This window comes from Pseudopodoces humilis, chromosome 1 (genome assembly GCF_049639895.1).
Source record: "Pseudopodoces humilis isolate 2021_Gansu_Grassland_sample_001 chromosome 1, ASM4963989v1, whole genome shotgun sequence".
In the NCBI taxonomy this organism is placed as follows: domain Eukaryota; kingdom Metazoa; phylum Chordata; class Aves; order Passeriformes; family Paridae; genus Pseudopodoces; species Pseudopodoces humilis.
This window is the reverse complement of record NC_142200.1, coordinates 115,260,757-115,327,749: the sequence shown is the minus strand read 5'-3', so window position 1 is coordinate 115,327,749 and position 66,993 is coordinate 115,260,757. Positions and strand designations below refer to the sequence as shown.

General features: G+C 39.8%; 2 protein-coding genes across 2 annotated transcripts; one reads left to right on the top strand and one right to left on the bottom strand.

Annotated features, from left to right (window-relative positions):
* Nucleotides 1-6,312: 6,312 nt before the first annotated feature.
* On the top strand, nt 6,313-47,007 carry KAT2B (lysine acetyltransferase 2B). The gene is made up of 18 exons (XM_005519143.3): nt 6,313-6,519; nt 14,946-15,072; nt 19,725-19,870; nt 20,374-20,463; nt 22,161-22,342; nt 24,554-24,745; nt 27,215-27,321; nt 27,916-28,041; nt 30,219-30,355; nt 31,543-31,751; nt 33,922-34,048; nt 36,303-36,413; nt 37,431-37,574; nt 40,380-40,494; nt 41,263-41,299; nt 41,661-41,724; nt 41,822-41,906; nt 44,971-47,007. The coding sequence occupies exons 1-18, from the start codon at nt 6,313-6,315 to the stop codon at nt 45,162-45,164; spliced, it is 2,400 nt and encodes a 799-aa protein (XP_005519200.2). The 3' UTR covers nt 45,165-47,007.
* A 1,422-nt stretch (nt 47,008-48,429) lies between these two features.
* On the bottom strand, nt 48,430-53,596 carry SGO1 (shugoshin 1). Its single transcript, XM_005518940.3, has 9 exons — nt 53,123-53,596; nt 52,800-52,942; nt 52,520-52,716; nt 51,981-52,085; nt 51,457-51,521; nt 51,170-51,309; nt 49,834-50,673; nt 49,460-49,634; nt 48,430-49,223 (listed from the first exon to the last, which is right to left on the bottom strand). Exons 2-9 carry the CDS (start codon nt 52,933-52,935, stop codon nt 49,112-49,114), a joined length of 1,770 nt encoding a protein of 589 aa, XP_005518997.3. The 5' UTR covers nt 52,936-52,942; nt 53,123-53,596; the 3' UTR covers nt 48,430-49,111.
* Between the last annotated feature and the right edge of the window lie 13,397 nt (nt 53,597-66,993).

Sequence of the window (66,993 nt, the reverse complement as noted above, 5' to 3'; positions counted from 1 at the left end):
CTGATGTAAAATGGAGGTCATGGTCTTCCTGAGTTTCTCATCAAAATATTATCAACTAATACATATAAACAGGCCTCACTGCTGCAGATTCTTGCTGAGTGAGCACCGACTTCCTTTGTCTTTTCCTGCTTCCCTGATTTACTTATTGCTCATGCCTCAGTCAGCGCTTCCCTCTCAGTCCTCTCTTTCCCGTGTGCCTGTGACACCAGGACATGGCTTCATTGCCTCCACACATTCAGCACAGCTCCCTCTTCCCTGCCCATCACAGTTTGGCAGCAGCACCTCCCCTGGAAGACTGTGAATGCACCACACCCACATACAGAGACTCTCAGCATGGCCACCACTGTTTGTCCCTGAGCTGCAGGGTGCCTGGTGCCACCAGCATCTGCCAAGGAGCAGTGGCCAGTGAGGCACTGGCATTGTCTGGTGCAGTGTGGCTGTGCTGTGCAGCTCTTGTCCCGCAGCACAGCTGGAGCCAGCCTTTGCTTTGGGTGGCTGCCACCTTAGCAGGTCCCAGCTTCACGTGGTCATTTTTGGCCAAAGCAGCAAAGAGCAAATATCTTATGTGAAAACCCTTACAAAGCCTTCCTTAAACTCATATAATACTTCTGAAAAAGTCTTTGCCTGAAAAAAAAAACTTGTTTGCTAACCCAGGAGCCACGGCCTACACTGTCCATGAATTTTTACCAGAGCTGGCCCTGTCATTGTCTAAAACCATCCACAGAGGGAACGGTGCAGAAGGAGCAAGACATCTTCTCCCAAGTGAGTCAACTTAGGTATGCCTGTATAGCCTCCTTACTGCATCCCCAGAAGCAATGATGCAGCTTCAAGAAAGTCTAGTTATGAAAGGTGTGGGAAGAGATAAAGACCAACTTGGTGAGTCACGGGAGCATGCCAGGGGCAGAGCCTGCATTCAGGACTCTTGGGAACACTCCCACCTGTAAACCTGATAATAGGTAAGAAAGAAGGAAGTGATTAATAATTAAAATAATTATGGAATAAATTAAGATAATTAGTCTCCTCATTTATCTTCTAAAGTGTTGTCCGAAACTGGAATCCCGGGATTCCAGACCCTCTGTTTTTGTGACACCCTGTAAAATAAGTGTCCCTGTCATTAGGTCTTCTTGGGCAAGAGTTATAATTTGTAACACTGTCCACTTGTGCAGAGGTGCAGCTCCACAGCTGGGAGGAACCATCAAACTGGGAAATGGGAGTAGTGAAAAATGACAAAACCAGCTCTTTCTACACTCCAGATATTTTGCAGCTCTTCCTTATAGATAAGCCAGTCTCAGTGAGGCAGAAGTAGCAGTCTGGTACCCCTAAGGGCCTGTGTGGGGCAGAGAGGCCACAAAACATTGAGTGGGGATGATGAGCCTGCTGGCCTTGGCACGGGGGTGAGGAATGTGAGGGTTTGGGGATCCACAAAGAAAGCTGCGGCAGAAAGTAGAAGATGGGTGGTGATAATGTAACTGTGCCTTCTGCACTCCCAGTGACATTCTACTGCCCTCACCCCACAAATCCCCATCTGGGGTTGGTGCTGGGGTTCCTCTGCTTTGTTCAGCTGTACACAGCACTATTACAGTAGGTCCAAACGGAAGTTTTTAGCCAAGTGGTTAGCAGTGGTGCCCCTAGTTCCTGGAAAATCTAGGATTTCCAGGTGGTGCCCCAGACAAATATGTGGAAGGCTCACGACTGGATTTGTACCATCAGATGTGCTTAGGCCACTGTAATTTCATCTTACAGAAATAATCAGGATTTTCTCTGCAGAATTTCTTTATATAAGTCAATGTTGTATCAAAGATGCTGGCTGGCACCTGCACCTTGTGTGCAGGCAGGAGAAAGGAGGCCCTTTCTCTCCCATCCCTGCCAGAAGTGCCTGTGCCAGTCTCCCGGGGGTATTTCAAGCTTACAGCACCAAATGACCTGCCTTACATGGCACAAGCAGTCAAAATGCACCAAGTGGAGTCACAGAGGGTTGCAGGGATCTCTGCCACGAATTAAAGGATAGAAAGAACAGAAAAATACATTAGAGAAAGGAATAAACAAAAGAATTGTGAGGATTCAAAGAGAAGGTAAGGGAAAAATAGATAGTACATCCCATGTTTGGATGAAGAAATCCAGAGCTCTCACTACCACAAAATAACACAGTGTAAGCCCATGCAGTGACTGCTGATGGCTTCATAACTTCACCAAACATCTTCTGGACTTCACACACATGCCTTAAATTGTTCAAAGGCAAGAGTGACCCTAGTGTTTGTTTTTCTCACTTGGTTTGGGTTAAATCAAAAGTCTGACAGCAGTCAAGAACAGTCCTCTGGGTAAGAAGCATATAAAAACTGCTAAATGGTCAATCATTAACAAGAAATTTGTGTGACTAGAGCAGCCATGGGTGTTGCAATGACATTTTCTCCATTTATTTTTCTGCACTTTTTCCTTTTAGAAACTGTAATTGGGGTGTGAGGTTTCCTACCAGAGCAAAAACCTGATGGGAAGGTCTGCCATCCGTGTTGTTAGAATCACATGTAAGCACCATGGGAAGCTAACGAGATGCTAGAGGCAGCCTAATGAGCAAAACTTCTGTATTGTTAGTACTTCCAGTGATTCATAAAATATTGATAGCACTCCTGAATGCATGGTGGCCGAGAGGGAGGCCAATTCACCCACAAGGAATGCAGTAATGAAAGGATGCAATAGGATTTTATACTCTGAGAAGTTCCCTGGAAGAGCAAGGGCTACACTTTTCCTATTTTAATTGAATGGCGAGAATAAAAACAGGTGGGAGCACTGGAAGAAAAATCTCACTTGAACAAAAGGAGGGAGACAAGGCTGGGTTGGGCATGCTGGATATGACTGGGCTGTGAGACAGTGATGAGGGTTACGGGTAGATTCCCAGAGCTCAGTTGTGGGCTGGGTGGTCCCTGTCAGAGCAGTAGCATTCAGCATTAGGTTGCTATTAACTGAGTCATTCTTTAATTTATGGCAGCAAGATAGGCCCCAAAAGCCCTAAATGACATCTAAGTAATAACCAGGAGTCCGGCACACCCTAAACTGTATTTTGATTTCTTCTTTTGTGACTCAAGAATTCAGCTGCCTCCTTTGCTGCAATAATAGTAACACACACACACACACTCTTGCATTTAAGCCTGTCAGGTGTTCATGGTGAATTCATGCAGGAGAAACAAATGTGAAATGCATATCTGATCTGCTGGGAGCATGGGCTCTGAGCAGGCCTCTCCTCGGGGCTATCAGCAGCCTGAGACCTGAAACCCACATGAGCTGGAACTTGTGTCTCACCTAGCTCCTGGCTTCCCTAATTTGATGCAGATGAGTAGCCTTCCTGAAGTCACCTGGCTACTCACCGGAGCTTGTGAGCTGAGCAGCACAGGCAGGATCATCTGCTCCCACCCATGCTTCCTCAACTCAGCTTTCAGAGTCAGCTTGACTTTGTGCAAACCCACTGACATGCTCCAAAGGACAGAAACTAAAAAATGTGGTGAGGGTTTTTCAGACAATACTGTGAGTTTGAATCTAATTTAATATCTTCATGTTTAATGATTAAAAACAAGCAACAGAGGGGTTACATGGTGCTAAGATCCATGTATGCATTATAATTAGAAAATTAGTATGTACTGTACTTGTGAATTCAGCCAACAGAAGAAAACAGCTTGGATATATGCAACCGACAATGTCATGTATCCATTCGTGTGTCAGAGCATAGGGGGTTTGTTTCTTTTCACTCTGCAGTCTTGCTAAAATTTTGAATGTAATATTTTACTTTTCACTAGAGCAGTTTAAGACAAAGTAAAGCTTTTTGCTTTTTGTTTTTAACAACATATTTGCACAAAGTTAGAAAGTGAGTAATGATCAGGCTTAATATTTTAAAAAAATAGAGAGAGACTTACCTATTTGCAGTTAGAGGGGTTTCTTTCTAAGCTGCTTCTAGCAGGCAGCAGTTCTGTAAGTGTAGTGAAATTAGTGTTTATAAATGTTACTATAGTAACTGTATCAGTAGCCACAAGCTGGTAGACTTACATTTCTGGTTATCTGGTGAGAATCAAAATATAATGGAAAAAAAGAGACATGGTATTGTAAGGCAGCCATGCTCTTGAGGATTCAAGAAGGAACTACAGTAAAATTATCCTGACAACTTTCATCTTTGATTTTACTTTAATGGAAGCAATAAGTTTTCAGGCTTTTAAGGATCCTAAAGAATAATTTGCCTGGGCTGTGATCCTATGAACATTCACCTGTGCAGCTTCAGACACAAATGCCCACCACGTGGCCTCAATGCACATCGGTGGAGTTATTCACCTCTGTGACAGCAGTAAATGTATTTTCAGTATCAAAACTGTAATTTATTACATGCAAGTGTGCAAACTTAATGCATGTTAAATATCATTATCTACCTGGTTAAAGGAGAACCTGGTGATTTGGGGGAAAAAAAAATGAAAAAAAAAAAAAAAAGGAAAACATACTGGGGGATGTAAAGGTACATCGACTCTCGGGAGAACTAGGAGTCTGTGTTCAGGCAGGGATATTAAGTGGTCCATTGCAGCCAGGGTGTTGCTCCAGATGTGCTCTTTGCTTCTAACATTTGCTGCCGAAGAGGAGTCGTGGGAAAGCTGAAAGTGAAACTAAGCAAGAACAGTTTCATTTTCAAGTCCGAAAGCAGAAACCTAACCGGCATAAAGAAAATGCAAGCAAAGAAAGAGCTCCTTAGGGGCTGCTAACGCACAGCGGCTATTTGCTATTTTAAAACGTGATTCGGACACTTTAAACAAAAAAATATAAATAAAAGACGAAGATATTTCTCTCCTAAATTCCAGAGATACAGGATTTTTGTATTACGTTTAATTTCCTGTTAATCTTGAGGCTGCCACCGCCAAGGGCAGCGGCTCCTCCACCTTAACCAGTCCGTCTTAAAGCGCCGGGGATGGCAGCAGCCATCTTACGGGTCGCTGTCACAGCTGCTGCGGAGCCCGAACCAGCGCCGGCCTCCGCCGCCGACTGCCCCGGGTACCCCGGCTCCGGGGAGCGGGTCTGACCCCCACCCACACCCTGCCGATTTACAAACCTCAGCGAAATAAAAATATAAATAAGTAAATAGAGAAAAACAACAGATCCCCTCGTTTAATGAAATACCTCATTTTATTCAGTTCTGTTTTCCTGACATTTCACGAATATGCCAGCGCGCCGTATAACACCGTGCTTGAAAATATCCCCAGGAGCTCTGAAGAGAAGAAGAAGGTGGGTGACAAACGCAGGGTTTTGTCACCCACCCTTCCCCCCAAATCGTATTTCGCGCAAACCTAGAGTTATTTTTGTTTTCCCCATGCAAGGTGCCAAGGCCCTGTGCCTGCAAGAGCTCTCTCTGCGCTGGGTCTTCCCTCCGAACTCATACTGCTACTTTGATAGTTTAGCTTTACACATCAAAGCACCGTAAATCCCACGCAAACGCCCAGCCTCAATCCAAACCCTTTAAACCGCGGTGCCGTAGTACGGAATTGCCATTTGCGGTTTCTCACGGCTCAACCACGGTTTTTACATACGTGCAACGGGGCAGAACCGCCGCACACCCGGTGCACTTGCTGCTGTGCATGGACTGCGCTCTCTGGGGCATGACCATTTGCTTAATTTAACTTTCATTTAAAGGGTTATCCCTTGAAGGCATAAACTGACCTGCTCTCAGCGCTTGTTTCTGGACACAACAATAAAACAAGCCCCAGAACCATGGCACGACGAGCTGAGCAGAGTTTTTGAACTGGCCGGTATTTTAAACTGACCAGTGTTTTTACACTCAATTAGAAATCCTCTGGGGAAAAAGCCTGAACCCTTCAAAGTGGCCACAGAGTACACAGTGCGGGAAGGCAATGGTTAAGCCAAACAAAGTAGCGGCACTCCGAGGGGCCACAGCGGCTGCAGCAGCACCGCGGGCGCCCCGGGGTTCGGGACGGTTCGACACCGCCAGCGATGCCGCATCTTTCTAGGGCAACTTTCCGCGCAGCCTCCCGGCGGGCCGGGATGGCTCCATAGCGGCTCCGCACGCAGCGGTGCCGCCGCCCTTCCCGCGCAGCCCCCGCGCAGGGAGGCGGGCGCGCCCTTGCGGTGCGCAGCGGCGGGAGGCGGGTGCCGGCCCCCCACCCCCGCCGGCGGGGCAGGAGCCGCCCGCGGAGCGGCGGGTCCCTCCTCCCGCCCCCCCGGGGAGCAGCCGGCGGCGGCGGAGCGGCCAAGGGGAGGGTCTAAGGCCGGGCGCACCGCGCCGCGCCGCGCCGGCTGGCCGGACGGACGGGCGGCTGCCGCCGCGCCGCGGGCATGGCGGAGCCTGGCGGCGGCGGTGGCGGGGGCCGGGCGGCGGGCGGGCCGCAGCAGGGCTCCCCGGCCGCGGGGGGGCCGGCCCGCAGCGCCGCCGAGAGCCCCGGGGGGCCCGGCTCGGCGCGCACCGCGGGGAAGAAGGCGCAGCTGCGCGCCGCGCCGCGGGCCAAGAAGCTGGAGAAGCTGGGCGTCTACTCCGCTTGCAAGGTAGCCGGCCGGGCGGCCGCGGGAGCCCCTCCGCCCACGGAGGGTGGGGATTGACGGGAGGGGAGGGAGGAAGAGAGGGTAGGCGGTGGGGAAGGGCCGTGCCCTGCCACCCCACCCCTGCCGGGCGCGGGGGTGGCCCGGCTGCCGCCCGGCGCTGTCCGCGGAAGTGGCGGCTACGGCGGTGCCGGTGGATCCTGCTCCCCCCGGAGCTTTCCGGCCGGTGGCCGCAGAAATTAAACCCGCGCGTACCGAGTACGGGACCGCGTGGGCAGCGCCGTCTCCCTCCCGCCCGGGGAGCTGCCCGTCCCGCCGCCGCCGCTCCGTCAGTCCCTCCGCGGGAGGGAGGCGGCGGCGGGCGGGGCGGCTCCCGGTGCCGGCGGCGGGCGCTGGGTTAGCAGCGCTGCTGCAGCACTCCCCGCGTAAACATCCCGGGCGGGGAGCGGGGCAGCCCTCTGCTCTGCCCGGAGGTCGCGGCCCCGCGCGGGGGCTGCTCCAGCCCGGTCGCGGCGGCGGCCTCGCTGCGCGGAGCTGTTGACACCGCTGAAGCCGCTGCTCTGAGCTGGAGCTGCCGCCGTCGCCAGCAGCTCTGGCAAAGGGGCGAAGGGGCGCGGCCTCCGCGCTTGGGAAAGTTGTGTCCCCGGCGGTCACGTAGCGCCGGGCCGGTGTCCGCTGTCTGGTGCCCGAGCGGGGTCCCCTGTCCACCTGTACCCTGCCCCGGCGGGGCTCTCTGCTCCGTGTCTGCCCGGTGCTCGCATTCAGGAGCGCTACTCCTGGTTTCCCATCACAAGCACTTTCTGTCCGCCCGCGATTTTCTTCTTGGTGGGAGAAGCAGGACTCGCCTGTTTATTGTAGCGGGAGGCAGCTCGGTCAGAGCTGTCGCTCCCGCCTTCAGAGCTCTGACCGCGGGCATTGTCGCCTGTGCTCAGAGCACGGGCCGCTGGCTGCGCTGCTGCTGTCAGGGCAATTTCTGGATGCACAGCGGGGTTGACATGTTTAGATTGGCAGTGCTGATGTCAGATCCTCTAGTAACGCTTTCAGCTTTGAGAGTAGCTGTTTGTTCTTATTTTCTCTGTTCTCCTACTTCAGCAGATGGTAAGTGAAAGGACAAGCTAACAAACGGGACGAAGCATCATTGTATGGCTCTGTAGTCCAGTCTGGTGGTGTGAGCATATTTAGCTGTATGCTGAAGGCATGGCGCAGTGCTGCCGTGGGAGGGCAAATTACGGAAGCCACACATTGCAATGTCTTATTTGCCTGTTTCCACATGTGCAGGCACCTACACTTCAGCTCTGGTGCATCTATGGGACAGTGTGAGATTACACCGGTGCCGATAAGGTTAAAGAGCAGCTGGTGCGCTTGAACTTTGCAACGCTGTGGGCAGAGTGATATGGTGTGAAGCTTTCCCAGTGATGAGTCGCCTTTGCACCCCTTATTTTAATGTTAACATAATAATAATGCTAATAGATAAAGCTGGTTTCGAAGTGTGTAAATTTTTCATGGGCTGTTAGGGAGGTGTGTGTGTGTTTGAATTGCTTTTTTCTTCCCTGGTTGGTGCTTTTTTTTCCTCTGATGCACCTCTAGATGATGTTTTTGAAGGTGAAAGCCTTCTCCTGTAGTGCTCTGCCCCGTAGAGGTTGCTGTGCTATAGAAAAGCCTTATCTCCTCTGAAACCCTTTTCTTTTTGGGGGTCCTCACCACTCTTGCAGGTGCTTTGTGGTAAGGGGCATGAGCACCTTTTGTGAGTGGAGGAGGGCACGCTGTGGCCTGCTGTCAGCTCCTCTTTCCCTCCTGCAGGACGCTGGTGATGGGGTACAGAGCAGGAGCAGCTCTTATTGTCAGTGCTCTGCTGTGTGCCTTTGCTAGCCCTCTTGTCTGTGACAAGTCTTGGATGCATGTGCCATTGGAACTGCAGTGATGAATGGAGCAGGACCTGTGGCCAGAGGGTCTTCCTCTTGCCAGGATATAGGCACAGTTCCAGCACTAAACGCTGCACTGCGTTCAGATTAAAATTGCTGTATGACTTTTGTACAGTAGTTCAATGGCAGGCAGCTTGCTTTCAGATCTCATAACAGAAGCAAGTAAGCAGACTAGAAGCTCCTTGTAAGCTTCTCCTGTGGGATAAGGTGGGAAGGATGGTGCGGGGTGGAAGAATGTTTTATTTTTCTTCCCAAACACCTGGTAGGTGTTCCAGAACACTTCTTGGTTTGTAACATTAGTGGTTTGCCGGAAACTGTAGCCTGGAGAAGCTGGTTTGCCAACTGTAGCAGTGCAGTTTGTAACTTTGAACTTTTTCTTACTTTGGGTTGCAACTTCTCTTCCATTGATTTTGCATTTGTGTGTGTGAGTGCAAAAGAGTGAGAGAAGGCAAACACTCGCGCCATCTCTGAATGGACCATCTGTTTTCATTCAAGTAGTGACTATACATGGATCTTATGTAAATCTACATGGAGCTGTACAAGTTTTGTACATACAAAATATGTAACGGCATCCTTAGCGTCAATCACTTTCTCCCACATACGTTTAATTGCAAAATTCTGTACAGTATTTATTAGGAGCTTAACCTCAGATGTTTGGAGTAAGAGGCAGGGAGCATCTGTCTGCTAGGGGTGAAGAGTCACCACACAAGAAGGTGGAGCGGTCAGTGACTGTGCAGAGGGTGAGTCTCACTGGTGACAGCAGAAATGCTGAGCAGAGGACAGTAAAAGGCACTGCTCTGAGGCGGGGGCTTGGTCCCCAGGAAGGACCTCCTGGTCCTTCTTTACAACCCATCCCTTTCTGTCATGTGAAACATGGGCAAAGACTGCTGGTAAATACATACTTGGTGTGCATGTATCCTGAGCAGAATGAGCCTGAAGTTTAGGGAGCTGAGACTAGAAAAATGTGGGGTTTGGGTTTTTTCCTGATAAAAAGAACTGGACAGGAGAGTTGTAGCAGTGATAAACAGTGACAAATCTGTTGAGCTGCTCCACTTGACTTGTTCCTCTGTGGGAAAAATCTGGGTGGAAGGCATAGAACAGGCTCTTCCAAGTAAAAAACCTTAAAAGCCCAACTCTGAAGGAGGAGGGTGGCATTCTGAACAAGATATATATAATAGGAGTTGGTACAGTTTTCATGACTTTTGGAGGTACACAGTAGTGCTGTGTGGGGTTATGTATTTGGCACTTGCTGTATCTGTGCATGTATGAATGGCTGCATACATCATTTTGGTTTTGTCCACTGTGAAGCTGAGCATTAGGCATGCGAGCTTTCAGCACTTTATATAAAAGCAGCACTGTGTGACTTACACACATAAATATATTTAATGAAGGTGTAGGAGGAAGTCTCCTCTATACTTTTTTCCCCTATTGGTTTAGATTATATGAAAATACAACTCTTTCTCCAGTCTCACTGGGAGCTTTTTATGTAAATAAGGTGAAATATGTACTATTTTAGTACACCAAGTTTCCTGTAAACTTGTTTATTTTTCATTATATATATCTTAACAGTAATGCCAGGGTGTTTGCAGATATAATGAGAAGTCAGTAGCCTAAAGCACTTGTACAAGGAATGATACCTCCTTGAAGAAAAGCTTTTTGCTTTAGGTGAACAAAGTAGACAGAATGAGAAGGTTTGTGATGAGATGACTTGGCCAAGGCCCTGCAGCAGGTGAGCAAGGGCCGATGTTGAAGTAAAATCCCAGCCCCAGGCTCAAGACCAGCTGCTCATCCTGTCTCGAAGCACTTCTTCCCACTGCTCATTCTAGAGTAAGCTCTGGTTTTCCCACACATAAAAAAAGGAGTTCATAAGGTAAACTTGTACCACATTTTCCATTATAAAATATTTTCTTTCCTGATTCTTATAAGGCAGATTAAGATGAGGTCAATTTGGCCATGTTACTGCTGTGTTCTGTATAGTGGAAGTACAGCTCCTTGAAGCTCAACTCTAAATGTATTGTTTTCTACAAAATATAGGAGACGAAGAAGACATCCAAAGCTTTCTTATCACTTTCATTGTGAGGTGAATCTGTTTTATAATGTCTTACAGGCCCTATTAAAGCATCTTCCTTTAAATAGGAAATCTACCATTAACTTTACAAGATAGGAACTGGGTGCTTATTAATACAAGCTTTATATGGTAGCCTACTTCTCTTCTGTAAGTGCAACTGGAAAGCAGAAGGAATTAAATAATTGATCTATCAATAAATGAAGAATATGCCCTTTAAGCTGCCCATTAAACTGCTTATTTTGTATTGTTAAAGATAAATGAGTCAGCTAATCTCCTGATACATATGAGTGGCTCTTTGAGTAGTGTCCAGCTGTTTGGTTCTTGGGTACTGGACATATGAGTAGGAAGAATATATTATTTAAATTCGTCAATGTATTTATTATCATTTATGTGATACTCTTTGATGAAGTCACCATTTTGAGCTTGCTGCCAGCAGCAGGAAAAATCTTATAAGGTATTTTACACAGCTTTTGTGTTGGGAGGAAGAAGATGTTTTCTAGTGTAATTATACTTGTTGGAAATAGAGAAGATCTGTAACATTCTGTGTATAATCTGTTGAGCCTGCTTTGCATCTCAATTACCAAATAGGGTAACCTGTATAATTTTAAGCTGGAAAGAAAAACCCTGCACAACAGCTAATTGAAACTCAGATTTAGAACTGTTGAGGTCTTTTACCTTGTAATTAAGTTAGCTTGAAGTTTGCACATTCTCAGGCTTATTTCACTATCCAGAAGGGGGAGGGATATTTTAGTCCATAGGTTATTATTTTAGCATTCTTGGTTTGTTTATTATTTAGACAGCTGAAACTCACCTAAAAGGGGCTGAGATATGTGCAATATTGTAACTTTCAGGTGTTCCTTTTTTAAATAAAATACTGACAATTTGTGTTAAAATGTTCTGTATTTTTTCACTGTCCATATTTTACTTATCTGTGTATTCAGTATTCTAAAGGAAACGATAACTTTAGTTTGCCTAGAGTTGCAGTTTTCACTGCTCAGAGCTACTGGACAGTTTGATTTCTCCCACTGTAACACTCCACCAAACCTGAAAGGTGTTAAAAAGAAAAGTGAAATTGCGTCGTGCAGTACAAAATATACATAATTTCTGTAATTTTTTTTTGTTTGTTTTGTTTTTTGTGGGGAGGGGGGCAGGCAACAGCATGTAGTTGTTGTGTTTTATTTTATTATACTCATTCAATTTTATTTAAAAACACAAATGAAGGTGTGGTGTTCATGATCCCTGGGCCTGCAAAGATGACAGTCATTATTTTTTAGGTTTCATTAGGGCAGAAGTCCCCGTTGTTCTACAGTGGATTTATCAAAGCTGTGCAGATGTCCCAGAAAATGAGGCTTCAAGGACTGGATGTGCTATTTCAAATACTTTTCCTTCCTTTCCTCAAAAGTGTTTTGGTCTTAAATTAAGTTTTTGCAGAGGTGAAGTCATACTTTATTTTCTAATGAAAAACAGATGAGTGACATTAAAAAACAAAAACAAAAAAAAAAAAAAACAAAAAAAAAAAGGAAGAAAGGAAAAAGCCAAAGATAGTCAAAGAAAGGATTGAATGAGCAAAATGCTGTGGAAGATTTAAAACAACTCAGCAATTTAAGCCACTGAGGAATGCACATTGCATATTCACTGCAAAATACTTGCACTGTCAACATCTACAGTGAAAGCTAAGTTTTAAAGAGGACCTTTTCAGGTTCTGTTTTGCCTTGGTTAACAGAACATATATGATGATTCTGGTGTTTTATAGAGATTAACAAAAAAAACCACCCTAGTGGTTGGTTGGTTGGTTAAGGTCTCTAGAATAATTTGAACAATATCATTTAACAGCTGTTGCAAAAAGATCTGGCGAGGAAACACCAACAAGAGCAGAAAAAAAATTGCCATTGAACATGCTGGTTTTATTCTTCTGTGGGTGGGTTGATGTTTATTTTTGTCAGTTTAACTGAGCTGTTACCACGATTCGTACATCTGTTTGCATCTTTGCTGTTAATTATGGTGTGACACTAAAGTTTACATAGTTACTCACTGTTTAGAGTCTTTTGGCTTGATAGTAAACATTGCTTGGTGAGCTTCTGTGACATACTGCTTCCACTCAGAGGAAAAAAAATCACAAAAGCCTTGTGCCTATTTTTAGGAGGGAGTTCTGGATATGCTTCATTGTGGCATGATTTAAGGCAATAAATAATGGTGATATGTCAGTAATTTACAGTGTTAAACATTTGTCCAGACAGCTGCATGGGAAGGGTCAAATCTTACTTCCCTAAAATAATATTCAATCCTTTTTTGTTTGACAACTCTTTCACATTTGTCTCTTGCATTTTCTTTGTCAATAATCTCATTTCCAGACTTCTTCCCTTTTTTTGTTGACAGTTTCTCTATTCTCATATTAAATGCAAAACTTTCATGGCAACACTGCCTTTCTCACATTTTTAAAGCAAATATGTATAGTTTATTTGGCATTGGTTTTGCCTTGGGAAGCTAATTGAAAACAAGGGGTTTTATGTCATCTCCCAGATGTCCAGAGTCCTTGCAGTGGGGCAGTCTGTGGTTTGCAGGTATCAGTCACTGAGCTCTCAACTCCATTTAGCTCCGAGAGCCTCTGGGGCTGGATGACAAACACAACTGGCGCAATGCCTGTGAAACTGCAAGAGATGGCTTCTGCCAGAAAATTACACTTCAGTTCTCTGCCAGTCATATTACTCACAGAAAACACGATAGGAAAAGAACATAAACTTCACTATAAATCTTTTCCGATTGCATTTTATGAGACTTAGAAAAAAAAAATTGTTTTAATCTTCCCTTCGTTTCATCCTGAAGCCTCGCTAATTTCACTTTATAAATGCGTGGGTTGGCAGGCGGTCTGCACCCTCTCAGTGAGTTTGGAGAGCCAGGAGGATCAGGCCATGCAAGTTGTCCCCTTTTCAAGGGAAATGTGCGGAAATGGCTTTGCTGGGCACTTGCAGGTGGATTTCTGAGTCATGCCGGTGCCTACAGAAAATGCTGCTCACAGCCCTTGGTGCCTGCCAGGCAGAGGCCAGGGCACCCAGGGCCAGGAGCCCAGCTGGATAAATACTTAAGCCTCAGGGATGGTAAAAACATCATGTGGTGCTGAGCAAACTGCGGGTAGCAGTTCTCTTGGTTCTCGGGTTACTGAATATTGAAATGAGTTTAAAAGAACACTTTACCAGCCATTTACAAAGCTGTCACTGTTAAGAGCTGTCAAACTGTGATCCTTTCTGCTTCTCCTGTGTTCTTCTTCCTTAGGTAGGATGGGATTTGGAAACTTAAAAGGAAAATGAAATAGGTTCCCGAAATAGATCACACTAAATGTATGCAGAATCAGTTTTGAAAAATGATACATTAGTGCTGCATATATTACCATCACAATTTTTCCTACTAAGATTGTTTCAGCCATAAATATTATGCAGCAATTGGCATACTTTCCTCACTGAGGTCTCGGCAGTGCAATTTCATGAGTATCTTTTTACAACCCAGTGCACTGATATCTCTGAAGAGTAGAAAAGCAGGCTTTCTTTCCAATCAGATCTTCAAATAGGAGCACGAATGAAGTTAGAATGACCAAATATCCAACTTTTGGATATGCAGGAGAAAATCCCCTCCTGTAAAGCTGCTCTTTGGATAACTGGAATCGGTACTTTGTACTTCTGAATGATTTGAGACACAATTACCAAAGTCACAACCTTTTCCTTCATGGTCTTCCCTTTTAGCTGCATTCTCTTGGTGGTTGTTTGACATTCGGTGAGCCTAAGTAAACTTCCTAGGGAAAGCAGCAGGTTGCGGTGGAAGTGTCACTGTCTTTGGCATCTGTTGCTTTTGTGGCCAAGTGTTCCTTGCCTTAAACAGCCTTCTCCAATAGTGCATTTATTGTTTGGTTATTTCAGCATTAGTTAACCCTGCCTGGTTTGTCATGGGCTTGGTTTCAGCTGTGTGTGATTCCTTGGTGCCCGTGGAGCTGATGAGGCAGTGACAAACGTGTTGCCTGTTAGATAACCTGTTTATGTTTAAATAATTAAATCTGTCTCGGTGGCCGGATCTGTAAAAGCTGATTTACTACTAAATATTTGAATATTTTTTTCAGTAGAGTGAGGGATTTCTGTAAAGGAACTAGCCAGGGTTCGTTATGAATTCTGCTTACCAAACTATGTTAATCTCTCTGTGATAGTATTCTAGTTCTGATAATTTCCAGAAAATAAAGGTTAATAATGTGGTGGATAAAAATACAAACAAAACAACAACAAAACTTCCCCCTCTTCTCAGCTCGCCCCCCCAAAAAAAGAAAAAAAAAAAAAAGAGAAGCTTTTTATTGCTTTTGAAATATTTTTGCTAGTTCTTTTTATTGCTTTTGAAATCATGCAGTTTCAGCAAGTTCCCGTGTTTTCTGGCGCTGATCGATATCCCTTTGCTTTGCTTTTCAGGCCGAGGAGTCCTGTAAATGCAATGGCTGGAAGAACCCGAACCCGCCTGCCACGCCGCCGCGGGCCGAGCTGCAGCAGGCAGCGGTCAGCCTGGCCGAGCCCTGCCGCAGCTGCAGCCACGCCCTGGGTGAGCCCCAAAACCACCAGTCAGGGTGCCACGCCAAGGCCTAGAAATGGGAGTTACTGTTAGGTGTAAATAGCTTAGATTGAAATATGGTTAATATTTTAAAAATATGGTTAATATGGAAGTATCCTAAAATTAGTTTTATTGGAAAGGAACTCGGGTAAGGTGCAACTTCTAACAACGCCGACATTCCAAGGTGCTAAAATGCAAAAGCACCATTAAGCTACCTGTAATAATTTTAATACTTTGTCTTACGTATGCCTTAACCTTACATAGCTTTACCTACCAGCTGCCTTCGTTACAAAGCGAATGACTCTCTCCTTTAGGCTGTATTATGTTTCCTTACTTTAGAACAATGTATAAAATATTCTTGAACATCACTACCGAGATGCTAAAAGAGCTATCCTTCCTGAGTCACAGAAAATAAAACTAGGGTTGTACATCTTAGCATGGTCTAAGTTATTGTGCAGACAGCTTGCATGTCTTGGAAGAAACTGCTCAAAATCCACTGTTAATACTGTTGTGGTTTCTGGTTTTGGTTTTCAGACTTAAAATAAGTAACAATTTGTTACCCACATAGCCTGAAAAACAGTGCTGAATCACTGTATTATTATTTTAAGGATTTATATTTTTATCCAGAATAACAGCTGATGGCTGTTTCTGTGTTTATCAGAATCAGAGAATAGTTTGAGTTGGAAGGGACCTTTTAAAGATCATCTAGTCCAACCCTCCCGCAGGCAGGGATACTTGATGTTAGATCAGGTTGCTCTGAGCCCCAGCCAACTATAACGTAAATGTTTCCAGGGATGGGGCATCCATCACCTCTCTGTGCAATTTGTTCCGGTATTCTACCACCCTCATTGTAAAAAATCCTTTTTCTGATATCTAATCTAAACCAATCTAAAGCCACCACCCCTTGTCTTGTCACTACATGTCCTTGAAAAAGTCCCCCTTTGGCTTTCTTGCCAGCCACCTTAGGGTCCTGGAAGGCTGCTCTAAGGTCTCCCTGGACCTTCTTTTCTCTAGTCTGAACAACCCTACACTCTCAGCCTGACTTCATAGGAGAAGTGCTCCAGCCCTCAGATCAACTTCATTGCCCTGCTCTCAACTTGCTCCATCATAGATCCACATCCTTTCTAGCAAATACTGAATAAAAATTCAGCTAAAATAAAATTCAGAACTAGTTGAAAAAAAACAGTTGCTGTTTAATTTTTGTTGCCACACAAAGCTTAGGACAAAGAAATAAAAAATAAAAAGGGAAATTCAAAACCTTCACAATATATCACTTATTATTTTACTTTTGAAAAAAAATATTGTACTTCGAATAGAATATTTTTTTCCCTTTTTTTTTTTTTTTCAGTACTCTTTCTTATTACATGTGTTTTCATGTAATAAAACTCATTACATGTAATTTAATTCTAGGCTTTTCAGCAGAATTTTTTCCTGATATTCAAAATCTCTGAGTTTGCTTGCAGGAGAAGATTAACAAATGCATAATATTACAGAAAATTCAGTCACTTTAGCCAAGTTAGTTTTGACTTTTCATCACACAGCTTCTCTGTGCTGCTTCTGTTTGTGCAATTAGAGTGGCTTGTGTTACCCATCCCTTTCAATCCTGGCCTTTGAAGAAAGCTTTTTTTTTTCTTTTTTTTTTTTTTTTTAAACTTGCAAGATGTGCCTGTCAGTTCTCTGTTCTTCAGCAGAATTTGTGGATGCTTTGTATGAGAAAAACTTGGCTCTTCTAAAAGATGGGCCTGGTTTTGTCTATTAAGAAATATTAAATCATTCTTTAGCTAGGAAACCAGGGAAAACCAGTACTGTAAAACCAGAAAAAGTATTCTATCAAAAAAAAAGTATTCTATTTACTGCTCTTTTTAGAAAATACTTCTGACTGCAGCTAATGAGGAAGATGTTTCATTTAAAATAACTGAAATGAGTTGCTGTGGTCTTCCTCATACTGCTGGAAAAGTATGCATTTTTGCCGTGTTTTTCAAGATAATTTTCCTATTCATCTCCTCTAAGTTATTGTATTTCTGCTGAATACCTTTAAAAGCAGATTTACCACAAGGTATGTGGGCTTCGCATTAGCTGTGCTGCATTTTCTTCTCCTCAGAAAGCCGCTGAAGTAGCAAGCTAGAAATTTCTGTGCTGGTTAAACGTGTACCTGATGTAATTTTTTTTTTTTTCCTGTAGAATTTAATTTTTCATCCCAAGGTACTCCTACATACTACCTTGTTTGAGATTTCTGTTTTTGGGGGTGTGGCTTTGATCTTCAAGCCAGTGCAGCTTTTGGTGCATAAATCTATTTGATTTTGTGTATTATTGTCTACTTATCTACAACTTATATTCATCCTTTTGGTGCTCAGTGCCACAGTTTGGCTCAATGTCATTGTTTTAATGATTTTTTTTTTTTATTTGGGTGATATATCTTCTAACACTGTGACAGGATTAGATGCTGGGACAATTCACTGTCCATGTGCTTTATGGTGTTGCATAGTCAGAGACTATTCTCTTTTCTATTTGATTGTTTCTCCTGTGTTGCAAGGTGCATTTTTTATCTGGTAAACATTGTCAGTCTTTGATCACTTTTAAAACTAGTTGGTTAATGTGCTAATACATCATATACACATTCAGTCTCTTTTTTCTCCCTATCACTGTCTTCAGTTCCTGCTATGCACCTTCACATTTGGGTATTTCTTGATTCTAGTGTTTTGAGATAGGCTGTGGACACGTTCCTCATTAATCCATTTTTTTCACCATTCCTAATTTGTACACTCCAGTGCTTGTTTGCTATCACTGAGCCTTGTTCTTTCTGCTTGCTTTTCAGTGCATGCTCTAGCAACCTATACATGTGATACTTAAATTTCTTTTCCAGGCATAACAGCAACGGAAGAAGAGTGTACCAGTTGGGCAGTGCATGTGATTGTGATTGTAACTCTAGTCAAGAGTGATGCAGTATCTGATGCCAGTGTACTAAAGCTTTAATTTTAATGAAACACTTACTAATGGCCACAGAGTTTGGGAATGGGCTGTGAACATCTGAAGAAAGATAGTTTGTTGACCTGGTGTATAAGCATTGGTGTCTGGTAAATGCACGCTGGTAAAACACTTAACTTTTAGATTCAGTATGAATAATAATAATTCTCTAGTTTAATAAAATGTTTAAACACAGCTAAGTAGTCATGGTTCAGTATTGTTATGGAAACTGCATAGAAATGGTTTCTTATGCTGATGTTTTATTCATTTGTTGAAGGCAAGGTTTCTTTGGTATGTTATCAGCTTCTAATGCAAAGCTCCTCTAGGAGGATGTTTATTCCTTGCAAATGATCAGGACAAACTGCTGGGAATATTAACCCTTCATACCTGTCTTAAGGACAGAAGTTAAATAATTTTATTCTGCCCAGAATACTGATTATTTATCCTCAAAGGAAGCTCATGATGGTCACGTGCCTAAGACACTATATTATAAATTTTCATTTAAGTGGAAACAATTGCTGACATATTTTTAAAGTTCTGCATAACAGTGCACTTTTTACTAGAAGCCAAATAAAGGTATTAAATTTAAATGTTTTGGTATCATACTACTTCTCAAAACAAACCATCTTTGCTTGGTGGCCAATAAATGTGATCGTTTTCAAGTCAAGTGTTATTTTTCCTCACTAACTCCCCAGCTAAGGAGTCAGATTTCTGTTGAAAATATATGTTAATCTTAAGAAGCAAATATAGATAAAATGTATTAAAATATAAAAAGTTAATATGCCCAAACTTAAAAGTATTTTTTTTCTTTCTTTGAAAGGATATTTTCTTGTCCTTTCTGAGGAAAGGATATGCATACCATCTACATTAGCCTGGAGTCAGTAAGATCATTGCGTTTTGTAATGCAAATATCTTCTTTTTGGGAGTTGACTTTTTGTTTTACGCTGCCTTCCTTCTTCCCGGGCCAGTTTCTCAAACCAGCTTGAAATGAATTTCCCGCTTTACAGGGAAAAACCACAAGCTTTTGAAAATTACAGATGTGAGACTGTATTTACCTTTGGAGACAATAAAAGGGAGTTTGTCACTTGGAGACTGCTGAACAAATGAGCATGTACAGTCTGCAAAATCTCTGTTAATACAGTGTGCACAAAGCACAGTTTGAGCTTACATGATACAAAAGCAAGGGACTTAGCTAATAACGCCCAGTTTAAAAGAAAAAGTCATTTTTTGGGACTGGGTTTTTTTCACTCTTCACAAAATAAGGTGATGCTTACATCTGGATTGCATAATTTATGGAAATTATGGATTTATTTTCTTAAGTCAAGAAAACTTGTCTCAAAGACGTAGCTCCAGGACAAAAATGTATGTAGTTATTTACATAGTGCAACGTATTAATACAAGCCTGACTTCTGTATTCTGCTTAAGTGTTAACAGATGATGTGATTCCAACCAGCTGCCATTCCTCTGCTGTGGAAGTTACCACTGCTGGTCAACCTTTACAAACTGCTCTGATGTGACACAGGTTTCAGTTACCTCAGATAAGATGTGTTCTGTTTAAGTAGGTTATTACAGGATCAGTGCTTTTACAGTTAAGGCTTAGCTGGAGATCTCCTGAGCTATAGTTGTGCAATGGGTTCTCTCAGTAGCCTTTTACAAGTTTGGGTTTTTATTTTGTTTAGCTGCTCATGTTTCTCACCTGGAGAATGTGTCTGAAGAAGAAATGAACAGGCTCCTGGGGATTGTGTTGGATGTGGAATATCTGTTCACCTGTGTCCACAAAGAAGAAGATGCAGACACCAAGCAAGTTTATTTCTACCTGTTCAAAGTAAGCTGAACTTGTGGAGTATCTTCTCAGATTTTTCACTTTCTCACACATAAGCCAATTTCATTGGTGCTCGGGCGTGGATTGACTTTGTCTGCTGAGACAGTTTTTCTCTGGGACAATGCTCTGCTGAGTAACTGTGGGCTGGACGTTCTGGTACTTGCAATATACTGATTCTTATTCCAAAAGTCATCCAGGTGATTGAGGAACTGACCCTGGGTCCCACGTATAAACTGCAACCTTCTTCACTGCCATACCAGGAAGAGTCAGTTGACACATGAATGGTAACTTAGCTGCCTGCATTTCCTCAGAGAGCCTCCTGCATGCATTTCAGAGAAGGTGATTTCACAGTAAAGTTTAGTTATTACAAATTCAGATGACTGAACAAGCAGGTATATAGCCAGGAGAATTCCAACACTGCTCACAGTGCGTTGTGCCCTTGTGACTTTCATCCACTCTGTGTATGAAAATACACTAACTTTTCAACGTCTGCGTATTTTTAACAGCTTTTGAGGAAGTGCATTTTGCAGATGGGAAAACCTGTAGTAGAAGGATCTTTGGAAAGTCCCCCATTTGAGAAACCTAGCATTGAACAGGTAAAGAGTCAAAATGTGGTTTTGTGTTGGTGTTGGTGTGTGATGTTTTTTTTTCTTGTTTATTTATGTATTTTTAAATTTTATTTTAGTGGGGGTTTGGAGGCTTTGTTTGGGGATTTTTTGTGGTTTGTTTTTGTAAATGTAAACACTGGTTTTGAAACAGGACATTTTTTTAGGCACTTTGCAGATGTTTCTGTGTTCTGCTTAGGATAAAATAGCGGGGTATAAATTGTTGTTGGTTCTCCTTTTAGTATTTGTACAATAGTTACATTATTTGGCTTCTCATCATTGGTCTTATGCTTTAATGAAACTGATTTTTTTGTGGGTTTAGAGAGTTAACTTGAAATGCTACTTTTATGTGGGCAGTTCTAATCATTCTTTGTTCCAAGTGATGAAAAATGCCTGTTGAAGTTTTGAAATCCAATATTAAAATGGCACTTGCCTTCTGTATATCAAGAAAAATGTTACGGTCCAATTCAGTGAGATCATAGCCTTCTCTTTCAAAGGGTGCACAAGAAAAAAACCAAAGCAGAAACCAAAGAATAATTGAGGCTTTTGTGACTCTCAGTAGATAAAGAACATATGACAAATTCAGTTTTTGGTTAAGCAAGCTCCTAAGAATGCACTTCTGGCAGACAAGTGGGCCCATGAACTCCAGTGAGACTATGCAGAGGCTCACATACCTCCCTGACACAGGAGCTCAGTGTTTTCCCATCCAATTGATGTTCTATTGTTAAACAGGATAATTTAACTGTGAAGACTGCTATGTTTATTAATTATTTCTTTGCAACTCTCACTTCTTATCATTTAGGAAGATCAAGCCACTTTATTGCTGAATTTCTGAGAAGTCTTCACTTTAAGTTCTCCTTTAGTTAGAGTATAAAAAAACGTGTTTGTAATCCCCCTAGGCTCCTAATCCTTAAAATATACTATTAAAAAGGTTTTATTCAATGCAATTTTTTGTCAAATTCTTCATAATGTGCAAGTTGCTTAAGAAAATAAAGCATAGGGATAAAAGAGTAATTCTTCTTACAGCTTATTTTGAAATAATTTTCCCTTTAAAAAAGACCAGTATTTACAATTCTGTTTTTAGCAGCTCAGCCACTCAAACAAAATTATTTGCTAAACACTGAGTGTTATAATGGATTTATAAAATATGTGTTGCAGCAATTTTAGTCACCCATTTTAATTATGTTCAGTAGATTTTTCTTTAAACTGGACAGTTTCCAAAGTGCAATGAGGAGACATGATTGTGAAGTATTAAGACTTCTTGAAAAAATAACATGATTTGTAGACATAAAGTTAAGTAGAAGTCCATAAGCTCTAATTTATTATTGACAAGTAGCTGAAGAGGTGATAGTTGGTTTATGTATAGATGAAAGCCTACCAGAACTTTCTCTGTTTTCTGACTTTGAGAAGGAGGGAAAAAAGAATTTTTTCTTCTTTCCCTCTACATCAGCTGCTGAGAGTAGGTTAAAAATACCTGGATGTACCTCCTGCTGTGTACACAGGTACCTGTGGCATCTGCATGATGCTGAGCAAGGAGTTCATGGTCTCCGATGTTTCTTTTCTTTCTCATGCAATGCAATTTCATTATAAACATAAAGTGAGGAATGTTTGAGGATGCTCCTATAAAAATTATGGCTAAAGTATTAAAAAGCATTTAAGTATTAAACAGAATTTTCTTACTTTTTAAGGGTGTGAATAATTTTGTGCAGTACAAATTTAGCCACTTACCCTCGAAGGAAAGGCAAACAATAGTGGAGCTGGCTAAAATGTTTCTGAACCGCATCAACTACTGGCACCTGGAGACACCTTCTCAGCGAAGACTAAGATCACCCAATGATGATATTGCGGGGTATAAAGTGAATTATACCAGGTAATGCTGCTTTTGCTTGTTAGGAGTCTTCCTTACAAATAGGGCATGTGCAAACATCAGGAGTACACCAGTGTCTTTATGCCATAGACGGACCTTGTGAATTCTTGCATCCGTGGATTTAACATGAAGATCTAAGGGTTTTAGTGAGACTGTATCAGTTTCACATGCATCCTTGGGTCTTGAGAGATGTGCTTTATCAGCCAAGAGCAGGGAGTAGAGGCTGGAACACTTGTATCTAACAATGTTTTTGCAAGATCTGTGTTTGTGAAGCGTTCTCAGTCTTCTTAAATATGAGCCTCAATTAAGATCCCTATTTATCATTCAACTTAAAAAAAAAAAGAAAGAACATGACATTTAGCATTGTAAAGCATCACTGTTTGAAACCAAATCACGGAGGAGTTGAAAAATTAAACTAATTTTGCAAGTGCTTGAATGCTAAATGGGGGACAGATATTACTACGTTCCTTAAAATTATGGTTCTTGTTATGACCATTTAATGAGCTGTTAGAATTCAAAGTAATAACTTAGTCGCAGGAGGATTAAGAGCTAGGATAAAAAGACGTCTCTATTTTCTTTTTCTCACAAGAGTAGTGCAGTGCCTTTTTCAGTAAGCAGAGTGAGAGCAGTTTCAGGGTCCTGCCGGTCTGGCAGCAGGTAGTTAACCTCTGCCAGCACACCGTTCTCAGGAACGCCCCGGACATCTCTGCTGGCCAAAGGGGAGCACCACCTTCTGGCAGCTTTCCCGGTGGCCTTTCCTCTCACACACCTCCTCTCCATGAAGGAGAACAGCAGCAAACCTGGTGTGAGTTGCGACTCTGGGTAGTGGCAGAGAAGACTGCGCTGTGTCTGACCCAGATGTCCTGTCACCTTGAATAAGTGCCATAAAGCACACTTGCAATCCATAGTGGTCCTAAGACCATGTTTGGTGGGTGTTTGACCTCCATTTGTTTGTGATAACCAGTGTCAGCCAGGGGTGGTAGGAGTTAAATCTTGTTAGGAATTGATAATTGGTTCTGGTTGGTGGCTTTTTGTTGTTAATTTTTTTGTCACTTGTGTTTTCTCAGCTATCCTGCCCACAGTCCCTAAGGTCCCTCCCCAACCCAAAGTGCTCTCCCCATCAAATCTCACTTGTCATTGTGAGCTTCTCTCCTCTGTGTTGTCTGAGGCATTGCTCAGGGTGTTTCTGTGCACCATGGGCACACCTGAATTTTTGCAGTCACCAATCTCATTTGAGAACCCGAGGATTTGAATGAAACCACATCAGAGTTTCACATGCATTCTTGTGTTTTGAGAGCTGTGCTTTATCGGCCAAGAACAGGGAGTAGAAGTCTGTGAGCAGCTCTATCTCACAACTCTTTTGCAACTCATGTTTGCAAAGATTAAAGCGCCAGAGTTTGGGAGAACATTTTGAGACAGGCTGTACTTTGGATCTGGATGAGGAAATGTGTGCAGGATCCAGCACAGTGTGTTTGCATCCAAATCCTAATATTTTCTTTTCATTGCTGGAGCTTTCCAGCTTTTCACTTACACATAGATATCAAAATCTTGTTTATAAGATTAACAGATATTGTGATCTACATAGTCAGTGTATTCCTGGGTTATCTCTTTGGTACCATAATCTCTTTTCCTAGAAAAGAAACATGACATCCTGTAATTTTCCTTAGTGCAAAGTTTATTATGGATGGAGGTACTGGTAACAAAAGAGTAATAAGACAGTATAATGGGATGAAGCCAATTGGTGGAAATACAGGGCAGGAACTCAGTTGGATTGGGATGGTGATGGAACTAGTCAAAATTGTCACCCATTTGGCCTCTGTGTGAGGTAAGGTAGACTTTTAGAGGGTAAAACAGGCTATGCTAAGGGTCTTTGGAGCAAGAGATGTGTGAGGGTGGATGAATGAGCTGTGGAGAGAATCCCTGACATACCTATGAATTTTCTGTTATTGTGATTACTGTCTGGAAAAAGAGTACTTTGTGTAAACTAGACTGCAGAGAAAAAGAATATATGAAAACTTAAAAGTACTTGGTTGTCATTTCTGTAAAAAAATGGGCAATATAAATGCTGCTTAACTCTGTCCAGCCTGGTAGTGGAACTGATTTATACGGTCATATAGCTCTCAGCTGCATTATAAATGATGTGGGTAGTGGTTTTATTGCATTAAGTCGTATGTTAGATTGTGATAATTACCTGGCTTTTTTTTCTCTTTACAGGTGGCTTTGTTACTGCAATGTCCCTCAGTTTTGTGACAGTCTACCTCGGTATGAAACCACACAGGTTTTTGGTAGGACATTGCTTCGCTCTGTTTTTACTGTAATGAGACGACAACTGCTGGAGCAGGCCAGGCAAGAAAAAGACAAGCTTCCTCAAGAAAAACGAACACTAATCCTCACTCATTTTCCAAAGTAAGGGTTCCCAGTGTGTCTGCCTCCAAAGTTAACCATCAACTTCGTTGTGGAAAGGGAGAAATTACCTGCAGCTTAAAATAATTTCTTTTTATTCAGTAGCAACTAGACACTGCAGCTTTCTTTACTGCCATATCTTAGATTAGTGTAGTTTATGTACACAAATGCTTGCTTTGTTTTATCCTAGGCCTTACTTTATGAAAAGGATTATTCATATTGCTGGGAGATTGTGCTTTTTGCCTATTAGCAGGTACTGTAGGTCAATTACTTTCTTTTTCTGTAGTCCTTGGAAACAATGTGGGTCCAGACCTCCAAAAACATGCTTGCATCTGCTTTGGTGATGGAGCATTAAAAAAAGGGGGGGGGGATGTTGTACAGAGTTTATAAGAATTTCAGTTTAATTCAATATTGTAATAGTTACCCACCCCTAGAAGAGATGGGTTTATTAGAGAGGAGTCAGTATAAAACTGCATCATTGAATCCTAAACTCATAAATTTAATACTGAGTATATTTTCCAGTACTGGAATGTTGATGACAATCTCTCACAATAAAACAGCAATTATTACAAATAATTATGGCAATAATAGGGGTATTGAAACATGCTCAACTTTGACAGTCCTTAATTTCAAGCATTTTACTGATGGTGAAGAGGGGTAGTGATGTTGACAGGATCATTCACTGTAATGAATTCCTGTAAAATAGTGTATCACTTGAAAAATATCCTTATTTTACAAGGGTAGCTTGTTTCTCTAAGTCATACTTTAAAAGCCTCCTAACAACAAATGAAGTGAACCTACAGAAGACCTGGTGGCACTGATGCTATCTATGCAAGCTACTGTGTTGGGCCAGAAGATGGGTTAGAGCTGAGCGGAATGAAAAACAACATGAACTTTCCTAAGCTGAGTAGAGTAAGGATTTCTTGCTCCTACTATTATTCATAGTTTATTTTGCCACTTTGAAAAATGTGCACTGTCTTTGGGGTAGACTGTTATGGTTACAGGAATGTCTGTGCGTGTCTGGGAACAGGATCATGATCTGGCCCTGAGACAGATATAAAAAAGGACTTAACACCCCATTGATGCAAGGAGCAGATTTGTGGTGGAAGTAGGTGTGCATATGCCCCTGTTTTCACTGCCTTTTAAAGCCTTTTGCAGTAATTTGAAAAGCATTACTATTCACTGCAATTCCTTTTGATATTCTGCTGGGGGGAAAAAAAGACAAATACTGTTTCCAGATGATCTGTGGGAAGTATGAATAATGTTTTAAATCTTTCATGTACTTATCTGAAGCATTTGTCTTTCCTCTGGCATTGTGCTGAGTGAACCCCACAGAGGAGCTGTGTCTCAGAGCATGGAGCCTGGCACTGGCACAGGGCTCCCTTCTGCCCTGGGCTCTCCTTTTTGGGCAAAGGAGCACCCACAACTTGTGTCTGTGCATACCTAGGCAATAGTTGCTATCAGGGCTGAAGGCAGAGCCTCTGTACTGCCTGGAAATAGAGCTTTGGCTAAAGTTGAATTTGTCCTTCTGCTTTGTCACAGATGGTCAGGTCACTGTTACAAACTTTTTAGCCATTATCACCTGTGTAGACAGCAGCAAACACAGGAAATTGTTTAGGTATGGGTGTCCTACATATACAGTACAAGAGTCTGACTTGATCCTGAAAATCCCTATCCTGTTCAAGGAAGTTTTACTCATCAGTCCTGTTGGTTTCAGCTGAGCAGTTTCTATACATATAGATAACTCCTGAGAGTAGAAATGTGCCATGTCAACTTCTGGTCTGAAAACCTCTTTTGTGCAACATAGGATAAGTAGCTGTCTTGCTGTTGGGAAGGAATTGGTGTATTAGCCCTGAGAAGGTGAGTGTGCTGGAGAGTCTGATCTGTGGAATAAAATAATGCTAAGAAAGGTTTAAAATTGTGCTGTTTCTGTAACTGTACCAAAGTAAGGTTAAAAATACTGTTATGCAAGCACACACATGGCAATTAGATGTTACAGTAGGACACTTAAAGGAATGAAAATATCTTTCTAAGAGCATTTTTAGTAACACTGGGATTTTATCAAAGGCAGATAGCAAATGCATCTGCAAAATACTGGTTTATCAAAACAGACATATTTTGCCATCATTGTATAACATCAGTCAACTCATAGCTTTCTCATTAGTGGAGTTTTGCTCTGTAAAAGTAGTTTGTAACTGTCTTTTTCTGCACTTGCAAATTAGATAACTATTGCTTGTAATCAGAGGCAAGGTTTTGTAAATGAAAGCACTCTACTGAATTGTGGTACTTCATGTCTACTCTGGCGTGTGATTTTTGCATATGTGGGGGTTTTTTTAATAGCATTGGCCAACAGCATTTTCTTACTGACTTAGTAAATGTTTTTAATTTAAAAACATTGCAAGTATTTATTTTGAAAAAGAACCTGTTTGGAATGATCCCATTAGTTGATATTTTGCCTCGTTTTGTGCCTAGGTTTCTGTCTATGCTGGAAGAAGAAGTGTACAGCCAGAATTCTCCCATTTGGGATCAGGATTTCATGGTGTCTAGTTCCCAAACTGGCCAGCTGGGAATCCAGACAGGTAATTTGCATTTAGTGATTGGTAGCACAAATGAAAACTGCATGAAACTGCATGATTTAGGACTAATGTGGGGCTTTTTTATATATATATATATTAGAGAGAGATAGAGAGGTGTTAGTCTGTGACCTTTTAAAAGTTTCATTATTTTAATTGGTGAAACAACTTCTCCCTTGATTGAGTTTGACTTGTCCAACCAGTCTTAGAGCACTGTAAATTGGACAGGTGAAGCTGAATGACGAGATTTTGCTTTTCAATAGAGCCCTACAAAAAACCTTTTCATGAAGCTGAATGCCAGCAGGCTTGGCAGGTATGTGAGGGAAGTTTGTTTTCTTAGCTTCTGCTTAGCACTGAGAACTAATAAAGCCTGATGTTTGCAATCCCTGTTATCCAGCAGTCCCTTCTTAGGTAGAATTTAGTTTAGAAAAATACACTGAGATAAAGCTTTAATGTCTGTACTTGTGAAGTGGTGGCAGTGCTCTGTTGCACAGTGTTCACTGTTACTTTTTGGGTGGTGGGGGTCCATCTTTGTGACAGTCTTTCCAGAATGGGTTCCGTGACCTGATTTTTTTGTGCTTGTTTTTTATGTCGTTGCAGTTATCAGTCCACCTCCTGTTGCAAGATCTGTTGCATACAGTGCAAGTCCTTCATCTCTGGAGCAATCCAACAGTGGGAATATGAGTCCAGCTTGTAAAGTTTCTTCTGCCCTTGACCCAAACTTAGGTAATGGAGAAGGAGTGTCGCCTTTTGACTTATGTTGATCTTATCAATAGTTGCAGTATATGGTAACCTTTGTCTTCACTCTACATGAGCAAACTTGAGGAGTTTCTGATGAAAGATTTGCACACGCATACCTTTTTCTCCACTACAGTAAAGTTTAACTTACAGAAATGGCAGCTGTATTTGCAAAAAAAAAACAATTGGTTTGTTTAAATTAATTTAAAATGGGGAAAGGTATGTTGGTGTCAGAGGTTTTTGAAAAATACGCTTTCTTGGAGTATATCTATTATAAGCCATTAGAAGAGGTTTCATTTAAATAATGGCAGAGTAGAAGGGGCCATCACATTTGGGTATTTTAATCTTTCAAGGTAGTGAAAATGCATACATTTAAACAGTGAAGAAAAACACAGACACACCAACCAGGTTAAATTTAAAACCTGAATGAGGTTAGGTGAAAAAAAAAACCAACCAAACAAAAACCTTGCAAGAAAAAAAGTTGGTGATGCATAAATTCTCCTAATAAATCATTTTTCAAGCACCTCAGGATTAATGAGCCTGTCAAGAGAGGTTGCTAGGTCAGAGAGATGATCCCAAGCTTATGTAAAGTGAGTCCTCAAGGAAGGAGAAAAACCAAAACCAAAGTGAATTTTTAGTCTCAGTATTTAGTACAGAAAAACTTGGGGTGGCTCCTAAACTGCAGTTTTCTGTAAGGTAATTTCTCAAGTTGTCCCTCAGAAGTGGCAATGAGTAGGGAGTAGGATGATGAGTGGGATAATTCTGAGCATGCAGCTGGATCTTTATTATTTACCTCAGCTAGTCCTTGGTGGACTGTTCTTTTATGAATTTAACTAGTTTCTTGTGCTATATAATGCATGTGTCTCTGCAGTCAGTTGGGCAGCTAATAATTAACTTGGTATATTTTGATTTGGAAATCTTACATAGATTTTCAAATATGTATGACATACATATGTATGTATATTTATCTGTATGTGCTGCTGGGTTTTCAGAAGAGGTGAAAGAAATATATGATGGGTACTGTCTTGGTTTGAAAAGACAGGTGTCTCCTAAGGAAGGCAGGAGCCTCCCTTGAAATGGAAAATGTAAACTCTCTCTTTCTGAATTATTATAATTTTGAAATTAAGGGACTCTTAGGCAAAGATATAGGATTAGGAATAAAAGTTCTTTACCAGTACATGTAAATTTAAAAAAAAAAACAAAAACCTACAACTTAATAGGAAAATTAAAATAAAATGCAGCAGTACAAAAAACCACTGACAGAGTCAGAATACAACCTGACACCCATTTGGTCAGGATGTTGGTAGCAGTATCATTAAATGGTGGCTGCAGCTCTCCTGGAGTGACAGATGTGGTTCTGTTGAAGCAGTGATCCTGTAGAAGGGTGTGGTTTTCTTCTGAAGCTCCAGTGGTGGTGTAGATGGGTCCGGTCTTCCTCTGGGATTCCAGTGGAAGAAGGCTGACTGTGGTATTCCAAGGCTCAGATTATATCCAGGTAGGAATGCTTGGCTCCTCCCCCTGGGTGGAGCATCTCACAAAGGGATGATGTAATTTTATCAGTCATGCAGTGAGACTCAATGGCCCATTAACAGCAGATAACCCTCTGGAGGGAGGATGGGTCATGGAAGACATAAAGAACACTGCCACACCTGGTTTTAACAGCTGGTAATAGAATACATACTTTTGGTTACATCTTGTATTGCAACCTAAGACAGATACTTAGTTCCAGTGAATCCTAAAAGGGGGATTTCATGCTATCCATAAATAAGTGCTGCAATTTGTATATTGAGTACTGACCTTCCAAACCAGCTGCACAGAGGTTCCATGCAGAGGATTTTGAAACAAAAAGAAAAAGCAAATAGTTTAAAACTGAGTTTACAGAGGTGTAGAGGAAGGAGAGGTACATTTTTCCTGCTTCATGCTAATACCCCAGTGCAAAGTGAAAATTGAGAAGTGGTATTTTTCAGATTTCATTTATTTCTCTTTCTCTTTGTCTATGGAGATTAAAAAAAAAACCAAAAAACAAAAAACAAAAAAAAACCAGACCAGATAACCCAACCTCAAACTTGTCATATAAGCTACAGAATATGACAGAAGTGCTAGACTTCATAGTGCTAGTCTGTGACAGTTTGGTTATTTCTAATTTTCAAAGTTTTGTTTTATAGGGGAAAAGAGAAAAAATAATGAGCCCTATTCTCTGGAGGATTCTAAAAGACCAAGGGTTGTAGGAGATATCCCTATTGAGTTAATCAACGAAGTAATGTCAACAATTACAGATCCTGCAGCAATGCTTGGGCCAGAGGTGAGATATAGAGTCGGTGTTGCAAATGGTCTGTTTCTAAGTGGCCTGTTTGTAGTGAATGTTCCACATGGATAGAATGTGATAAGCTAAGACAAGACAAATAGACTTTGAAAGAGTATGATTAGGTGAACAAAAAATACTGCTGAATGGGGTTCAAGAATTGCAGCAGAATGGAAGATCCGAAGTTAAAACTTCTCTCTGGTGCAGAAACTGATCTAAACAGTTATTTGCTGTCTTCCCCAGTTGCTCTTTTTTTCGGCTGGAAGAGAAAAACAAACAGAAATGCAGAATTGTGCCATGTACAGAATTGCACTTTTTTTTCCTTGGCTGGCTTTTCCTCCTTCTGTTCTCTCTGCCAGGCTATGTTTTGCCAGCAGCTCATTTGCCAAGATTTAGTTAGACACTGCTGAAGATTTGGAACCACCTACATTTCTTATTCAAACTATGTACTGTGACTGATGGCTCTGCATATTACAAATGCTGTGCCAGCCTGGCTGTTGGGGCTGGCAGTGACTTGAAACCCAGCAGCCAAACTTTGCTCAAAAAAGTAAACAGTATGTGCATACAGAGATGGTTTGGCATTGTAAAATCTTGAAAAGAATAAGTTAAATAAATTTTCTGTATTAATTTAATCTGCATTTAGTTATATAGATGCAATTGCTAGATATGTAACAGCAAATTCTGTGGGAATTAATTATTTTTTTTTTTAGGGTCTTTCAGTAGTGGCAGAGATACTGGAAAGCACTAATAAAATAAAAAGGAATATGACTTTTCCTGCACCACCATTAAAATGTGTGATTTGCAGTATGTGTAGGCGATTCCACAATTCATGCCCAAGCTGGCTAAGACTAAAGAGAATATGAAGACTTAGTGGCGTAGACCTCAACTGGATGAGGGCTATCCCTCAGGAGGTTTTGGAACTTTTTGAGTCATAACCATTTTTATCTAAATCTGTATCAATATAAATCTGTTGTTATCTAAATCTGTATCAATACAAAATCAGATAGGCCTTTGTAGACTGTAGTGTAGACTTACATCAGGTTTATTTGATGGTGTCCCTTCTGCAAAGGTACATTACAAAGGAAGTCATGGGCAGTTCTGTTGGAAAAAGAGAGAGGGTTTAATTTGTTTGTCAGAGGATGTGAAATCTCAAAACTGTGATTTTGTTACTCTTTTGTGTGATACAGACCAACTTCCTCTCGGCACACTCAGCCCGGGACGAGGCAGCGAGGCTGGAGGAGCGCAGGGGCGTGATTGAATTCCATGTGGTTGGCAACTCCCTGAACCAGAAGCCCAACAAGAAGATCATGATGTGGCTGGTTGGTTTGCAGAATGTGTTCTCCCATCAGCTGCCTCGAATGCCGAAGGAATACATCACCCGCTTGGTCTTTGATCCGTGGGTATCCTTGGAGAGGGGGCTGGCGTGTGAGGCAGAGGGAGTCTGGTGCTGTTTGCAGCAAAGGTGGGGTGGAGAGCAGCTCTGCCTGTGCTACACTTTTGCCATCTTTTCAAGCTCTCATGACTCCTGGTCAATCTAATTGGATTGTACCCAAATGCCATCTTGGTGGCTGTATTAATAATAAGTTTCTTGTGGGACTGTGGTGGGTTGACATCGGCTGGATGTCAGATTCCCACAAAACCTGTTTTATTTCTCCCCTCCTTGGCTGGACAGGGGAGAGAAAGTACAAAGTTCTCAGATAGAAGGGCAGGGAGTGATCGCTCATTGATAACTATCGCAGGCAAAAGAGACTCAACTTGGGGAAATAAGTTTAATTTTTTACAAATCAGATCAGAATAGGATAATGAGAAAATAAAAACTACATTTTAAAATACCTTTGCCCCATGTCTCCCTTCTTCCCAAGCTTAGCTTCGTTCATGATTCTCTTCCTTCTCCCCCAAGCAGTGCTGGGGGATGGAGGCCGCAGTCAGTTCCCATGTGCTGTATGCTGCTTCTTCCTCCACAGGGAAGGACTTCACACACTCTCTCCCTGCCCCAGTCTGGGGTCCCTCCCACAACAGACAGTTCTCCATGAACTTCTCCAACATGGGTCCTTCCCACAGGCTGCAGTTCTTCATGAACTGCTCCAGCAGTTTAACCTTCCATGGTACACCATGGGGAGCCTCGTGTCCCTCTGCAGCCTGTGAAGGAGCCCCATGCCGGAGCAGGTGGTGAAGGCAGGCTGTGGCCCTGTGGGAAGCCCACCCTGGAGCAGGTTCCTGGCAGATCCTGTAGCCCTATGAAGAGAGTTTCCCACACTACCTGCTAGAGCAGCTTTGCTGGCAGGACTTGTGTCCCTATGGAAAGGGACCTGTGCTAATGCAGTTCCTGAAGGAACCCATGGGAGGGACCCCATGGTAGAGCAGGGGAAGAGCTCCTCTGCCTGAGGAGGAAACTGTGACACAGATAACATGTAGTGAGCTGACCATTCCCCATCCCCCTGTGCTGCTTGAGAGAGAAGGTAGAGAATAGGGAAGGAGAAGGGGAAAGGTAGTTTTAGGATTTGTTTTACTTTCCATCATCCTGCTCAGATTTTGTTCAGTAATAAATTCAACTAATTTCCCCAAGTCAAGTCTGTTTGGCCTGTGGTGGTAATTGTTATCTCTCCCTGCTCTTATCTCAACTCATGAGCCTTTCATTACATTTTGTCTCCCCTGTCCAGCTGAGAAGAGGAATGACAGAGCAGCTTTGGAGGGCACCTGGCATCCAGCCACTACAAAAACCACTACAAAAGCTCAACCTACTGCATTGCTGCTGTCATTCCACAAGTAAAATGCACTGAAATAAGTACAAGACAAAAAGAATATATAATGTGTATAAAATCTTCTTAAATGGTGGCACATACAATATAACTTCAATATACATCATCTGTATATTAACTATATAATTTATATGATTTATATGCTACTGTGTATTGAATAATCTAAAGAAAAGTGCACTGTTTTCACACCTTGAGGATTATACTAAAATTCCTTAAAAAGAACATAAGAGTTGAGATTGCACCTTGTTACATCTTTCCTGGCAGCCACTATAAGTGCAAGAGAAATGGATATTTATTCTGGTCTTGATTCTCAGAGGAGTGGGTGATCAGAAATAAGAAATGTCCTCTCTTACTTCATCAGCTGCATTTGATACTGATAACTTAACTATGGAGAGTGCATGCAAGCAAACAGGAATCCATTAGAAAGGACTTGCTCTCCTGTAACTCCATTAATTTCCAATTTACTCAGGGTAAAACCATCCTGAGAACTGTGCAATGGTGTAACTATCAGCAATGGATTCAATGAAGGCAATACAACTTTTATTTTTCGGACATTACCCGAGTATCTCAGAGTACTTGGCAAGGCCAAAAGCTTGCTTTATGTATGATGATGACCTTTATGGTATACTGAAAGCATGATATTAAAGTAACAACGCTTCTGTAGATACCAGTGGCTAACTTAGGAGGCATATACAATTGCATTATCATCATGGAAAGAATTGAATCAAGTTTCTGAAAAAAGGAAGGTTAATAGCACTTTATGTACTATGTACATGAATTAAGTGATTGTTATTTTTGTCTGCTCAGGAAACATAAAACCCTTGCATTAATAAAAGATGGTCGTGTTATCGGTGGTATCTGCTTCCGGATGTTCCCCTCCCAAGGATTTACAGAGATTGTTTTCTGTGCTGTGACTTCCAATGAGCAAGTCAAGGTAAAAAGAATTCTATATTATAAGTGTTTTTAAAGTGGATTTGAGTCCCATTCACCTTCTGCCATGTGCCCCTAATATTTTTAGTCATGTTGAATGTACTGCTGAGTTTCCAGACAGAAACAGATTTTGAAACATACAGCAGTTATGAATTTAATACACAAAAACCAAATTAAAAAGTGCAGATTTATAAGTATCATCATAATTCTAGGATTACCTGTATTTATTTTTCTCAGCAGAGCAGTAGCCTGCCATTCTTGGACTTTTCATGCCTCTTTTGCCAGTAGCTGTGTCTTTGTGTAGTGTAACATCTCATGGTTGACTGAAATACATATTGCTTGTGTGGGGCAGTAATTTGTGTTCAGTCACTTTGTGACATTACATGACTTTAATCTAAATGAGATATAATAAAAAATTGGACTTTTTTACTAGTTTTTTTTTACTAGGTTTTACATCTCAAAATAAGCACAGGGTCTATTCTGTACACTCTTATTTGACTTAATGCCACAAAATTTTATCAGAATGTTGACAATTGGCATCTGTGCTGAAAGAATGCAGAGCACTATGAATACATGAGATTCCTCCAGGGTTTCCAGCTACTACAGGTTGATCTAACTCCCACCATTTGGTTCACTGTTTTGCCTTTAGATGGTGCTGTAGCTTCATGATTTTTAGTTCAAGTAGCAAGAGCTGAGATGTAGGTTAATTCAGAGTATGTAACAGTTATAACATACAAAAACTGTACACCCTGGTGCAAAAGAGTAACACAGTGGGATTGAAAGTCTGTAACAACCACTAATATCAGGTTATATTTGATTTTATTCAACTCTGGTGTTAGAAAGGAGCATTTCACTACATTAAGCGGTGACCTGTCAGCATTAAGAGTAATTTAGCAAATACAAACCCTAACAGAATATGCGTAAGTTGTGCTTAACTGCACTACACAGGTGAGGCTGCCAAAGGTGTGTCGTGATTTTCTAGGAATAATCTTTCACAGTAATAAAGCAGATAATTCTGACCCATCAGATTGACTCCAGGGTTGTGTAACACACTATTTATTCTTTTATCCTCTGTGTGCTTCGCTATATCAGTTGAGTGTTTCTGAAAATTTGCCTTCCCACCTTTCTTTCTGAGTAAGCTGACCATGTCAACAGATAACCGAGAAAAAAAAAGTTCACACATGGGTGACCTGCCTAGTCTTAGGAAAAATAAATTCCTATTTTAATTCAGTTTGAGGCTTGAGTAAAAAAATATAGGAATAGTTTTCCCATACAAATTGAATTGTTTTTTAGGTAGTTTGGTCCCCTGTTGCAAAATAATTTTAAGTTTTACTGGATGTGGCTTAGTTTCCTAAATGGCAATTGCCATATTTGGGGCTATTAAAATGTAAATAAAATCAGAAGTTTGTATTTTCTAATTTATTTTTCTGACTTTATTACATCATTAAAAATTTTCCCAGTTTTCAAGAACAGAGTACTAAAAAGAAATCCATGTATGTTTCTCTAAGTGTCCTGTTAGTCTGCATGATGAGAAAGTTGGAACATATGCAGGAACAAAACATTATTATGGGCTTTCCTATCTACTTGATATTTCTTCATATCACAGCAGGAGGGGATGACTATGGCTTACTTGTCAGTGTGAATAAATGCAACCTTTTGTTTACTTTGGGGCTAAATTTAAATGGAAATCATGCCTGTGTGCAGTCAGAAGGTGCAGATATTTATTTGATTGTGAACTCAATAATTTTCTGCTCCTTATTATGCCAATTGTTCACTGTTCCTTTTTATGCTTTATGATAAGTTTAGATAATAAATCTTTTGAGGCAGAGACGGTTTTGCTACAGGTGCACAGAACACTGGAATAATTTCAATATTGCTACTGCTTTGTAGTTTTGATGTGATATGGCTCAGAAAGGATGCTCTATTGTTGCAGCATGTGCAGTTTTGTTATTGGTGTAGTATGTGATTTTAATGGTTGATATCTAATTTAAAAGAGGAACAAAAAAAAATAAACGGTGGGCACCTTGAATTACAACTTCCATGCTGGGTCACAAAGATACCCCTACAAGGCTCAAAAGAGTTTGCTCTTGAGTGTGCAACACCAAGTTAATTAAGAGAATATCTTTGAAACAGGATCTAGAGGAAAGACTGCATTTTGAAAAATTGTGTGTAATAACCCTGGTCTAAACATAACAGGTTCTGGTATGTGCAGGCCCTAAAGGCTCTGTCATGACTTTTTCCTCATATGTTTCACACAGGGTTATGGGACTCACCTAATGAACCATCTGAAGGAGTACCACATCAAACACAACATTCTCAACTTTCTCACGTATGCAGATGAATATGCTATTGGCTACTTCAAGAAACAAGTAAGTTCATTGCAAGAAATTACTTCTTGCAGGAAGTTTTATATCTAGCAGTGATGAACTAAGTAACTAGGCATGACAAAGTAATTGGATAAAATGCATAGTGCAATTTTACATGTATATTTTTAATCTGTAAAATGTGCTCTGTGTTCATCTTGTGCAATGCTTTTAGCTTCTAATACATTTTACTTTGATAGAATCACCTGAATATAAGTATATGGTATAGTTTATAATTATCTAGTCTAAGAACTAGTAAAATGTCAGTTCCTTCACTGATTCTATAAGAAGTATAAAGAAGGACTAAGCATACCTGTGACAGACTAAAACTTACCTGACCTGCACTTAGCAGCTCCTCCTGATTTGAAGCATGAAGGTTCAAATTCAGGAAAGATGGCAATGTCTATTCTGTCAATTAGATTTGATAAACACATGCCAACTGTTTGGTCAGCAAAATGGAGTCAGATTTTTCTCAGAGGTGTACAGCATTAGGCAGTGAAGATGACCTGGATAGTGGGAAATTGCAACTAGGTAGAAGGGAAATTTTTTTTCCTTTCCTGTCCTGAGGGTGGTGAAATACTGGAAAATGTTGCCTAGGGAGATGCCAGTGGAATCTCTGTCCTTTTTCAGTCTTCAAGACTGGTGACAGCCTAGATCAGCCAGATATGATGAGACCTGTTCTGAGCTGAGATGGGGCTAGGATGACCTCCCCAAGTTCCTTCCAACCTGTTCTATGGTTCTATATATAAAACTGATACAATTAACTCTTCACACATTCAAAATGAATACAATCTCCTGTATAGTCCTTCTTAGCAGTTGACTGTTCTTTTATCAAGTGCCTCCCTTGAGAAGGTTTCTGCAACATTGAATTGTGGTCTGTAACTATTGTTGTATTTTTTGTTTTTTAGCATTATGATGAATTTGGCTCTAAATCCTCATTCATTTCAGTTAAAACAAAACTAAAAGGAAAATGGCATGATGACAATATAATTTTTTTTCTTTCTTTCTTTCTTTCTTTGTCAGGGTTTCTCCAAAGATATTAAAGTACCAAAAGCAAAATATGTTGGCTACATCAAGGATTATGAGGGTGCCACATTAATGGGATGTGAATTAAATCCAAGGATCCCCTACACCGAATTTTCTGTCATCATCAAAAAGCAAAAAGAGGTGAGAGTTGAAATGAAATGTTTAATGTTACCCTCTATTGAGATGTTTAGAAGCAGTTCAGTGGGTGCCAGGTTAGCTCTCTGCTTTGGTGCTTAAATTTGAATGCATACTTTTATTAGTTAGAATAATCCCTTCATTCAAGCCCCAGTGCCAAAATTTTGTAGTTGAAACATCAAATTCTAATTGACTTAACAAGAACAAGACTCTTAAAGTACTGGTATTTTGAGGAGTAATTCGCAGTTCAATTTTGTGGTAGTTAACTAAGCAAAATCTTGTGAGATTGTTTTTTTTTAAGGCTTTGTCAGTTCCTTCCCTCCCATATCAGTAGTGTTCATTAGAGCTACATTTAAATGGAGTGTTTGTGTTGCATGTCCTGTTTTATTTGAAAAATAGAAGATTCTTTTTTTGTGCTATTTTTTAAATATAAAAATCAAGGGTGAACTGTCTTAATTTCCAGTCTATCCCTCTTTGGATTTTATGTGGGATGTTCTTTATTTAGTTCTTAATAATATTCTGTATAATAAGGCAGTTTATTGGCAAAATAATTATGATGTTTCCACTTGTGTTTAAATATCTTCCTTGGTTTTTAAAGAAATATAAATTATAATTTGTTCTTTCAAGTTTGTTCAAACCTGACCCTTTATTTTGTTAAAATGCTTCTTTATGGAACAATCATTTTTATTCCAAAAGAATGATTTGGCCTGTGATTGGAGAGGGAAAGACACTATCTGATGGTTTTACATTTAATTTACGAGGTTTTTTAACTTTACTTATTGGGAAAGTTTTCTTAAATCCATACAACAGGGACCATAAGTTTTTCCCCTTTCATTTCTGAAATGGGGAAAATTTCTTTCATTTCTTGGCTGCATTACCCTTCAGATTCCAGGCTACTGCTGGACATGCCAGCTGTCCCTTAGGGATGGGATGTTGTCAGTGTGGATAGTGGATGTGTCTCTTGTAGCCTGTTACATCTCAGGCATGCCTAATTGCAGTAGTACAGTTTCAGGCCCAAACCATCAACATGACCTGCCACTCCTGAAAACTTGTTAGTTTTCAAAATTTTGCCTCTGGGATTGCTTTATTAGCTTTTTTCACTGTTTTATTTGTTAGGGTGTTGACATTATTCTAAAGAACTTGGAGACACTCCTCTTGTAGATAAAGTGACTTGGTCCTCCAGACATCTCATATGTAAAATTATTAGGAAGAAAGCTGCTGTTTTGCACTGATCTGTATTATCGATCTTCTCTGAGAATAATTACATACAGCTTTGGAACTGCATTTTAGGATTGCCTGCCTAACATTGAAAATACCCATCAGGCCTTTTTATTCTTCCTGTTGCAAGGAAGTTTAGAAATAGCCCTCACAGTCTGCAGCTTCATGAAGAGTGTTTGCTTGTCTGTGCATATCAAAGGCAGTGAAAACGCTACCTGGACATAAAAATAATTTTGGGTGTTGACAGTTTGTATTATGTACCAATTTTCTTGAATCCTGCTATTTCCCAGTACTAGATATCAGGCATTTCAGGATCTGTACTTTTTAAAGTGAAATTTTTCATGGGGTCTAAACTTTTATTTAAAGAACTGGAGTACATGCCTATGGCTGCTAAGACCATATCACCTGATACTCTACCAGTAGCTTGTTTACAGTCATTCTAAAAAATACAAGTCCCTCTATGCAAAGTTTTGTGACCTCCTGACTTGTGAGTAATCACTGATTGAACAGCTTGCTTTAATCAGGAAGAGACACTAGTTCCTAAATTATAAGAAGGGCTTAAGTTGGATTTAATAATTAGTTTGAAATTATTTTTGTATTATGCTGGAATCTGGCCATAGTGCTGTTGTATACTGTATTCCTCTTAACATTTCTAAGCTCTTTTGAAAGTCTGCTTTTATATTTTTCTCTTCTTTGAGAGGAAATACTATGTATGAGGGAGTGAAGGTCCTTAAAAATGAAAATATGTCAATTTTTATTATTTCAAATGAAATAATTTTCAAATAGAAAATATTCTATCAAACTGTTGGTCTGCATGGCTGCACATTTGTTTACTTCAAGTTATAAAGTTTTGAAAGTCACATATCCAGGACACACAAAGCTTAGATAAGTATCTAAGTGGGTATCAAGAACACCAAAGCAAATTGCTTAGAGTTTGAGGTAATAAGATTGCAAAGTAAAAGAGGGTATATCTAGGAGTGGGAAAAAGCCTTTCCCTAGCATTTACAAAGAGAGTAGAATTTTTGTTCTGAAGAGTGGCATCATTCTGGCATCCTCCAGAGAAAATCTTTCATGAGAGTATCTTTGATTAATACATAAGCAACTCCTACAGATAGATATATGGAGTCTTTGAAGTGAATGGGTTGTTTCTAAAATTTTGGAATATGAACATATATGTACATCTAAATGCATGCATTCAATATGTGCCTTGAAATTTTTGACCAGCTGTGCTGAAGAATTTCAGAAGCTGCAGCTGTTAAAATTTTATAGCCAGTTCTCAAACCTTCTTTCAGAAAATTTCCTTCTCTGCCTCTGCTCCTGTCTTTCCAAGAGCTGTGCAGCTTGTGATCAGTAGAACCAGCAATGATTCTTTTTTTTTTTTTGCTAGATTTGTGCCAAAATAGCTGAGAGACTTAACTTCATTTGCAGAATCGGTATTTGGTCAGGTAGCTCAGCCCCATTACCAGCTTCATGGAAAAGGACTGCAAGGTTAGGAAGTGAGAATGTTTCTGTTCATCACAGTTTTGCATTAATCTTCTGGGTTACTTTACACCAAATAAATTATTCTTTGTTTTCTCTGCTGCTTTATTACAGATCATTAAAAAGCTCATAGAAAGGAAGCAAGCTCAAATAAGAAAAGTTTATCCTGGCCTTTCTTGCTTCAAAGATGGAGTACGGCAGATTCCTATAGAAAGCATTCCTGGAATTAGTATGTATCAATCTCTTTTAATGTAGAACAGAAGCAGAATAGTCCAAGAAAGATCCAAGACTAGAAATACCAACGTAGTCACATAGTTCTTTTTGATTAGAATGTAATTGTTTTGGTCTGCTGATTTGATTTCTGTGAAGATTGTTGTGTTTCCATTACAACTGCTGTCTTTGAAATTTCCCCAAGGCATCCCAGGCTGATCCTCTTTTATGTACGTGTGTATAATTTTACTTATATGTGATCCCTCTTTGATTTGTATCACAGTGTAGGCGGCAGTTTCCCCCTGGCACCATTTTAATGCACTGCACTCCTGAACAACAATGATTTCTATGCTAGGCATGAACTTACAGGACAAAACAGGGAAAAAAAAAAAAAAAAGAGTATCATATTTTGGGTGACTTTTTTTCAGCTATGCTTTTCTGCAATTTATTCTTTGTCCTTGAGGAATCAGATAGGATAACTTTGTCATGATTATTCTTTACAGGGGTGGGTTGCAGTAAAATATGTATTGAATTATTGAAAAGAAGTGTGTTTCATATAGAAATATTTTAGAATCTTTTCAGCAGTCTGGAGGAAGATGCATGTACAAAATTGAATGGAGCTGTGGGCTAGATGGTTATATTATTTATTAGGAGTAGCTTTTATTAAAACAAATGCATTTTACTGCAGTAGTGCTGAAATGGCTTTTCTTCTTTGAGTTGCAATAACTCAGTTAATGTTTTGACTTACTGTAGTTCCTATATAATATCTCATGTTGTTGGTGTACAGGAGAGACTGGCTGGAAACCAAGTGGAAAAGAAAGAGGGTAAGTGCTACAGAAAGTAAAATGTTGAAGCAGTTGGGATATTCCTTTGAGAAAAGTCTTTAGACAATATCACTTGATATTTCCTTCCATCCGCTGGAAATCAAATAATCTGCAAGAGATAAGTTCTTAAGTGTCTTTTTTGGTGGTATTTTTTGTTTTATTTTTTTATTGTGGGCAAGTGTGGTTTTGGTAGTGGGGTTCTTTTTTGAGGATTTTTGTGTGGGTTTGTTTGCTTGTTTTAAAATTTACTTCTTCCATAAAATTCTTGAAACTTTGGAGTTGCTTTTAGGTAAGATGCAAATTGTAGGAACGAAGATAAGGGATTCAAACTAATGTTTTTGTATTCATGTTTTCCTTCAAGTAAGGAGGCCAAGGATCCAGATCAACTTTACAGCACATTAAAAACCATCCTGCAGCAAGTGAAGGTGAGTTCCAGTTCTAGTTTACTTTCTGTAAAGATTTTTAAATTATTTCCAATATCTAGTTTCCATATTAGATACCTTACTTTTTTCTTTACCAAAGAGCCATCAAAGCGCTTGGCCCTTCATGGAACCCGTGAAGAGAACAGAAGCTCCTGGATATTATGAAGTTATAAGGTTTCCCATGGGTAATGCCATTAACATTTTTTAAGTAGAGTTTAAAAATCATTATAGCTGCAGACATAGCAGATAAATTTTAATCTGATTGTTTTATGGTAAAAGATACGTGTTACTTGCAGCTGAATACCTTGCAGCTCTGAAGTGTCAAGGGTGTGATGCTGTCATTTGAAATTGATGAGTGCTCTGTGACCTTTGTGAAACATGCATGGTGTACTTACCTGAAACCTTAGTGTGCCCTAGAGAACCCTAACAGGCTCCTAAATGGTGCAGTCAGCTAGAAGCTTTTAGGACTGAGCTGGTGTAGGTGAGTTGCAGGGCTATGTTCTTGTGTGTGGTTAACTGGTCATTGCAGATCCTACTCATATGTTAAAAACCTGAAGGCAAACTTTCAGCAACATCTGAGCATTTGAGTTGCTTTAAAATATGGATTTAAGATTTCTAAATCACATAGAGAAAACATTTTCAAAGGTCACAGGGTTTTCTAAGTCTTAACACTTTGCTCCAATTTAAGTTTAGGAAAATGCTTCATGCAACTGATTCTAAGCTAACTTTTATCTTTGTCTTTTAGATCTGCCACAGTTGTCTGAGGTGTTATATTTATTTGTTTATTTATTTTCACTTATAAGTAACACAGCTATTGTTTATGTAGGATTGCTTGCAAAGAGAAGTACACAACTGCTAATAATGTTTTTCTTTTGACTGTGTCTTTTATGACCCAGCTTTTGACTTCTGGGACATATAATTTCAATGATAATTCAGTGATACTCTGAATGGATGCTTGGTTTGTACTGCACCAGATTTAAAACTGAACTCTGGCTCACCTCTATCATTCTGATTCCAGTTTCTGAACCCTTTAATATTGTTACAGAAGGAAATACAGGTTCATGGCAGGCTACTAGCCATCAGTTTCTCAGAGAATAAAAGTAATTGTTCATGTTGCTTTGCATAGAATCCAGGCCCATGTATATCGATTTAGTTTAATTATTTTTTTTATATTCAATTTATCATTCCCAAAGAGCAGATGTACATATACTTTATAAACCAATTGCTGGCTTCATGTATCCCCAACACAAATTTATTTTCTACCAATGAAGAAAAAGAATGTGAATCCTGTTCTGTGGCAGAGTTTTCTCTATCTGCTATTCTGAGCAGATCTAGCTCAGAAATCTGTTTAATCTGAGCAGTGGTTACAAATAACTTACCTGAGGAGAAACTCCAAGTAGGAATGTTGTCTGTCCTTTCATTGTTCAGGTGTGTTACACTAGAGGCAGGGGCAGGAGTTTACTTTGAGGATTAAGCTGAGGTCATTGGTTTAGTTTTGCTTTGGTTTTTTTTCAGCTAAGGTACCCAGCATGAATAAACTGTGCCTTGATTCGTGATTAACTTCAGATTTCTTTGTGCTCTCCCTGCCAGCATATTGATACTGTAAAAAGTTTCTCAGACAAGATATAACAGTTGCCTTTATGTTTGTGTACAGACTAAATTGTAGTTTTTGAGAGGTATGGCTGTAAATTTTTTTTACTACCTCCTGAAGTCAGTTCTCATGTATAAATGCTTTTTTACCCCTGTTTTAAGTGCTCTTCAGGTAATCTATCAAGCAATACCCTTTAGATTTCTTTTTTCCCCTTTTCAACTGCCATTCAAAAGCTGTATGGCTGAGTGACAGATGGAACCAAACTTACACTGTACTTAAGAGGAGAACAGCTTAACTCTTTAGCCAGGCAACATTTGCTTTAGGGTGAGCTGAGCAGCCTTCTCAGATGGGTGCTATAATTAGTCTATGGATATCTAGTTTAGGCATTGGCACCTGAATTTCAGACTTAATAGAAACTGAATGAGCCTTTACTTTCACAAAATACTGTGCAAAACTAGGGACTGGCAATTTCTGTACCATTGGAAAAAGTATTTGAGAGCATCCCTCAAACTTTCCTTAAATAATCCCATCTTGTCAATTTGACAGGGTTTCCTCTCTTTTAATAAATTCAAATCTCCCTTAAAAAAAACAAACCCACCCCCTAAAACCTCCCAAACCATTACCAAAATGAAAATAAAACCATATTTTCAAATCTGAAGTTAAAAAGTTTAATTCCTTTGCATTGGAGGTCTTTGGTCTGTTGTCCTTGCAATAGTCATTGACATTAAGTCTTCTTCATTTCAGCTGCTTCTGTTACAGTTTCACAAAGGTGCTGCTGATGCCTGGCTCAAACATTGCTAAAAAAATAGTTGTTAGTGCATCTGAGGTGAGAAAAGCCAAGGCATCCAGCACACTTCCCACTACTTCTATTCCTGTACTCACTCCTAGAACACTTGTAATGTAGACAGAATTTTTAAATGCCTGATGAGAATTACTGGGAAAGCAACTATGTGGAGAACACTGAGATGATTTACATATTTTATGGATGACTGATTTTAGTATAAAGGAGAACACTCCTTAAAGAATGTTCTGTAAGTAAATGTTTTGCATGATGCTCTGAAAGCAGGGGAGATCAGTTCTCACATGATTCTTAAAAAGGATATACAACTATAAACTCTGAAGAGGTAATAAAAATATATGTAGAGCATAGAACAAATTTAATCTTTTTTTTCAGAGCTGCAATTCCTGCTTGTAGTGTAGACCAATGTATCTTCTCTGCTCTGTTTGCACAGCAGTAAGGATTTTAGATTAGCATACATGTTTTGTGATGTTTGAATTCTTTGCCCATATACTCTTAAGGCCTCCTCCAGCAGAGCTGAGAACAGGTTGTCTCAGGACAATCAGAAGAGTATTAGGGACATCTACTACCCACAGAAACTCAGAGCTCTAAGTATGAGAACAGAACAAAAAAAGCTTTAATGTTTTAAGGAATTAAAAATAAACTCTACATAAATTCATTCTCACAGTGAAATATTGCTTAGTTCCAGCAGCTTAGTTGCTTTTGAAACTGAAATACGGACCATGCCTTAGATGAAGGCAATTTCCATTCCAAATCCTAGCATTGCCTGTTCATGTTAAATGGCAAATCGGTCTGAAGGGATATTGCACACAAAACATATTTGAATCCAACGCTGTTCATATATTTTTCTTCTGTGCAGATCTCAAAACAATGAGTGAGCGACTCAAGAACAGGTACTACGTGTCTAAGAAATTATTCATGGCAGACTTGCAGCGAGTCTTTACAAACTGCAGAGAGTACAACCCCCCCGAGAGTGAATACTACAAATGTGCCAATATACTGGAGAAATTCTTCTACACAAAAATTAAAGAAGCTGGATTAATTGACAAGTGACACTGTCTTTTTTACAACCAAATAGTGTGCCTATGTTATGGACAGGGAAAGCCGTTCTATATCTGAGTTGTGGGACTTTCAAGAAACTTCTGTTTAATACTTAGCACTTTTAAAAACCCTTTTAGTTTTGCAAACATGTATTATAATGAAGTTACAAAAATTATTTTATTAAAATGCTTTATAATGTATTTAATTACGGAATATTTCTTTTGTGTGCCGATTACCTTATGTTCCTAATAAGTTTATCAGCTACAGCCTCAGAAACCCCACAAACCTGGGGGAAGTTGCACATGTTTGGGAAGATGAAGAAAATTCCCAGACAACAGATGTTATAGCTTACCTAATGTTATAGCTTACCTAATGCAGTACCTATTTGATAAAGTTTTATTATTTTTTCCAGTAAAAAAGAAAATCGTAAGGGAAAACAACAGGTGTGGGGGGGTTCTGAAACATTTGTTTCTTTGTAGAATCTTTTTATAAGATATTATTTTTTAAAAGAAACACTCAGCTGGTTGAGAAGCTGTGAGAGAAGAGTAGTCAGTTCTGGAAAAGGACTGCCTCTGATCTTTGATAGATGCAAGTTTTTCTATTCATTTTCAGTTTTGATAAATATTTTACCTGCAAATTGTAATCTCATAACCACTCTTTAAAAAAAAAAAAGAAAAAGGAAAAAAAAAGAAAAGGAAAAGAAAAAAATCTGGCTATATGCATAACGTCATAGTGACTTGGCTTATGCAGGACATAAGTACCCAAAATAACTTTGGAAAATAACTTTGGAGACTACTTTGCATCTACTAGACAATTTTAATTGGCTTAGTAGAGTTAAGATTTTATGCACTTCATGATCCACCCTACTTACTACTCCTCACTGCTAAATTCTTTAGATTGTTCAGCAGAAATAAGATTATTGTACACAAAGGAAGACAACATAGGACAGCTTCGAGCTTAGATACTTGTCTCTGTGGTAAACTGGATTTTCTACCAAGCTTTATTGTAAATGCATATTAACTGTGATTATTTAGACCCAGGAACATATTAACATTTTACAGCTTTTAGTATATCTTCAAAAAGAACACACACTCATATATACATATAATATATATACATTTTGCTGCTTACACTACATTTAAGAGGTACACCTAAATCCTTAATGGATATCAGTGCAGGCCAAAAAGCTGTCCCTTGACGTTTTCTAGAGTTTGTAAGTTATAACTGCTTTTGTGAAAAACAGATTAAACTTTCATTCTTGGTGTTTTATATTTACAGATGTTACACTGGTAAAATTCAAGTTATGAGACTGAGAAAACCAATCCTGTGATGTGTCAAAGAATCTATTCCTGCAAAATGCCTGTGCAGTGTTAGATCACAGATCAATTCAGCAAGGAGATGTCAGGAACTATCTAGAAGTAGTAAATGTGGTACCCAAGGTATTCAAAATGTTAATGCTGGACTTGCCATTGTGTTTTGTATGAATTTAGTCTGACCTACATTGGGATCTATAACAAGGGTACAGTGAGTACTTTTTCTTTAATAGCCAGAACAGGATGCTATAAACCTGTTTTGTAGATTGGGCCTACAGATGCACCTGTTAAGCTTGGTAACCTGTGAATTTTTGTTATTTTCAGAGTAGATTTTCTTATAGTCTTTCAATCAGATTGTCTCTTCTATATTGAAACGTGTTTTCTAATTTAAGAATTAATATTTTCATAGATACTGTGCAATAAAGTTATGGTAGAATATGTGGTTTTGCAAATGCTTTAACAGCTGATGAACTTTACATTTGTCAAATTAATATATTGTACTGGTACAGAATAGTTTTAAATTATATATGTACAAAACCCTACTTATTTTGGTCTCTCTTTTTTTTCATTACTTGGTACTTGTGACACAAACATACATACTGAAGCACTTTCACAAGCAAGCACAGTGAAGCTACAGGAGTGCTGTCAGTGCCTCTTCCAGGTAGGACAGAAAATACGTGAAATGGCCTCTGAGTTCATGATGGGCTGGGCTGAGCTGTGATCAGTCCAAGTATCATTCCTAGCTTTATGGTAACTGAGATACCATGCTGTTGACTTAGCTGTCCGAAGTTTTGATTATGCTATTTGCCAGTATTTGCCTTCAAGAGTCCTTGACTCACAATACATAATATATGTAGCAGCAAACTACAGTCCAGGTTGAGCTTGTACCATCACCATATGGTCAGTTATGATCACATCAACAAAACCTGCACCTGTCCAATATGTGACAGATAATTAAAGTAGGAAGAGATTTTGCTTTCCCTCCATCCACTTAGATTTGCTCCTGTGAAAGTGTTCTGTTCTGAGGGTAGCAACAGTAGCCAAGAGCTGTTTTACCGAACACTTCTAGTGAAAGCAGCTGACATCAGGAAAGACTGCTTTCCATCACTTCAGTTTTTCAAACTTGCTCAATCCAGTAAGAAAAAAACCACCCAGACCAACCACCACACCCTGCCTTGGGCTGCTCTGCAATCACTCTGTTCTTTTTCTTTCCCTGATAAAGGGAAATCTGCTGTTGGAGATTTGTTTCATGAAAGAGTACCTGAGGTTCACAGAATACCCTCAAGGATCATTAAGTGCATCTCTTGCATGAATGGCTGAGACAGGGATTGGACCCAGACCCTTGGCATTATTAGCACCAGGCTCTAACCAATATAGTTCAACCACTCTGCTTAAATTGCCCTATTACTAGAATCCCAGACTGAGATGGTGAGGGCCTATGACTAGAATTTTGGGATACAAAGGTAAAGTTTCCATTCAAGCATCCAAAGGCTGTATTGTGAACCATGATTTTCAAACATGCAGTAGCTACAGCTAGTATTATTTTTGAAAGCCACAGAAGAAACTACAAGTAAAATAATAATTAGCAGTTTTATTAGAGAAAGGGAGAGATCTTGCACCTATTGAAGTGGTACAGGCAGTCTTACAAAAGAAAGGAAGAACGTGTAGTTTTTGGTTTTTCCCTGTTAGGTGTTTGGAATGTACCTTTTCTTTGGGTATTCACAAACCCATTAATACTTAAGTGTGTCTCAAACAAAGTAAAAGTAGTTTGAGTGGTGGACAGTTTGTAACACTGTTCTCATATGTAGCCTAGTGTGGCACCAAATAGCACAAGCGCAGATGTGGCACCTCTTCCTCTGGGAAAGTCACTGGTCAAAGCTGGGACTTTTTTATGGGTTTTATAAACTTTATAAATTTATAAACTTTATAAATTTTTATAAACTGTTATGAATGTCCCGCAAGAGTGGAGCCTCCTTCACCAATCTTCCTGAGAAGGTTGCTTTGTTTGTCTGGTTGATTTTAAATTGCACTCAATACCAACTAAGCCTGAATTGCTGCTTTTGAGAGCTGCAGCTACAGAATCAAATTGGAGCTGCTAAGCTGCTTCTGAACTGCTTATGCCACCACAGAAGATGGGGACAGAGTACACAGACCTGTAATACCCACTGCTGACATTAGTGCCCTTGAAGCAACCATGGAAACTGCCAAAAGATCACCAACCCACTTCAAGCTGTTTCCAAAGACTAAGACGTTTATTACAATATTCAACATGAAACTACCATCACATGAACAAGATCTGTATAAACACTTATTAAAAATACCTCCTGCCCAAAACATTTGAAGTGCCTAAAAGTTCACCCAGATAATGACATTTGCCATCTTATCCATCAGAGATTTCTCATATACTCCCAGATCCATTCAAAAAGAGCTTAAATAGAATCACTTCAGTTATAAAAGTAATCAATCATTAAAAATAAGGCACTAGAATAAATCCAGGCACCCTTAATGTGATGTCCTTAATACTAGACACAGAACTTATTCACATATTTAACATACTGTGCAACAAAATATTTCATCCAGGAAATTGCTTTCTTCATGGCAGAAGCATGGTTTTGCTGAAAATCTCAAAGACAACTAACCAATTTCTCATTGTATTTTTTCAGTCTTATGAGAATGTCGTTTAGTGTCTTTTTTCACCTTGAAAATTGGAGAACACAGGAACTTTGTATCTGTAAATGGATCTCCTCTCCTGAGTTTCCTGTTTGAAAAAAAATAAAGGCAAAACTAAGTTCTATTCCCTACATCACTTAAAACAATAACTTTTAGCTATTAAGTTCCATTTCAGATGAATTAGACTGTATTACTAACTCTAGACTTCTTTGAATGAGCTCTTTTGTTAACATCTTATTTTCAAGATCTATACAAGCCTTTCAAATCCTCTGTTGGATGGAATATCATGAACTTTTTATCAAACTGGAAAGTAAAGACACCTACCCTGCAATACTTGGTTCTTTGTAGTTTACAGTAACAGTACAGCTTCGCCGCTTGCGTTTTGGAGACTCAAGTCCTTCACCTTCAGGGATAATTTCTGCATTCCCAGTGCTGGGGAGCACTGCAGCTGTATTGGTAACATCACAGAGATGCCCACGAGATGGCTCAGAAGGCTGCCCTGTGAAGAAATTACAGACAGTTCAGTTAATTCAGGTAAATTCAGGTAAGCAAGCTTAAAAGAAAAATCTAACCATTCTTAAAACATTACTATTTAGTTGCCATTAAAAAAAAACCCTAAAATAAAAAAGCCTAAATCTCCTAAACAATGCTATCTTTCAAGGTGACAAAACCAATTACAGAACATTTTCTGTACTTACTAATAGACTTATCACTTGATTTGTTGTTTTCAGTCTCTTCTTCGTGACAGAACTTCTGCTCACGCTGTGCCAAACATCTTTTAGATCTTGGCCTTGGATGGATTGATGACATAGGGTTCTCATCCACTGAACTTTGCCTTTTCTTTGATTTACTCTTGTAAGGCTCATAGAGGCTGTCATCTGAGTCACCTGCAGTACTGCTTGACTCAGTGGTATTGGTTTCAGTTGAGTCTTCTTCGTCCTCCTCTTCAGTATCGCTATTGCTCTCCTTGTTTTGTCGAAAAGGTGTAAGATGGACACTCTCTTCCAAATGAAAGTCATAAGCATCACTGATGTCACCCAAGAAATTCAGGTTTTCTTTAGAAGCTTCTTTACTCAGTTTTCTTGGTCTTTGTTGGGAAGTAAGTGGCCATTCCAATTTTCCTTTCTGGCGCTTTTCTTTCTTTTCTTTGTTTTTACACTCTGGTTGTTTAAGATCAGAATTATGTTTTAATTTGAACTGTGTAGTTTCAGAATTTTTCTGCCTCAACTCTGCCAGCTCTGAATGGACCTTGCTTTCATTCAAGTGAGGAACAGCTGCACTTATATTTTCTGTAGCACACTCCTCTAGACTTTCCTCAAGCCTAATTTCACTCTGTTCAGAAAGTTCTTCTACTGAATCAGGTGCTTCTAAATGGTCCAAGACACGAGTACACATTACATCAAGGTTCCTCATCTTTGAAAAGTGACGTCTGGTGGATACATTTTTTGGTAACATCCTACCAAGTCCAAACTTTACACTTGAAGAAACATTTTCCAGCTCTGGCTCTGTGTTGTTCAGATGAAAATCAGATGGCTGTCCTTGTAATTGAAGAGAAAATACCATATTAAAGCCAAACAGAAAAACCATGTTAAGATTTTGTGCAAAAATTCTAAATGTATCAAAAATTCAGACTATTCTTTGGATTTTCTCCATAGATTTTTATAAACTAGGGTTTGGCAATTGAGATAAGCTCTGTTTAATACAGCTTTCATGCAGAAAGCATGTTAACAAGGTTTTATTGATTTCATAAATGCTAATGACTGCCTAAAGGTAATTTTACTTGGTTGAACTGCCTGGTAGATAATGAAACTGGACTGCAGGTATAGAGAACATAAAGCAGTTTCAAATTCCTCCCCATTTTGCTGGGCATCTTCATTCAAACATTTTACTACTGGATAGCATTAATATTTCTCTTTTTTGACAATAAGCCAAAAGTTGTCAGTTCTTTCAAAAGCAGCAATTAGTTAAACTTGCACTCACACATTGTTTTCCAAATTCAAAATAGAGCAATGTCTGATACTTTGATTTAGTTACCTTTGCTTGGAATTATTTTGGTAAAGGAAATGTCACTGTCAGATGCTACACAGATCTCTGGCAAAGAATTTCTGTCACCATCAGCTTCCATCTCACTTGGAAGCACAGGACTATCTTGAAGAACACACTTTAGAGGTTCTCTAGAGAAAATACCAAAGATAGCATTTACTGAACAGCAGTAAAGTTCATTACAAGGAAAATTTTTGTTATAGTGGGTTTCTTCCCTTTTTCCAGTCAGAAAATTAAACTTCCTGTAACATACACAGTCATTAATCAATGATACTTACATTGAATGTGTTGGTCCTATGACACCGCAACTGTTTCCAGGACCTGAAGAAAGCACTCTTTGATTCTGTCAACAAAATAAATCTTACTGTGATTAAATGCCTGAAACAAGCTTGCACCATCTACAAATTTCAGACAACAGCCAAGTTACCCAAGGAAGGACCAAAGAAGCCCGTGACTCTTTCTTTCTGTCTGGCTAATGCCAGTTGCTGTGGGTGTTAGCCAGGCACCTTCTCAGCCTCCATACATCAGCACATTCATCACCAGCCCAATCTTACAGCAAGTGGACAGGGGAAGGAACCCCAGAAAATCAGGGTGCCCCAACCACTGCCTAGCAGAGCCTCAGTCCCACTTATAACCTACTGACACACCCCCACAGCGTGCACCCCTGGGATACCGGGAACTGTGGGACTAGTCCTTCCCCTGAACTAGGGCACAGATCTAAAAATCTGTGTGTACCTATGGTGGAAGGAGCAAAGGCAATCAGTAACAGAAGTCCTGCTCCTCAAGAGGAAAAGGCACTTACCATGCCTATTGAACACAAATTCTTTGCTGTGCCAAGAGCAGTGACCGAGTCCAGTAAACTCTGAGAGACTTTGGAAATTATCTCGTTCAAGGCTGACAGTGAATTCTAATGGGCAAAGGAAGGACAGTAACACTGTTACTATCATGGTCTAGTATCAACTACAAACTTATCAGCATTATGAGATAACTAACATCTGATAAAACCTCTGTCAGGTGCCTTCACATGTGATAAACCCCCTAGAAAATTCACAGAAGATAGACTTTAATTTTTTTTAAATTAAGATTTTTAAGATCTTATGTTTACTCTTTCTTATTTTAAGTAAATGAGAAAGAGTAGTGAGAAAAGAAGTTCAATTCCAGGTGTCAAGGTATCCAAACCTTGACACCAACTTAGGTATCATACTAACGTGGAAAAAGCGTGTTGAACATACTCAGTTAATGTTTTATGAAACATTTAAGATCATAAAGATATCTACCAATGGACTGGTACAGATTCTGATGTTAAGCTTCACCAGCTCATATAGTTATTATTAAAAATACCTCCATGTGTCCTTGTTCTTGCTGGAACCTGTGATTTTTTTGCAAGACAAGCATCTGAGCCTTCAAAGTGTAATAATCTTTCTTTAGCTGAAGAATGGTAGCTTCAGCTTCCCTCAGTTTGAGCTTTTGTTCTTGCAAGGACAGAGCCAGATCTCTGTTGTTTGCTTGAATGATCTTCATTTTGTTGGATTTGTTGGCTGCAACACAACAGTGAGTGTTTCAAAGGGGATTAAAAGGAAAACAAATAAATTATAAATCCTAAAATATTCAATCATCTTACTTGCTCTTCTGGCCTTTACGGTGGAGAACTGGGTAGGTTTACCCAGCCTTGACAACTTCTGAGCTCTTTTCTCTCTCATACGTTGTTTTATATCACTCAGACTATCTTTGAAGGACTTCCTCGAGTAGTCTGCCATCTTCTACCTTTAAAAGTAGAAAGGGTGAACCCATGAAGTCGGGGTTACACCACGCCCCCCCCAACGCCCAAAGAAAAGGCGCTGGGACAAACGCGTAGACCTCGGGGCACTTTTAGCGGAGGCACACACACAGCAGACACCCGCAACCACGAAAAGCCACGCAGCTTTTCCTGAGGTCCATTCTTACCAGAGATGCTGCGGCGTGGCCGCGGCGCGTTGGCTGAACTGCAAAACTCCCCGCGCCCGAAGCAGGTCCAGGAAGCGCTTTAAACACCGGGGCCGGAGCCAAGAGCTCGGCTGGGGCCTCCCGAGGCACCGGCAGCCGGCCCCCTGCTCCTCGAACCCTGCAGGCACAGCGTTCCAGCACCCCGCACCGGCCGGCCGAACCTCCTCGGAAGGGCGAGCACAGAGCCGGGCACCTCTCCCCTACCGGCCGCGGCCGCTCGAGCCCCCAGCGGAGGCGGGAGGGTCCGCACGGATCCGGGCGCAGCAGCAGCAGCAACAGCGGCGGCGCGGATTTTCTCCCGTCCCGCAGCTCGGTGCTCCCCCTCTCCGCACACCCGGTTCTTTGTCTCGCCGCGGCCCGGCTGTGCCCGCTCCGCGCTCGGCTCCCGCTCCGGCTGCACCCGGGAGGCGCAGGAGAGGCCGCTGGACCCCGCGAGGCGGCACCCGCGCGCCTGCCGCCGCCACGCGCCGTTCAAACGCCGCCGCCGCCTCCCATTGGCGCGTCCCGAGCCAAACGTCACCCCGCGAGCGCCGCGCGCACCGCGCCCGGCCCCGCTCACTCCGGCATCGCCTCAGCAACCGCGGGGCAGCGGCGGGGCGGGGTTGAATGGCAGGGCCGGGTTAAATGGCAGGGGCGGGAGATTAAATTTCTAATCTGCGGTGCGTTGTTTTCAGTGGACGCTTCTTGCAGCAGTAGCAGGATGGGCATTTCACACTCTAAATTGCTGTGAGAGTTACTCACGGCCAGGCCGTGAAGCGTAGGACAAGCGTGAGAGGAAAGTGAATGTCTTTACAAACGATTTGAGGGGTGGAGGTAACGTCTTGAAATGTCTTGATGTCTCTGCTAACACTGGGCAGGAGGTTTGTCGCAGAGCCCAGACAGTTTGGCTTGTGAAACAGACAAGGGTCTGCACAGCCTGAGTTTCTGAGCTTTGGGGTAAAATAGCAGGTTCAAGAGGGGAATATGTGCTTGGCTGTCCGGGAAGGCTGTACCTTCCTGGTGCCTCAGCAGTGGGGAAAGGAAGAGGGCAACATGCGGCCGGGAGTTCGGGATCTTAAAAGGAATCTGTGCCCTCCAAAACCTCGATTGAGAAAAACCCGCGGGTGTGTGTCACATTGGAATCTCCGTTTATTCGAATAAAGTTGCAGGACTCCTCTGTCTCCTTTTCAGGAGGACATAAGCCTCTTTGCTTTTGTGGGTTTTCCCGACAAGTGTGAGGGAACTTACATCTTCTGTGTGCGTATATGCATCTTGACCACAGCGTACTGAACCTTGATTAACCACTGAGAGAAATGGGAGGAAAAAAACCCCGAACAGCTAAACGATGTCTTATTAACAGAATAAATGGTATTCTCGATTCTGTTAAATCAGCATTTCATAGCTACACTATGCTACGCTTTTTTTTTTCTTACAGCTATTCCCAATTTCCGGGTTTTACTCATTACAGCTTGGATGTGTTGTGGCAATGTGATTTCAAACTTGAAAAGTTTTCATGACAGAAATCATGATGTGTGTGCTTTTGTCTTTCCCGCTCCTTGCAAGGTCATGGGATTTTTGTTTTTTCAGTTCAGCCTTGAAGGCTTCATCTGTGTAGTTTTTGCAGTAGTATAAATGAATATTTTACTTACTCTCCTACTTCATCAATAGAAATTGTCAAAGTTGGTGTTGCATACCTGTTAGCAAAGAAGTGCTGCAAACCCAGCCCTTGATGCAGTGTGACAATCCCATTGGAGACATGAGATCATGTAAAAAAAAAATATTTTCTTTAAGATTCAGCATCAAAAATGATGAGCAATTTGCACACATTAGACCCACTTACTTACTAGTAACACACAAAACCACTGCAACCCACTATCTTAGTTCCTCATTACATGTTTTTTGCTTTTTTCTCATCTGTTTCATCTGTTTGATGGGCCTCAGTAACATCTACCAACCCATCCTTCCAGCCCCAAAAAACTCTCCCAAAACAAAACAAAATCTCACAGACCTGGGGGGAAAAAAAGAAAATTAAAATTTTTAAAAGCCCAACCGAAAATCCCAAGAATCCCACAATTTCTCTTTTTACCTCCCTCCCCACCCCCAAACCAGAAGAAAAATAGAGGCATACTGGACATTAAAAATCACATAGTCTCTAGAAGTGCTAGTTTTCTGGTATTGTACACTTTGAATCCCTTTCCCTCAGGCCTCTCACTGTTTTAGAGGCAATTGGGCGCACAAATACACTGATTGTGATTAAATTAAACCTGTTTTGATTAAAAAAATAATGCTTTAATCATTACTATCTTAAGTGCTACTCAATTATTATTTTTTTTTTTGTCCTGAGTGTACTTCTATCAAGATTAGAAATCCTCTCTTCACCTTTTTTCATTCTGTTGTTTCCATTAATTTTGTTACAGCTCTTTCAGAAACACTTTGGAATCTTTCTGCAGATTATCTTTGATTTTCTGTATTTGAATTTCTATATCCCGATAATCACATTTTCACTGTTACTGAGGTATGCTCATTTGTGCATTAGTCTCATCTCCAGACAGTTGTGTTTCTATTAAATTACTTGCAGGTTATACCCTCTGTATCATTTTATTTATTTATAGCAGAGGATTCCAAGTAGTGAATTTTTCTAGCTCAACTGAATCTTTGCTGTAAGCAATTTCACGTTTTCCTCTATAAAGATTGATGCTGTCATTGATGCCAGAGTTGCTGTGGATTATTAGTTTATTTCTAGCGGGTGTACTCATGTGGCAAAACAGCTGCTGCTGCGACTGGAATTGCAGTATGAAAAGATTTGCTCTCATCTTAGATTTATTGTCTTGCATTACAAGGCAAGAGTTGCTTCATATAATGACAGCAATTTACAGGAATTGGATTCTGGGAGCATTTCTGGATACTTCTTATCAGAGTTGTCTGATGTTGCATGGTGATGCCCAATACATTCTGTTAGGGCTCAAAGTTAGAAAGTTGTTTGTCCCAACTAAGCAAACAATCAGATGTGAAATATCCTATGAAACTTTAATTAGTTTCTTCTATTGCTACCAAAACCAATGTCTTCAAATAAATGGAATTTTAACTTTTTGATTGAATGCTTATGAGAAGCACTGATAATCCAGTACTTGATGGAAAATATTTTTTAAAACTTCTACTGGTTTCAATAACAGGGTGAAGTGTATGGCTGTATAAGAACAGACGTTTAGACTTGCTGTATCTACTTTTTCACTTGGTTTTGGTGATCACCAGTAGGGCACAGAAGAGCAGCCATGATGTGGTGACCGATGGCAAGATTTTGTTGATGCAGGCAGCTGGATGACTTCCAGATACCCTACTTAAATACCCTACCCATCTTTTCAGCTGCTCCACATCCAGCCCTACATCAGACAGGCGCTGTGGTGATGTTTGTACTGTCTGGTGTTAGCCATCAGAGTAGCTCAGTGTGGTAGATATGACTCATACTTTACTGCCTCTACCACTGAGAGGTACAGAGCTGGAAATCACAATGTATGAAATGCAGTGTCCACCGTGAGGACAAGAGGAAAATTGTATACAATATACTATTATGTGTAGTACCAAATTAATAAATATTACAAATTGGTCTCTGTTAGAGGACATCCTGCGAAGTGGCTCTTACACACCAGTATTTTCTTCCTTTAGCAGAGACTGGTTGGTGGCACACAGGACTGTCTTGCTTTCCATTACCTTTGTGGTTTGGGAAGATCATTTATGTCTTTCTGAGTCAGCTCTGTTCTCATTTGCTGTGACATGCACACTGATGATGCCTTGCAGTGCTTTTCTGCTTGGCCATTGAATGGCTCATTTGTGAGCTGCCTTCAAACTGTTCAGCTCTGATCAGCTTGGAGTAGGATGTTTGTAGCTATCATCGTCTTGGAAGTATCATGACAAGAGTCTAAGAATATTTGATGTGTGAGAACTGTGGGGACTGAAAGATGCTGATGCAACCTCTTCTTCCTGAAAACAGAAAAGCAGCAAACATTTTTTTTTAAGAAGCTGGTACAGACATATTTGAGCAAAAAAGGTTTACTAGCTTGAGCAAGTTTGGCTGAAAATCCTGTAGAAATAATGACCTGAAAATTTTTGACAATCAGATGATTGCTTTTTGTTCCTTCAGCAAGGTTAAAAAGAAATGTGAGCATTTTTTGGGTGGCATTATTTTTATTATGTCCCTATGTTCTATTTCTTTCACATTTCAGAAAGTTTTATCAGATTCGAGCCATAAGTTGATAAAGTTCAGACCATTTCTATTTTGGAATATGCTATCGGCATTACATTCTCTATTCTAAGTTATCCGTAACCACTTTCTGATTACAATGATAATATTTTTCTTTCTCAAAACTAACTTTGTTCTTCTTACAAGGAAAACCACAAATGTAAGAGGAAAAGATGCCTGAGTTAATTGAAGCATGAGGCAACATGATTTCATTAAGCTAAAAATAATTAGCTATAAATCAGCATTCCTACATTAGTTGTATCAGTGTCTTTTTGATGTAAATATGTATTCTAAATTGTTCTAAATGCATATATATACACATAAATCTTTATGTTCTAATTAATTCTTAAATGTTTTCAATTATTAATCAGTTTAATGTAAACAAGGATGTGAAAGATTAATAAGTATCTTGATCTGTTCATGAGACAAAAAAATATGCAGTGGTTATTATATGGGTCAGATACAGCTGTGTCTTCCACTTTAGACACTCTGAGTTATACATGTCTTGAGCTGCCACCAAATCTTTCCTTTCAGTGCCAGGGAAAATCCAGAATCCAAAATGAGTGTCTTAATCCATAGCAGTATGCAACAGTAAAAGTGCCAGTCTGAAATCTTGAAACTGCATGGTCTAATGAGCAAAGAGGAATAATGAAACAAAAGTGTATATTAAGTGTTTAACATTTTCTCAACATTTGCGTTGAGTACGTATCTTAATTTATCATTGTACCACCTGTCAGTAGACCAGAACCCTGACTTTCTCCAGTACACAGCAGTTCCAGAGCATGCTGTCAGAAACATCCTACTCCTCAAATTTTCTACCCCCAAATCTCCTACTAACCTCTGTCTCACATGACTGAAGTGCAGTTTAGCACTGGTTCTAGGTTACCAAGCAGGAAACATTTTTCTTTTTATGCTTTGAAGAGTGGGGGATTTTTCTTGGTTTGGTTGGGGTTTTTTGGGTATTTTTTTTTTTTTGGCATTGAATGGAATATTTACTGACAAAACTATTTCTTTCCCTTCTACTGTGTGTACAAATATATGGCTTTCCACCAGTTATTTCCCAGTTTTCCTGATGAATAAATAGCTCAGTAGTAGAATATGCCACTGGTAGAATTGTAGCATAAAGAGACAAAGGCAAAAACTCATTCATGGATACAAGAATATATTTTAATGTAGCTTTTCTTAATGCTAATACACCTGTCATAATCTGAGAGGTAAATATTAAGCATATGATAATAAGTGCAGAAATCCAGGATCCTGATAGAACAGAGTGCCACTAGCTTCCCACTCTTGCATATGTTCTCTCTCTAGGTCCTGTGGTGTCAGTGGAGACGGTCTTGGTTTATATGCATGGGAACCTGGGATTAAAACTGACCTTTCTCTTTAAACACAACTACTCTTATATGTACACATTACATACAAGTATTTATTTGAGGCCTTGTAATAGTGTGTACAATCCTTACTGGCTCCTAAAGCCACTGGTAAAACATGATGAAAGACAGAGGACTGAAGAAATTAACAGCAGCATTTGGCATGCACATTGGCTGTTGGCACACTGGTACTGGGTAGGGAAAAATGTCTTGACAGTCAGCACTTCCTCTAGATCAGAATAATCAGTTAAGGAGGATTTTTATGAAGTGTGGAAAAGCAATTTTCCTTCCTGCTGGGGTTGTATTGCTGCAGTCAGCTCTCAGGGGTTTGGGTCATGGGTGAATGACTTTGAAAGAGCTAATCATTGTTCATAGGTAGGAGACAGAGATATAGGTTGACACTTTGTTCTCTCACAAGAGGTCCTGCACAAACACTATTTACTGACTTTAGTCCACCACAGAGAACAAGACAGGGTAGACAGGGTAAAATAGGTTATAATAAATTATGTAACAATAATAGCCAAGGATAGACAAAGAAGCAAACACCATTGCCCCATAGTACTCCATTTGGTTCTGCTTTAGATATGTTGCCCATATTAGAAAAAAACAGGATTGTTTTATTACTTAAACACTTTGTGGGACATGCTGTGGGTAATATCAGACAGAAAACAAAGGCAAAAAAAGAGTGGTCAGTTCCAGAATACAGCAATACCCTGCAATCATCATTCTGTGCTTCTGTTGATAACAGCTCTACTCACACTGAGGCTACAGTTTCTTTTGAGGAAATGAGGGATTTGAATGACAAACACTCCTGAGGATCAACTGAAATCATAACTGTATGGCCAAAATGACATTATAACATTTGACATTAAAATGGCTTCTAAGGTTTGAGGATATTTTGTTTCTGTAGCTTAGCTTGCCACTAACATCCTGATGTTTACTTGAACAGTTGAAACAGATCTATCACCAGCAAAAGCTGTAAGTGGCATGACATTGGTAAAAAGATATGGAAAGACAGCTGAACTGCTGCAGATGTGAACTTCAAACATGACAAGATTTTTGACTGACAGAAAAGTGGAACAGAGGCAGAATTCTCCAAGGTCTGTTATCTTTGCACTTCTCTCTTCTTGTGTTTCTCTGTATCTTGGTACATTTTATCATTCTATTATCGTGCTTTGCAACTGTACTGTAGTGTCCAGTGTTACAGCTTTTCATTCCCACAATCTGGTTTTCTGTCCTTTCGGAATATTTTCTCTCAGTTATTTTTGAGAAATCAGAATAAAAAGGTACAATATTGTTATTTTATATTTACAGGCAGATACAAGAGGTATGGTAAGAACTAGAGATTGTATTAAGAAAGAGGAAGCAGAAAAAACATTATGTTGAAAAGGACTATGTTTTAATGGATGTTCCACGGTTCTTTTAGTTAATTTTGTGTAATTAAAATATTTAAAATTTTAAGAACATTTGAAAAATTAGATACTATGACCAAATTTCCTTCAATCTGAACTATTTAAATCAATAGAAATAGAGCACAGCATCTGTCATGATAAAATAATTGTAAAATGCTGGAATATTACCAAAAAGAAGTAATTAAACTATCATACCACACATTTTAATGTAATCAGTATGTTCTCTGAAAGTTTTTCACTGTAGTTAAGCCAACAATTTCTAAAATAAAAGGTTGGGAGGAGATCTAATAGAAAACTTTCAAAATGTTTTAGTACAAAGCAGTTTTATAGAAATTTAATGAGATAAATTAGATTAAAGTAATTGTTTGCCAAGAAATAAGCACAAATCCGAATAGTTGCTCAAATGACAGTTTTATGTGCAGATGATGTAGGGAAAATGAAATTGCAGACATGGAGCCCACTCAACATGCAGTCACCTTCCTACACATCTCTCCTACCATTTTTGTGTTGGAAAGTAGATGTATACTGTTGCAGAGGAGTCTCTGGGTTCCTGTTATGTACACTTAGATAAAGCTACTTATTTCTGGTTTTCCTAGTTTAATTCCTACAGGTACTATTGCACCTGCATCAGATACCCTGGCTGCTGCTGCAGTCAGCGAAGGAAGTGCACACACACACACACACACATACAGATACTCCTGGTCAGCTTAGGCCAGCTAAGAAATGATGGCTAACCCTAGGCCTCTCTTTTTAAAGAGGTCTTATAAACACAGAAGTTCTAGAAATAGGAGGAAGGTACTGCTATGTGTAAAATTAGGAGCTCAATGTGCACACCATATTTTATCTGATTGCCTGTAGTCTGAGCAACCACATATTACCCTGGCTGCAAACCCATTTTAATTCTGTTATTTTTATATAATTTGTCAGACTGTACATTATTTGATACTAAAGAGGCTTAGGTCTTAGTGCATGGTCTTCTGTAGTCAACTGGAGTTCTTACTAGTGAGCAAGGAATGAGGGAGTCTGCAATTGCCATAATTCTTTTGCTAAAAATAATGTTTTCATGTGTCTGCCTTAATACTGCTTTATTTGTAGCTTATATTATGCCTCATGAAAACTCACTTCAGTTTTTTTTAATCCTGAAATTTTTTGCACCAAAGTACAACTTAAATGCAGAATTGCCAGATATTTCAACTGAGTATTTATTTTCTTCAGTGCAGCCTTCAGCACAGATTTTGCTAAGATCTATATTTTCTTCTTTTAATTTGTATTGTATTCTACCAGCTTAATACTCTCTGCTTCCTGATTAAGCTGCTGGACAGTCAGTTTACAGTTTGAGATAACTGTGATTTTTAACCCTGGAGTGGGTGTCTTCTTATGGGCCAGAGGAATTTGGTGTTGCTAGCTTTTGTTAGAGACAATAACTAACAGTAATTGTTCAGGATTCCAAGGATTGCATTCCTCACTAATTGATACTGAAGTCCATAAGTCATAAAAAGTCTGCAGTTTCAAAGGGATAAATTCCTAGAATGCTAAGGACAGAATCTGAGTGTAAATCTAGAAAAAAAAAACCCAAGATTTTTATTTGCCCCTGATTTTCAGCATGGAGAATACATGTAATTCCCCTGCCCCCTCCCCCCCTGCCTTAGGTGCAGCGTCAGACTAATGAGCAATCTAAGCAAAAATCTGGCTTTAAGAAGCATCTCAATGTGTTCTTCAAGAGGAGTCAGTTCAAATCCAGAGGTGATTTTCCTTGCTATTTTATTCACACCCCCCTGCCCTTTCTCAGAATAACACCAGGATCTAGGACACTAGCAGCTTCTATTGTTCTGCAAGGTTGTCTCGTCCCTCCTGTGACAAGATGCAGAGTGGAATACACTTTGATGTGAAATGCCTTGGGCTTTCATCTTATGAGCTCCCCCAAAAGATCCAAAAACATTCTAAGCAAAATAATAGCTAAACTTTATTTAAATAAATAGTTGCATTTCTACTTTTTTGTATAAAGAAAACTTAAGGCAACTTGAGGTAACACCACAGAAAAAAGATTTATGAGTTGTTCTCTTCTTGTCCACTATCACTGCAGACCGACCCTAGGTTTGAGCTGCTGGGTGCCCCCAGTTTCTGTGTAGTCCTGTGTGCAAGTTCTTTTCAGTCTTTCTAGCGCCAGGCCATTCTTTCCTGTGAATGTCCTGTCTGTTCCTTCTTGTGGTCCCCTCTGGCTTTCTCTCCCTTGGGCATGCTGAGTTATCTCCTGTTATGTGGAGCAGGCTTCCTCCTCAACCAGGCTTTTCAAAGGAACAGAACATGTAACAGAGAACACCCAAATTAAACAAACACTGCATTATTGTATAGCTAGGGAGAATGGCAGAGAGAATGATAATCCAAAGATATTAATATATTAAATTAATTTCTAATAGTTTGTATGTCCCATGTGTGTACATGTGTGCATATCCATGGGCATTTATGATTCTTTCCAATAGCTGAGGTAACAAGACACAGTTTGCTCAGTCTTTCCTCATAGTCTTCCTCACAAAAAATAACAACTGCAAGTAAAAATGATGGCAAAGGAAATCCTGCTGTTTATGGTAAATTTGCAATTGATTAATAGTGGTATTTAAAACTTATCAACTGCGACATGGTAGTTTCAAATTTCAGGAGAGCTACTTTTTCATGCTACTGTGAGGTTGCAAAATCTAAGCCTAGGGTCTTTGGGTGGCTTCACAAAGTCAATGCAGGCAGCATCCATAGCAATTCCAGTTTTACAGTTTTACTGTCAGATTTCATGGTATCTCCCTGGCCACCTGAAGTGCTTTAAAAACTTCCTGTTGTTCAAAAATAGTTTTTCAGAATACATTTTATAATACTCTTCTTTGCACCTGTGATTTTCATCCACTTTGTTTTTAGCTATCTTGTTTTTAGCATGTTCTCTTAGACCTTACATTAAGGACTGTGTAGCAAATTCATTTATACACATTCTTGATATTCCAGCAGGCTTTATCTCATTATCTATCTGCACCTGGAAGATGTGGAATGAATTCCAGGAAAATAATTTACTCTCCTGCCACCCTCCTACAATTATTCTCACAGGTGTTATTGGTGGAGTTACTATTAGTAATCCAACGTGTAGTTTTGTAAGACGAAATTTCATCATCATCCAGTGGGACAAGTGAATTCCTTGCATTGCTTCAGTGTTTTCACTTAGCATCTACACTACAAGATAATCTATTTAAAATTTATGATACAATGAAGTTCAAAGCTATCCAGCTAAATCCCATGTTCCCAAATTAGCTTAATATTTAGTACCCTTTTGTGTTTTCTTAGGTCCAGGTGTAGACTAGCAATCACAGCAATCGTCACTTGGTGGAGCCAGATTACTCTACATGTGAATGTGCTTTACAAATAGTTTTCAGAAAAGCTATCAAAGACAGGATTTATAAATATTACTTTGGAGAAAGATTAAAAACAAATTGTGGGATTTTAATACATCCTTTTAGGAATTAGGAGCTTTACATCTTTGCTTTTAATTACTCTAGCAGAGAAGAAGTATCAGAATTGCTGGGCAAAGCAGAGGCTGTCTCCATTTGCTAGAATAAAATAGGAATACAGTGTTGGTATATTTGATAATGTACATGCAAACCTGCAAGGATGAAGCCATAACTTTCAATCTTGGTAAGATTTTTTAAAATTCAGTGTGTTAATGTTTATATATATTTTTTACATTATTTTCCCACAAATGCTTTAAATTTATGCCATACTTATATCTCTCTTCTTAATGTTCTTCATAAAATCTGGAAAAACACCTAATTTATTTCTGGTGTAGAGAACAGATGATACATGGAGGAAAAAAGGAGATACCACACTGTAAACACCTTCTCTATACTCTGCTAATTATGAAGAACTCTCAGTAACTTTTCCTCACAATTTGTTTCTTTTCTATCCATATGAATGGGACACTATTTAAAGAAGTGTCAACAGTAGAAGCACCTACTTCTTATTCTGCACTGTATGTACTGTGCACACTCTAACAAAGAACTTGGGGAATTTATGTCTCTCTGCTATTGTGATACTCAGCGATCAGAGGTCACTACTGGGAGTGTGTGTATTTTCTTGTGGTTTTGTGTGGCTTTGTTTTTTTTTTCTATAATTCTCATTTTTTAGTGTTTATGTGCACTGAATTCCTCTGAAATGGAAAAGGATAGGTATTTTTGAGGAGTTGTTCTGACTACCATGCAAACGAAATCTTACACTTTCAATATATTCTTTAGACTTGTCAGATCTCATTTACTGGGAATGGACTTTGTCATTTGAGGTCAAGCTTCATATTTTATTGCATAATATATTGAGCACATGGCTTTCCTGGTTGGTGGCCTCCTGTGCCAAAAAGAGCCGGTTCTTCCAATCAGCTATCTGTTGATACATATATCTGGCAACCAGGGTTATAGAACAAGAGAGAAGCCACAGCATTGGGGAGAGGAGGTTAAGATTGGCCAGCAAGAGGGGTTTATGCTCTGAAATCCAAGTTAAAAGACAAAATTCTCAGTAATATAATGGCATCACAATCCCACACATTGTATGTCTTTGCTCCCAGCTCCCATGTGTGTTTTTAGAACTACATCTGCTTCTGTGACCTGTTGAGTCAGCTGACAGTGAGATTTTCAAGCCTTCAAGATACTGGCAAACCTGGCACAGAGTGTTCTTATAAATTCTTCTATCCTAGTATAAAAAAGTGAGAAACTTCTTCAAAATCTGATGTTACAGCTTCCTAGACTGCTCATACAAAAACATACTAGGGACATTATTCAGAACCACTAAGATGAAATAATTATATTTCCTTAATTATTTTTGCATAGAACACAGCCTTTCTCAGTGAATAAAAATATACATCATGAAAACAAGCCATATTTCTAGAACATCTTCATTTATAACTGTGGGCAGCAACAAGATATATGTTAAGGAAAATTAAAAATTACTGTATTTCTCCCTTGCAAGGGAGGAGAAAAAAAAGGGCATATTAACCTTCATGTAAGGAACAGATCACATTTTATGCAAAGATGTTTTATGGAATGATATTACTAGTGAAAAAGAGGAAAGGTCAAACAGAAGAAAAACTTGAAATACAGAAGTGACTTTCCCACCTACAGAAGGGCAGGATGTGCTGGAAGATGGAATAGAGGCAGGATAGATGTGGAGTGTTGGTTTTGCACATCCAGAAAGCTGGAAAGAGCCCTTGTGGTAGCCTCTTTCTGGATCATTGTCCAGAACTTCTATTTAGGCAAAATGATGATAAGTGTTAAATTTTGCAGTGCTTCTCCAGATGATGAAATCTGTGGAGGTTTGGGGGATTTTATTTCATTTTGTTTTATTTCTAACTGGATAGCTCTATTTATCTTTTATACTTTTCATTATACCCTATTTGCATTTGGTTTCACTGCCTTTTCTTAGGATAAGCAGTACTTATTACAAGTCACACAGGATGTTTCACATCTTTGAGCAGGGAAGAAAATTTTTGAAATTTATTTATTTTTTCTGATTTTCTGCTTTCCTTCTGTGATACCATTTGAACAGCTGTATCTAGCTCTGCCAACAAGGGAGAGAGGTTCTCAGCTGAAGGGTTTTAAAAGTTCATTAGTTTAATTTATTCTGCCTCTCCAATGGAGATTTGTATTGTCACTGGAATAGTAGCTCTTATCTGTTTTTTTTCTTCATACTTCCTCCCCAGTTGAATTGGAGATTTACAAACAAAATCCCTGATTTCATGCGTTTTCTAACTGGTATGTCTAGTTTCATTCCTTTTATATAAACTACTTGATTTTATGTTCCCGTATTTTCATTCATTTTATTGCTCTTCTCTTTTTTTTTTTTATATTTTCCCTGTGGTTTTGTATCATCAGGAAATTTCACTTCTTCCTGAACACATCTTCATCCAGGTTAAAAGGGAGAGACAGTCAATCAGTCAGTAAATCCCTACTCTCTGAAAACACAGTCAGCACCAGCTGTAGCTCAATTAAACTTAACACTTGAATAGTTCACAAGAGAACCCACACTTGTATACACACATTAATCAAATAAATCCATTTTAACCTGTAGTAATATTCCAAACTTTCAGTTAATAGCTTGGACAGTAAAGTGTGGGCTGGAGATATGTGATGCAAGTAGCAGATAATTAAACCTTCTCAGCATAATGTTTAAAATTAAGATGTCCTGATACACACACTAAACAAGCTGTGTTAAAGGAACCTAAAATGTATGGAGTTTACATTCCTAAATGTTGATGAACACTTCTCCTGAGTAATGCAAGCAACTCAGCTGTTCAGAACCGCTTGACATCTTTCTAGTTTGAAAATAGAGAAAAATATTGTAGTTTTTATTTTTTTTTTCCTAGAAACTGTGGGTGCAACTGTTTGTAGAAAGAAGACTGTTTCTACACATGTTCTTAAGTCAACTTAAAAAACATTGTAAATAAAGTTATGCTTATGTTATTGAGACAGAATTGAGAGCTTATGTTATTGAGACAGAATGTCTGCCTGCATTTCTTAATTCTGCAGATATTAAGAATAATTCCCAAGGATCAATGATTTAATAATCCATATTTAGAACAACTGGTATGTAACAATATGCGCTTAAATCCTGCTGACTCCATGTTAATGACCCTTACTGCCTTGACCATGGGACTGTACTTTATAGCCAGCAGACCCCTACTAAAGGGCACTCCAGCTAAAAAGTACCCCAGTCTGTGGAGAATACAGGCCACGTCAGACTCTATTCTAGCTTTCTAGTCTCATTAATTAAATGTCTTCTGAACAGGTTTCAGACAAGGTCAGGCTGGCCATGCCG

Bases quoted from the DNA above. Each gene is read 5' to 3' on its own strand.
- KAT2B (XM_005519143.3), top strand. From the start codon at position 6,313: ATGGCGGAGCCTGGCGGCGGCGGTGGCGGGGGCCGGGCGGCGGGCGGG. The intron at 28,042-30,218 runs GTAATGGAGAAG...TTTGTTTTATAG, and splicing joins TGCCCTTGACCCAAACTTAG to GGGAAAAGAGAAAAAATAAT. The intron at 41,907-44,970 runs GTAATGCCATTA...TCTTCTGTGCAG, and splicing joins AGTTATAAGGTTTCCCATGG to ATCTCAAAACAATGAGTGAG.
- SGO1 (XM_005518940.3), bottom strand. From the start codon at position 52,935: ATGGCAGACTACTCGAGGAAGTCCTTCAAAGATAGTCTGAGTGATATA. The intron at 52,086-52,519 runs GTATTTTTAATA...TTTGCCCATTAG, and splicing joins AAGAACAAGGACACATGGAG to AATTCACTGTCAGCCTTGAA. The intron at 51,522-51,980 runs GTAAGTGCCTTT...TTTTGTTGACAG, and splicing joins ATTTGTGTTCAATAGGCATG to AATCAAAGAGTGCTTTCTTC.